Genomic DNA, 60,948 nt, shown 5'->3' with positions numbered 1-60,948 from the left:
AGAATCCTGTTTTATATCATTTTCTTGTCTTTTTCTTCATTGTAAAACACTTTTGAGCATCAATGAAATATTTTGAGAGGTTTTCCAACATGATGAGCGGCTAAAATACCTGGTGATTGAGGCAGTGGAGGATCTATTCACTCATGTTTGATTGGTAATACTTTTATTTATAATTTCGTTAATTATTTATTTTATTTAATTCACTTGGATAAAAATATAAAAAAAAGGGATAAAATGGTTTTCTTAATTATTTGTGAATCAGTTTGATATTTTATGCTTAGAATATATTCTTTGATAAATCATGCTTAAGGATTACAACTTAATATTTGGACACCTTTTAAATTAAAAAGTGATTTAATAAGAAAAAGAGCTTAATAATAATTTCTGAAATATTATTTATAACCAATCAACTTGAAGTAATAGTGAATCCTGAGCCTTAATCTTTCTAAAATCTTGACATTACTATTAATTTCCTTCATTTATTTATTTGTTTAAATCTTTAAAAAAAAAAATAGTTACCTTCACAAGTTCGAAAAGAACTCAGTTTTCACCACTATCTACAACAACATTTGAAAATACATCAAACATTCCCGGCAATTTCAGTAGCTCCAACCCTAGAGGCCTTTCTTAGGCTGTCAAGTAAATATGCAAGGGTTGCAGTGGCCCACGAATAGTTTTTGATGTTGTCCAAATTCTTCAACAGTTGTAGGTAATGAACATTGACCCTATTTCCCGAGTTATCGGGAAAGAATACGGTCCCAAGAGAATACAACAAATACGTTGTGGTTGTACGCCTAATTGTTGTTTCATCCATCACCTGACCTTCCCTTTCCTTTGCTGCTGTTCCTTCAAACTTGGTCCTCAGATTCTTCAACAATAGATTTTTGATGATTTTTGGTTTATGTGGTTCAGCAGGGTCATAACTACCAGCCAACTGAAACTCCATCTCAGTTTCATCTTTCTCCCACCCAAGTGTTTCTTGAACAAGGATATAAAGGTCAGTCCAACACATGTTGTTGTCGAAACCTTCAAACACAGATTGTCCTTCAACTTCAAGGTCAATAATTTGCTTCACATCGTCCGGTGTTATTGTCGTCTCTCCAAATGGAAGATGAACGTATCGGTTTCAAGCCAATATCGTTCCCTGAAGGCAGAGACCACAACACTATCATACTCCGATTGAAGGTGAAGAATTCCAGGCCCTAGTCCTGTACTAGCCACTAGATTGCGAACCGAAGCACATTCTTGACTTAATGGCCAATGTTTACCCCTTTGACGCTTGAGCAATTTAATGCATCTTGCGTGGTCCTAAGAAAACAAATATACAAAAATATAAGCATATTATGGTGAACTGAAATAAACAAACAAAATGTATCAAAATAATGAATGTTTTAAGAAAAGTAACAAAATACATACCCTTGTCTGACAGACTTTTGCAGACCAGGAACCGGTATAACCAAATAAGATTGAAGACTTATCTGGGGCCTCGCCCCAAGGTCTTTTATTCTTCTTCGGTGGCAACAAAAAATCTTTGCCTTTAGGAATATGCATCCCTTTCGGTGCGGGCTCCTTTCTCGGCTTCTTTTCTTTCTTTTGCCTTGGAGGTGCATCTACAACTACCTCTTTTCCCTTGGTATTTTTTACCTCTTCATAATTTTCTACCTCTTCATCATTTTCTTCATCTTCCTTTTCTTCATCATTTTCTTCATCGGCCTCCTCTTCATTATTTTCTTCATCTTCCTCATCTTCATCATTTGCTTCCTCTTCCTCCCCTCCATCATCATCGTTTCCTTTTAATTCTTCTTCATCTTCATCATTATTAGTTTATTCCTCCATAATTTCATTTTCGTTGCCTTCACAGTTAGTTTCGACTTCGACCTCTTCTTGATCATTATGTTTCACTCCTTCTAGCTCAACTCCAGATTCATCCACAGGTTGTTCCCTCAACTTAATTTCAAACTTATTCTTCATCTTCTTCTCATTCTTGTGGATACCTCTATTGTTAACCCCTAAATGCTTGTCACCGCGAGGGGTGGGCGTATGATCAATTGGGGTTAAGTCATTTCCTCTCTTTTTCTTCCTACACAAGCATTACAATTGATTGATTTACTAAGGGTAAAACAAATAATATAGACAACAAAAAAGAAAACAAAATGGTGAGCCTGCATAGTTACGGTTTTTAACTAATGAACAGAGACCAACCGTACCACTCACACGGCTGGTAAATAGTGAATCGAGACCAACCGTATCAACGATACGGTTGGTAACTGATGTATCGAGATCAACCGTAACTAAACTACGGTTAACTTAGTTTTTAACCGTAAGTTTTCTTTGGCCAAATACTAACATACAGGATGTTCTACGGTTGGTAATGGATGTTGAGTTACAAGTCGTAACTCAAATACAGTTGATAACATTGATGGAATTACAAACCGTAGAAACCAAATGAAAGTTACAGAACAATGTACGGTTCGTAACTCAACACCTGAGACCAACCGTAAGCTACTTACGGTTGCAAAAAAAAAAAACGTAACTGAATAATTTCTCATAAATTCAAGAACTTACGGTTGGTATTTCGGTTATTACGAACCGTATCATCAACAAAAACCATAGTTACGGTTGAAATTGGAGTAATTATCAACCGTAACTCACATGCAACACACAAATTTCAGTTTCAATTTCGATCCAAAACCCTAATTTTTTATACAAAACTAACTTAAATCAAAGGGTTATTTTGTTTTTGGTACTCAGGTTTTGTCCAACTTTTGAGTTTGGTCTAACATTTGTCCAGCTTGGTGTTTGGTACTTGGAAATCACGTTGACCCGGGTTGACCATCTTATATGTTGACTTCTGTTAACAATTTATTTAAAAGATTTATATAAAATGGAATTATTAAATAAATTTACTATTACACCCTTATTCATTCATCAACCCTAATTCTTTCAAAAGAAAGAAATCCCAATTCTTCTTCTCCTAACTTTTCACCGCCGCACCACCATCACTTTCTTTCTCTCTAACCAGAGAAACACTGTCACGATCGCTTTCTCACTTTCTTCGTTTATTTTTCCTTGCCAAGCCCTTTTCTATTCTTTCTACAAGAAATCAACTTGGTTTGAATTGATGTTGTTAGATAAGCTGGGAAGAAATAATAAGTTTGGGTTGAGTCTGCTGGTGAAGAATTTGAAGCCAAAAAGAAGAAGATTGAGTTAAATGAAGTCAGGGATTGAGTTGAAGAAGAAATGAAACAGCTAGATGGGAGTCTGTTGAAATTGCAAAGAATGAGTTTTGTTTGGATTTGATTTTGAACCGAGAAAGAAGATGTTGTTGTTAAGAATGAAAATTAGGGTTTGACAATGGCTAAGTTCAATGAAGAATTAGGGCTTGTGGTTGTTCAATTCAGGGTTTCAATTGAAGAATTTACAGAGAACTAGTTAAAGAAGAAGATGGGTATTGGCTGCTGCTGTTATATGGAAGAGAATTAGGATGAAGTTCATTGTGCAATAGTGCAGTACAAGCCAATTAAGATGGGTATTCCATTTTAAGACAGAATTGAGTCAGTCTGATATGTTTGATCCTCGTTTACATGCTAAAATTTTGAATTTTGTGGATGTTTCTTATGGTGGTGAAAATGGGTTCAATTAGGCGATTGAACTATCTTCAGAAATTCTTGCCAATGTGAAGTTTTTCCAAGAGAAGCGGTTGATTGGGAAGTACTTTGAGGACATGTATTGCTTCGTTTTTAGATTCATCACCTCAATCATTATCAATAAAGTTTGCTCATGTTGATTGTGATAGTGGGAGATGTAGATTAAAGAATGATCAGAGTCCTTGAAGAATCAGGATAAGTGGGTTTGTTTTGGAATCCAAATTGACAGCACAGACAAGAAGTATGAAGCGAATCGATTGATTTTTTTGGGAGAAGTCATTAACGGAATGGTTGCTGCGATTGATTCTTGGGCAACGAATGCGATTGATATTTTTTGGTCTAGCCATTATCCTACTGCTCATAATCGTTAGGTAAGACTTCATTTCTCAGATTGATTTAAACGGGGATTTTGGGGTTTTAATTTGAGCATCAATTTACTGAAAAGTGTTGCTGCGGATTTGGGTTGTTTTTCAAAGTACAATGGGTTTTGGTGGAGGTGACGGACGGTGACAGAAATCAAGAGACGGACATTTCCGAACATAATATTTTTCGTCAATATTTAAGTGGAAGGATATTATAGTAAACTTGTATATTAATTAAATTTTATATAATATTTTTAATAATTACTAAACAGAAGTCAAAAGTTAACCGAGTCAATGCGGGTCAACATCTTTTCCAAGTACCAAACACCAAGCTGGACAAATGTTAGACCAAACTCAAAAATTGGACAAAACTTGAGTACCAAAAACAAAATAACCCTAAATCAAACAATAAACTAAATCCTAACTGGGTTTTTCGAAACATACCTCAAATAAGTCATTGTGCTTGATTTTGACGGTTGAGGAGTTTCAAATTGATGTTCTTGACCTAATGGAGGATTTGGTTCATTAGAACGGCTACAATCTTCGTCAACCTTCTTCTTCGGCATCTCTAATATAGTTTCCAATCAACGATTATCAATTTTTCAAATCGCCGATTAATCGAAGAGGACGATGAAAAATCAGTTTTAATGGTGGAGAGGAGGAGAAGAGAAGAAGTAAAGTTGAAAAAAAAAACTATTTTGATTTTCAGATTCAATTGGGTTAATAATGGGGAAGGATAATTCAGTCTTTTCAACCAAAAAAGTAAGGGTAAATTAATCCATTTGAGATGAAAAGGATAATCTAGTCAATTAACAACCCCATAAGACACCTCCTAACCAATAATAGGAATATTGCTATCACCCTTGCCGCCCCTCCAATGAAACCACCCGCCCCTTTAACATGACTGTGTTTTTAAAACTTATAACTCGACCGTTTTCAGTGGGGCACACACTTTGCTCGCGTCGATCGGTGTTTACTACACGTACTTTGGTATTGGTACGCGGTCATTGCCCCGGTTTACGGATGAGTCATCGTGGGTCCCGCTGACACCTACTATTACTCAATTTGGACTTCGTGTTCTTACTGAAAATGTCGAAAAAGACCTTCTTGTCAGCGATACTGTCTTACTCGTACGTGTACATATATTCCTGTCTTGCAAAAATCTCGTCTACTTCATCAGAAAATGCAAATGAAAAGAAAAGACTCGTGATATCTTGAGAGGTAGAAGAACTTGATAAGACTACTAGTAGTGTACATTAAATACTTTACTAAGTTAAGATGCGTCGTTATTATGTTTGTCTGGTCTGTTTGCCAGCTAAAAGCTATCACTCAAGATAGAATGGTTGAGAAAATTAGGTCTGGACATGTTGACTAATGGAAGTGGGGGGTGGTTCTTAGTTTGCAAGTAAAACAGCAAAAGAATCGGACAGATAAAGACAAAGTGGAAGCAAAAGGGGATTGGTTGGCAGCTATAGCGTTCCAGTTCTAGAATAGGGATCCACAGATGATCCAAGAATTTCGAGTCTTTTGTTGACTTTAGGGCTTTCTTTGCTGTGACTTGTGGTTCAATTCTTAATTGAAGAATTTAGCTTCTAAATTTTGATTGTTTCGTATGGTCACCAACCAATAGGTGCGAGTGCGAACATCCAGTTAATGTCAAGAGAGCTGAAGTAGCTCGGTGCCAACTGAGCTTAAGCTGCTCGTTTGTTTAATCACATGATTAATGATTTTATACTTTACAATGTCGATCCATTTTTGAATCTTCTTTTAATGCTACTATCCTCTTTTGTTTTCCATGTGAAATGAGTGAGGCTCCAGGAAACGAGATGCTTCTCTCAGTGGGATTTCAAATTGAAATTCACATTGTTTGTGCCATGATGGCTTGACTGGTAGCTGGTATGAACTTTTTTGCGTGCAAACTTACTATTACTTGCTAATAAGATTGTTTTAAATTTGATTTAAGGACGGGGACAATTAATTGATTGAAATGTCTAAATAGCCTCATTATTGTTAAATTTGTCCATGCGCAATGAATAAAGTAGGAACATTTTCATGAAAAAGGGAATAAGCAAGGAATAAACTTTTAGTTCAATTTGTAAGTTTTTTGCCGAGAAAACATTGATTAGACATAAAAGAGTACTATTTCAGCTCTTAATTAGTTTCAATTTTTAAGCAAAAAGTGACACAATTTATAACTGCTTTGCGTGTAAAGCTGCTCAGGTTTGAAAAAATGTTGTGGAAACTGATTTTAAGCGAATTATTAATTACAAATGAAAATGTTATTTGGATATTGCGTAAATGTTTTAAAATTCGCAATCAATCCAAACTGCATCATACTGGTGGTGAGTGCCGACCAGACACCCTAATGGGTGGTCCTGGAGGCAGAAATAGAATCATTTGACAAAGGCTTCAAAGATTAAGCAGTACTAACCAACTTACTAGACGTGTATTTTACCAATGCTTTCGCGGTTTTGCCTATAATATTTTCTTTCGAGAGAAAAGAGACGCTTTCGAGAGATCATAGCACAAAAGATTATTAACATAACGGTTTTGCCTCTAATACTTCACCAATCGGCACCAACCAACACAACTCACTGCTACTCTTTTGGCGTAATGTTCAGCTTCCTCTTCTGAAAAGGATGATTAACGGTTTCAAACTGTAAACAAAAATGGATGAAAAGGTAGATAGCATGTTCAACCATGTGACCTAACTACATAAAAATCTGTAGTTTGTAAGGAACTGAGTGACTGCTTTTATCATTCTTTTCATGTTATCTCAAAATAAGTAGAATCGAATTTGCACCGCCTTTTGGCACATGTTCAGAAAGCCAAATGTGCCATATTCTATAAAATATTAACAGTCAAGCACAGATCCAGGAAGAAAAAAAAACAGTTTCATGGCAAAAACTACGGCAAATACCACCCATGATGACACTTAATATGTTCTTGTCAGTCCCATAATGATGCGGAACTCTATTGTATGTAATTGCTTTTGATTCACTAAATTTTTCTTCCACTCGTGCAACTGCAATATCCTCTCTTCGATGCTATTTCTGGTTACTAATCTTACAATCTTCAAGTCTTGTTGTCCAATACGGTGTAGCCGGTCCATAGCTTGCTCTTCAACTGCAGGCTCCAGCCACGGCTCCAAAATGTATGCCCTGGATGCTGCTGTGCTGTCAAATCTATCCCACTTACTGAAGGTTTAAATTCTACTAGAAGCACAATAGGTGACTCTGAATCTTGGTTGTTAAATTTTTGCATCACATAATCCCTCCTCTTTGCACTTGTCGTCGCATCCAATCTCAATATCCCAAAACCAGCAGATTTAAGTGGCTCTATCAGTAGGACCAACATCTTTCTAAATTGTGAAAACACCAGACTTTGCTGAAGGATTCTCATTCCTAGTTGAGACCAGAAGCTTTAACAGAGCACACACTTTGGAGGAGTAGGTAACACTACCACTTCTTCCTGGCAAAGACACGGCCACATTATCATTTTCATATTCATCATTCCGAGGCTCTTCTGATGGGGAGGTCTTCTGATGGGGAGGAAAAAATGTCTGACTTAGAAAGATGGTGACGACACATAGGACAATGTCCATTCTTATGCTTGAGGCTGAGGGCTTTCAGTATACACTTTTTGCAAAAGATGTGTCCACAGCATGTAATGACGATATCCGACAGTGGGGAGATGCAAATCGGGCAATCAAGGTAATCTTCTCGTAGTTTTGAGAACAATTTTTGCAACAGTTCTGGGTTTTTGGATACATCTGCAAGATTATACAGGAGCATTTCTGAGGGGCAAGAGGCAACATCGTTACACAGTTCACGAAGCCTTTGAACTTTAGCGAGTATACTTGAATACTCTGCCACAGCACGGCCAAGACGGATGTAAGTTTGAACTGCTTCCTGGCAATCCGATTCCTTTTGGTCATACCTCACTCATTCTTCATCAGAAAGCTCCAGAAAAAAAGTCTCAACAGCTTTCGGAGGCAGTTTGACCAGACAGTCAGTTTTTAATCTTCTCAAAGAAATGGTTGCCATTAAGTCCTGCAAATGTGAGAGGGGAACCTTTCCGTTTTTTAGAGGGCGCTGCACCAGGCTTTGCCAACCGAACTTGACTGAAAATGGATAGAAACTTAGAAAAGCCATGGCATAATACATATCGCATGAGGTGCTGACGATAGGCATACCTGTAACCACCCACTTACACTGAGCTTTTAGATGAAGAATCCTTTGGTCCTTTAAAGTCCATCTTCTAAGCACATGTGCATCAACTAAAGTAACTCTGTACCACTCCATACATATCAGAGCTGAGTTTGAGTACCATCTTAAATACCATTCCACTATCGTAAGTGGTCAAAACAATATCATATTTTCTAAGCTCTTCAAGCTTAATGCCATTACCATCCGGTAATACATGATTATACACAAACAATTTCAATGAACCAGGTTTTGTGTGTTCATCTAACTGTCTTGTCCACGTTGAAAGAACAGCTGGAGGACAAACAACCAATGTTGTTCTTTTAAGACTCTCTTAAACAATTTTCGCCTAATTTAGGTTTTTTACGTGTGACCAGAACTTCATTACTATGTTTTCGTTTCCTAAGTTTATCATCATCATAGCCTTCTTCTAAGTTTTCCAAAGACAGATCAGAAGAGTTTAATTTTGTATAAGAAGTATAATCAGTAGAAATAAGTGATAATAATGTTAAAGTCCTACCTAAACGCATGTCATCTGCAAAAACCCCACCTTCCAAATTTGGTCTTTTTTCTTCCCGTTTCTTGTTATTCAATACATTCCTGTATAAATTTCCTCCTCGTTCATAATTGTCTTCTTCTTCTACCCAAAACGGCTGCAATTCGTTAGAATTCTCCCTATGATATAACCAACCTAACCCATATTTTTGATGCAGTAATAGTTCTGTCTTGATAGTTTCTTTGGAAGGTTCCAACGCATCCCAATTTACATTAGTATTCTTCTTGTTTTGAGAAGTTAAACACTCATGAAAAGTTTCAAGTTTTATCCGTTTTGGTCGAGTTTTTGGTGACCTGTTGAGTTTACGAGATGAAGTAGGATGATATATAAGGTCTGGCATGAAGAAGAGTGAAAGGTTTTAGAAGGAGAGAGTAATTCTGATCTCGGAGAGTTCTCCGTGTATCACGAAACCCTGAAAGAGTTTTATTTGGGAGGAGCGAGGATATTATTTATTTACCAGGTCTAGGAGACCTTCCCTTCTGGAAGATAACCGAAGTCACCTTCCCTACAGGAGGAACTTTGTTCTGTTGGTTGCCCTTATCTCAGGGACATGGCATGAAATATGGGATTCCCCCAACAGAAACTGGTCCTTATTGCCAGAACAGGGAAAGACAGGGTGAACATAAATTGCTTCTATATACCAAAATGTAAGGTAGGAGGAAGGTTGTCATTTGATACCATAGTCATGAAGATTCATGTCCTTTGCCCATGAAGCTGCCTCCATCAATGTCAATGCTTCTGCTTCTTCAGAGCTGGCTGCAAAGAAGGTCCCAGCTCTAGCTGTGGTAACCATACCTCCCTGCAAATGTATTTATGTATGATGGAGTACCCTGCAACATGCACTTCCAAATCCAAGACTCATTATAATGTTTTTTTTGCATGAAATGCATGGTATCTCGAAAATATTTATTTTTCAGCCAAACTAATATAGGTAGAAGCCCAAACTTGACTTCATTATTTCTGGCACAAAGCATCCAAGAGTGTTCAGTATTGATGTACAAACTACGAAATAATCAGGCAAATGATGCAAACTCAAGCCTGAACTCATCAGAGTATAGTAGTTGGTCCAGGAAATTTAAATACAAATCTTAAGATCAGAATAAAAAACTAAATTCTTAGATGAATTCTTAATCAAAAATATCATCCACATTACACTCCCCAAGGAAAACTTTGACGCTGCGAGGAGAGCCACAACTGCCGTCAGCAATGAGTGCTCTATCATTAGCAGCCATATGCGCAATAATCTTGTAAATCATTTCAATCTGTTTACAGATAAAGAAACAAAAAGAGTTAGCAAAGAGCAATTATACTGTACAGACTAAAAAGATGCAAAAATTGCCGTAATAAAGTGAGTCCCCAAAAGTTTTACCTGTTCCGGAGCGTGGCAGCGGTCCGCTATTTCATCAAGTGTCAAAGGCTCAACAGGCTCTTTGCAGCTGAAAGACAACCCACAAAAGCAAGTAAGAGATAATAACGTCTTCTATAATAAAGGAATGACCCTTTTTCTATGTATTTTGAAGAAAATGTTGTACGGAATCTCCTGTATTCATCATTTGAAACCAAGTACACAATACAATAATTGGCAACACATACCTAGCCTCATTTAGTACAGCCAAAACCCTCTTTTGAAGAGCTAATACTTCCCCTGCAGCCTTTTTTCCAGCTTCAACTCCTGATATCATAAAAGAAAATTGGAAGAAGAAATGAATGAAGTGTAAAATGAAGAAGTCCCTGGAATGAGAACCATAGTGAAATGAAGCAAACTAGCAGTTAGGATGGACTGGAACTTTCTCACATCTGCTATTAAGAACTATGGAAAGAATTTTTTTTACCAGGCTGGTGGTAGGCATTGATGTTCACAATCGATGCATAGATCCCAACCGCTCGCTCATAAAGTGCTATTAGGGCCCCAACAGATCTGGGAGTCACTTCTTCTACTGTGACTGTAATTGACTCCCGGTCATTGGAATAAAGCGCCGACCTAGTTCCCTGTACAACCATCCAAATATTTTGATCACTGTCGAAAAGAAAAATAAGGAAAAAAAACTGTGGCAGCTTAATGCTGGGATGATTTGACAGAAAATTCATCATCAACAGAGTCGCCAATTAGAGTATCTGTTATGTTAACTGAACAGAGATACAGATGCATGGACGAGTTAAGCCAAAACTAGGATGTTTACACATCCTGGTTCATTAAAATTAATATTTATTTTAGAGGCTGAAAAGTGAATAATGGTAAGAGTTAAGCTGAAAAAAAAAGATGGGATGTTTCATGTAGAAAGACAAATTTGACTTTTAGGGAGATGGCAAAAGATAAAAATAAGAAGAAGATGCCTAGGATCAATGCATAAGCTGTTTACTTTTGTTGTGGGTAATGAGATGCACCACGAAGCTGGTAGCAAAAACATTTCAGAAATAAGGTCATAGTTCTTAAGCCTTGCACTATCGTTTGAGATTTCTCCTACACACATGTAACTGCTCACTGCTGTGCTGACTGAATGCAGTAACTACTATCGCAAACTAAATCATTATAAATAAAAATACTAACCTGTAACATTCCGAAAAGGTAGTCACCAGATGTCACACCAGGTTCAAGCTCCCAATCATGACCAGGAGGTCTGTCACGTAAAACTTCGATGAAGGTAACAAAAAAGTTATGTACCCCGTCTCTTAGTTGTTGAATATAGCTGGTCAAGGTTGAGACAATGCAGGTGTTAATCATCATTTTCGACTAAAAATACTTGATACATGAATAAAAATAGAAAGTGAAGACCCACGCATGTTGATCTGTGCTCCCTTTATTTCCATAGACTGTAAGCCCTTGATTCACCTGTCACAAAAAAACTCTTGCTTATTCAGGCTTTAAATGAAATCAGTACATGGAAACTGCTTCATGTTCTCTAACCATGCAAAATCAAATCCCCATCGAGGTTCAATGTTTTGAGATGATTTTTGGTGATGAACAACTGAGAGAACTTATGTTAAGTCAAAAAATAGCATATTGCAGTCTGATAAACAAAAATACTTGAGCCAAGCAGCTCATATTCATACCCGATTACCATCAAGGTCGAACTCCTTTCCAAGTGATTCCATGACCAACTGCTGCAAATACCTACTAAAAAGTAACAGGCTATCCTTGTATGGAAGAACGACCATATCCTGTGACATAATATAAAAGATCAAAATCATTTCAAAATGAACCCCTAGACTAGCTACTGGAAAAAGAAGAAACAGCTAGCAAGTGCAAACCTTGGCTCCAACTCCACCAGAAGCCCAATACCAACATAAAGCCAGCAGAGCTGCGGGGTTATCCTTCAGCTGAACAACACAACACCATCAAAATAAACAAATAAAATAGAGTACGTAAGAACAAGTAAATTATAGTATTAAGCAAAAATCATCTAGACCCCTTTAAATATATATGTAAATAAGCACATGCTTGACTTTAAGTAAAAAAAGAAGTTAACATATTCTGGGGTCGAACACTAAGAAACCCAAAGTAGAAATACGTTCACTTTTTATAAGCAATCAGTCTACGCAATGAATTACACAGCAAACTTCTTTTTACAGATCCTTACCACAGTAGTCCTGTTTGCCTCGTCCATCAGCGATGCACCATCAAGCATCTCTCTGATGTCAATTCCCTGCAACCATAGTTGGTTAGAAGTCAAGAAACAAAAATACTCAAGGGAACTGATAAACAAATCAAAGAATAAATAAAAATACCTGCAATGCTGCTGGAAGTAGGCCAACCGCAGACATTTCAGAGGTCCTACCCCCCACCCAATCAAACATGGGAAATCTTGCTACCCACCCCTCAATTCTTGCTGTATTATCCAATAAAGAATTTTCTTGGGTAATAGCAACTCCCTGCAGTAAGTCCATTGATAGCTTTTGGATTAATACAAGGATGTTATATGTGGATTTACAACCAAATTCATCTAGTTCACTATATATGCTATGCTTTCTCACACTGAAGCAAGAGTATACTCTTTAAAGAGTAAAACAAAAAGACGAAAGAAGAACCTGAGATGAAAACCTGTTTTGAGAAGTCCAATCCAACTTCACGGAATGCCTTTTGTACTTCCAACAGGCCATTACGAGTTTCAGGGGTACCACCACTCTGCTCAAAGTAATTAGACATGAGGATGCATGAGTAACATATCTAAAAGGATGTTTGAAATCCAAAATGTGAACATAAACAGTCAGAATACGGAAAGCTTTTTATAACCTTTGAGATCACTATAACTAGTGTGGAAGCCAATTCTGACCCCAGCTGCGCAATTTGATGATCAATACCCGCAGGATCAGTATTGTCAATGAATCTTATCTGCGACAGAAATGAAATATATTAGTGATGGTAGATCAACAACACAAACACATTCCATATAACTAGTTATAAGCTTGAAGCTTTGACTATGGCATTCACAATCAAAACCATATAGAATGTTCGCACACAAACTTCCATCTTGAGATTAATTTACAAATTATAAAACACACCGTCAAAGGAGGAATATCAGGAGCCAATGCCTCTGAAACAAATTGTGGTCCAAGAGCTGAGCCTCCAATACCAACCGAAAGAATTTGAGTAAAACGAGGTGCTGATGGTGGCGTAATCTGTGTTTACATCCAAACTCAAATTCAACATCATATAAATACGCATTGTTATTAATTTTCAAGTTATAATACACTACAATTTCTATTTCCACCGGCTACTTAATAAAATATGTACCTATACTAGAACTGAATATTAAACACGAGAAATGTAATAATGGAAATGAAATGTGAAACAATTGAAAGATGCCTGACCTTTCCGGTAATGATACCGTCGGCAAAGGTACAAATAGCATCGAGACTGTTCTCAATCTGCGACCTAAGAATGGGTTTAGGAGAAAGCGCGGGGTTACGAAGCCAATAATGACCAACCATTCTTCCTTCATCAGGATTAGCAATAGCTCCTTTCTCTAGTTCTTCCATTTTTTTAAACGCATCTTGAAATTTAGCTTCCATTTCTTCAACAAATTCATCAGTAAATCCAACACGACTTACATCAATAAACAACCCTAATTCTTTATGTTGATACATCCAGTCAACATATCTTCTCCATAATAATAACGAATCTTTTTCTAATCCTTTTTTCTCTACTGGAATCACTTCGTGAGGAACTTCTCTTGCAATTGACCGTGTAACGAAACGATTGTTACTACAACTTGTGAGATTAGAACGAAGTGGAAGATATGAAATGCTCAGATCTTTTTTTAACGACTGAATTGATGATGAAATTGAAGTAATTCTCTTTTGAATAAGTTTCTCAGATTTGAATGTCGATGATGATGAACAAAAACTTGAAACTGATGATGCCATTTTCAGAAGAAGCTAGAATGAATCTTGAAAAGCGGAGATTACAAAGTGAAATTAGGTTTTGAGTTCAGTCTGATTCCATTTTTTATTTTTTTTCTATTCTGTGCTTGAGTTTGGACTTATTTTGGAGACAGTGAGTGGGTGGAGAGATTGACTAAAAAACATAACACGAAAAGAGAGTGGGAATCGGGTTTCAGGGGTGTACGAGTAGTTATTATATATCTGGTAGGCATTGTATCTGTTGTGTTTGGTGTGTGGAACGGCACACTGGACCCAAAATTACCCTTGATAGGGCAGTGCAAGCGGATGAAGTGGGTTGGTGGATATTCCTATATTCTATGGCTAAAGTTTCTTTTTGTCCAATACTTTTACTGTTGTATGCGCAGCCGGGAGCAGTTCCCTAGGAACAGAGGCGAACCTTGTATGTTGATCAAATCTTCTTACATCCCCGGTTAAAAGATCAATCGGCATGGGAAAGCATGTGATGTTCCTCAAGTTTGACGGGATTGGGCGATTATTTTTATCAATACCGGTTTGTCCAAGACTTTTTTAGTTAGAAATTCAGATTTAGAATGCAAATTAGTTTAAGTTACTACATTAGTTATAACTGCGGAGAGAGTTGCGTATCGATTTAGGTGACCCTTCTGATTTGAATCAGAAACGGTTTAGCCCAAAGGATATGACTCTTCATGAAGAGGCTCTTGCAAGCTCCAAGGGATGAAGAGACTCTTTCACCAACCATGTTTATAAACCTTTGAACAAACTCTGGGAATCTGCCAGTCAGCAACATAACATATATCGCGTGATGGTGGTTGGTCATAATTGCACCTTGTTTACTAAGACTTAGTCTAATGGTACTCCAAGATCCAGGATTTGGAGGAAAAAGCGTGGTCTAATGTGTCACTGTTACGGAGATTCCCAATTGATCCAAGCTGGGTGCAATTCAGGCACGCCATTACAAAAGGCGCACTGTAGCATATTCGAAAATTTTGTTCCCTCGTACGTCATTAGAAAAGGCGCGGCACGGTATTTCAAAAGGCGTCCACTTTTAACGCCATTACAAATGGCGCGTCATATTTATACTTATTTGACCTTTTTTCTCTAACACTCTGTTTACACCCGCAGGTTATACGACAAACTATGTGCGTATACTTTCTACCAGGTTCCTACACCGGTTTAAACTGTAATGTTAAACGACGAGTTATTTACGTATACTTTCTCATATCCCAATTTAGTAGTTGAAAGCACTCAGACCAATCAATTTAAGCCGTTATCATTAAGTCATCTACACACTGTTTTTCACCACAACTTCGAATAAAAATCTCGTTATCCTTATCAACACACTGTAACAGCAAATTCTGTAAAAGGGGATTTCATTTATAAATAATAACAATTATTTCCTATAAATACACTCCATCAACCACTCAAAGAAATACACCATAAAATTAGTGGTGATCCTTCTTGTCTACCCGATTAAAAATGGATTCTAATCGCAAGGGAAAACAAATTGTGTGTGTAGAAGCAAACCAAATTTGTCCGCGCTGTTTCCTTGATGACCATTCAGCCATGCAATGCCCTTGGATGTATTTCAAGTGCCCGCAAAAGGGTTGTGCTGGCATCAGATTGTTACTGAAATCGGGACCTGGACAGAGTAGGTACCTTCGTTGCCAATTCGACAATTGTCGTGAAGAAGCTCAGTGGTTGGAGGATGCAATCAAGTCCAGAGATGATAAAAAGATTAACGAACTTTGCAAAAACTTCAAACAAAAAGGGATGATTAAGGTTGAACATGAAAAGGGGGCGTCATGCCCAGTCACTGGATGTAGGTTTTTTATGAAACTGCATCGTTCTAAAGATAAGAACACCTATGGTGCACATTTCTGGGAATGTCCTAGCTGTCATTTGGTGGAATGGGCCGAGTAAGTACATTTGAGTTTGCTCTTTGATTTATGGTGTTATATTTTGTGTTTATGATGTAATGATTAATCATGTGTTTTATTCGGTTCAATGACGCCCGGTCTGTTGTAATGTTTATGATTTATGTACTGTGTGTTATTTACGTTTTTTATGTATGTTAACGTTTATTTGAGTTTTTTATGTTTGTGTTATTTAAAACCTCCTTTTCATCCAGCGACCAACGTGTTGGTAAACACATTTCCTCCGGTGAATATTTGCACCTAAGTCGTCAAACTCCCCAACCACGAGATCCCAAACCACTTTATTCCGTTCCACGTGTATGATAACAAATCAAAAGGGAAAACTGCATAATTCAATGCTCATCTATACACTGTTGTCTGACATCCAAGTGGTGGACAACTCCATCGGGTGTGATTTGAAAACACACTGTGACGGGTGATGATTGAAGATGTCAGAGACACTACTATTCCACATCTAATCTGTTGTACTATGTATCAGTCTTTATCTGCCAGATAACAGAAATAAATCACGCAACAGAAAATGGCATGCAAAATAATGGCCGACAAGTGATGACACCTCTTGCTTGCAAGTTCCCCTTATTTCAAATCTATTCCTTTGTAGGATTTCAAAATTACGTTTAAACCCATTGTAGAATTTTATGAACCCAACGACAACAGTATTTGGCCCCTACTTTTGTGAAAGGGTATTTTTGATGTTTACAGATGACCCCACTAATAATTAAAAATATCCGGGAACGTGTCGGAAGCGTAGGGGACGCCTAAGTTGGTGGGTAGGGGACGCCTAGATAAAACTCTGGGGATGCTTTAAATTGTGTCATTGTATAACAAAAATTGTATAACAAAAATTGATGGTAATAAAACAACACACGCAAGTGGATTGTTGTATACCTCACTTTTATTTGCTTATATAAACCAACATTGGTCGACATAATGTCATTCACAATACCTTCACACAACCTTTCCGGAACTAAAATAGTATTTTTTTTCCCAAACGTATCAATCATCCTGAAATGGCCGGCGAAGATCCCTGGGAAGGTTTTGATGAAGACGAGCTTGCAGCGGTGTTAGATAGTTACTCAGATGCCGCACAACAAAGTTCCATGGACTACTCAACAAACACACCAGTTGTGCCAAACATATCTGATCGTACGCACGAACTCAATTCATCCATATGTTTATACAAATTACCCAAAATTGGAGTACCCCAATCATAAGAACCTACCTCTTCCAAATCATCCAACACTGAACACCACCGTTTATCTACTGTACCGGTACAGTTGGGAATCAAAAAAGACCCAATACACCAAAGCAAGAACATCCTAGTCAAATCATCGGAAATATCGGTGTTATCAACAGGAGGTTTCCTACTTACAATGTAATTAGCCAAGTGATAAAGACGGATGGTAAGTGCCTTTGACTCATAGTCGCCACTTTTCTTCTCAAAATGTTTTCTAACTGCCAAATGATCTAACACACCCCGGAAATATTTATCATCCATAGCTATAATTTCTTCAGACGTGGGTGTTTCGATTGGTAATTGTGGGATTGGTTTACCTCCTCCAATTGGAATACCGGTCAACCGATAGAAATCTATAGGGGTCAAACCTATCTCAAACTTACGGAAATGAAAGGTTCTAGTCTTCTTCCACCACCTCTCAAGTAAAGCTTCAATTAATCCATTATCCGCATACTTAAATTTAAATTGAAACACGGAAGAAAAGCCACACATATGAAGCAAGAACAGTGCACGAGGGTTATTAGCAACCACAATCTGGTAAAAATCATTTATCGTGGTCCAACTACCCCTAAATTTAAAACGTCTATGCTTCAAGTTCTCACATTTATGCTGTAAACGGACATTATTCTGAGATATTTCAGATAACTTCTCAAAACTAGACAAATCGATATGCTCCATAATTGCCTAAAACAAACAATAACCACAATCAAAATTTTAATAACAAACAAACATCCACCGGTATTATCTATGCACAATCAAATTCACATTACGTATGAACAACCCCCATATGAAAACATCAAACAAAATCATATTGTCAACATCATATTCACCCATGTAATCTTCCACACATTATATATGCCCAATTCAACTACAATCAATCAAATAACGCCATTGGAGGATTCAACTTCAATCAATCAAATAATTTGTGTTTCACCTAAATTAACCCAAATATCCAAAACCCTAATTTCAAAGGAATAATTTTCAAATCAATTAAAACTTTGTGCTACTATTCCATGACAATATAAGCAATTCAATGATCCGATTATGAGTAACTATCATGAACAACGAATAAAGAAAATCAATCAAAATTAAAATTTGTTACCTAGTTTTGATTTGTTGATGAAAATCAACAAAAATACCACCCAAAGCTTCCCCTTACCGGCTGGAACAAACCCGATTGAGATTATACCTAAACACCCACCAATTTGTTACGTCACACCATTGAATCTTCTTAACCCGTTTCTTATTTTTTGTTGAAAGAACTAAACATACAGAAGAGAAGAAGAGAAGAGGATAAGAGAAGAAGAGTCACTGCGTGTTTCAGGATTTAACCCTGACACGCCATTACAAATGGCGTGTGGACCGGTCAACGAAGTCAATACGCTATTCCTAATGGAGCGTGCTCTTATTTCAATGATACGCCATTTCTAATGGCGTGCCGCGCCAATTCTAAAGGCGTTCCAATGCCGGATCCTGGGTTACCACTGCGGCTAGGTAAAGCGTTTTGCTGACGTGGTTCCAGGATTCAGCTTGAATCCTGGAGGACCATTAGACCCAGTCTAATAGCTATCGACTCCGGTCCAACAAAGAGTGGTTAGATATCCTTAACGTAAGTTATATTTTATGGATCACAAAAAACATAACGTGGTATGTGTAACCCTATTGTTAAAAAGGTGGTAGCTTACTACACACTTTCCATTTTTATAGACATAGCGAAGTTGGTAAGTTTAAATTAGATAATGATATGGGTTGTCTAAAGGTTGATTCTGATTTGGGCTGCGATCCATGTATAATGATATGGGGTTGTCTAAACGTTGTCGAATTTGCGAGTTCAGGGCCACAACTATTCAAATAGTGTGTGTCGCGGTGGGCAGTGGTGTAAGTCTAAAGTATTTAAGGATTTGTTGGAAAAATATAGTTAAGACAATGAAGTGAGAGACATCTAAAAGTTACAAAGTTTGGAACGCACCTAAAGAAGTTGCTAGTAATATTTGGTTGAAGAAAAATTAATAATAAAGGTTCTAAAATAATTTAAGATATGTATTACTTAAATTTGAAGTACTAATTCTCGAGTAAAAGTTTGAAATAAAAATTAGTAAATAATTAAAAGAGTTTAATTGTATTATTTTGCATTTGATGCATCGTTTTGTTTGATTTTCCGTTGCATTATATTATTTTTGGAAATTTCCTATTAGGCTTTTGTGCTCACCCCTTTTTTCCATCTCCATGCAGAGTTCGAAGAGACACTAGCTGAAGATATGAATGTATAATTTAGAATGCGCGATTGGGGGATATCAAAACTAATTGGGGGATATGAATTACTTCCCCCAACCAAAGGTGTCTGCTAAGGGGTGTTTTTGGGGCGAAAATACTAAAACACCCTTTGATTAATTAAAAAATATTATGAAAAGACTGTTATACCCTTCCCACAAAATAAAAACTTAAAATCAATACCTAACACAAAATCAGTTATCCCCCATTTGAGTACCGGCATACTCGTGTGTTAGGGTTAGGTTTTGAAGAAAAAAAATCTTTCATCTTCCTCTCCTCTTCTTCATCGTTCTTCATATACTCTACGATTAATCGTTGAATCAAAAATTTCTTCGTCGATTAAAACCAACCCATAAGAATGCCTCCACGAAAGAAATTAGATGCCCAATCGAAATAAAAATCGATTGCTCAACAAAAACAAGAAAAGAGGATTGCTTTGATTGCTCAAGAGCAAGAGGAAGAAGAACAAGAGAACTCGGACGATCAACCTCTCGTAAACATGGCTTCTGTGAGAAGGTAAGTGATTCAGAACTGTTTAATTAGCGTTTCAATCGATATGTAGTTATGGGTTTAGGTCAAAATCGCAAACCCTAACTGAAACAGTTGAGTTTCAGTAGCTTCCGGCATTCAATTTAGTATGAATACCACACCGGAACAGTGTAACGACATTCGACTTAGGATGAAGACCACACCGGAACTTAGTTACGACATTCGATTAAGGTTGAAGACCACACCGGAACTTAGTTACGGCATTCGATTTAGGATGAAGGCCATACCGGAACTCTGTTACGGCGTTAAAATTAGGTTGAATACCATGCCGATATTGAGCTTCTAATAAACAGAGAACCTTTGGATTTTCTGATGGGTACCGGCATAGGTTTTAGGTTAGATTTTATGCCGGTACCTTGTTACGGCACGTGTTTCAATTTTACGTATGTGCCAGGAAAGGTGTTTTGATATCCAGGAACTTCCTAGAAATTACCGGCATCCACGAAAATTATTTGGCAATGTCGGTAATGGTTCCCGGCATGTAATGGTTTGAATTTACTATGCCGTGTTTTGGTCACGGCATAGTCGATACTTTGTTAAGGTATGTCGATAGTGATGATTCTATGTCGTTATGTGGTGTATCTAAGCCGGTATTTGAAATGAAAGTTACTTGTCTTATATTTATTTTGTGCTTCTTTTGAAATAGGGCTAAAGCAAAGGAAGCTAACAAACGAAAAACTAAAGATGATGGCATTAAGAAAAGAAGGAAGGACGTTCTTGGTACTCCTCAATCTCTGCCTCCTAGAGGGAAAGAACAAGGTCGCAACAAGCGTTTGGGGGCATCTACAAGAGGTGAAGTTTGGGAGAGTGGCCGTGACCGTAGTAAACTCGCAATCCGTGAACCTACCGGAGCAGTTGAGGAGGAAGATGAGCAAGACGAAGAGGAAACTGAGGAGGAAGATAATGAGATTGATCCAAGTCAATTAGAAACCCAAAGCCAAGTAGTAGTGGAACAAGGTGGGCCAAGTCAACAACCGACACAAGGCAAGGGCACAGGCAAAGTAAAAGTTAAAGGTTCACAACTTCCTCATATTGATGACATGATACCTGACCTTGATCGTGGTAGAATTTGGGGTGCAGCTTCTTTTGATCCGGGGAAAATTAATGAACAACACAGTTAAATGTATCCGCCACAAGATGCCCACAAACCGACATTTTCATCCAATATTCAGTAGGAAGGAACTTCATCTCATGCTCTAGCCCTAACACCCGAGCATGCAAACTATCAAACCCTTCGTCATCATCTACCAATTGTTCATAACAGCTCTTCTTTTTCATAAGTTGTTCGGCCATCCTCTTTCTAGTGTATCGGCATGGTGTCATCCCTTTACTAACCACCGTCTTAAAGATTCCTAATTGTTCGGTCACAGCATGATAGCCACAATTTCCATCTCTATCGACATCATCCGTATATACAATATACTCGCGAATAACCTCGGGAAGTTGCAGTACTAGGACTCTATTTTGGTATGGTAATGTCTATAAGTCTTACATGTTTGAGAATCCTTAAACATCTTCATATTACCAACTTTTAGCTTAAGTATATCCAATCCATCCTCTACAATCTCTACATTTCCAACGTCTTCAGTATGTGATGGGAGTCCGTACTTCCTTGGCCTACCCCTTCGCTTTTTAAAAGAGACTACATCACCATCGTGTTGTTGATGACTAGGCATTGGTTGCTTACCTTTTCCATCACTTATCTTTGGCGTGGCTTCGGAATTTTCAGCTTGATGTACTTGACTTGATGTAGGTTCCTTATTCGGCCTTTCATTTTTGATATGCAAAGCCGCCCCTTCAACTATGGGTGTGACTTCGGAATGCTCACACCTTGTTCAATTATTGTTGGTATCTTTCTAGGCCTACCCTTTTTCTTTGTAACCTCCGCTACATCGACTCTAGGTGCGGCATCCGCTTCCTCGGCTTGTTGTTCTTGTTCAATCGATGCGGGTACCTTCATCGGCCTACCCCTTTTATTTGGAACCGGCACTTCATCGGCTTGTGGTGTGATACGGAATCCGTCATTTGTTCTTGACTTGATAGCAGTAACTTCTTCGGCCTACCCCTTTTCTTTGGAACCGGCACTTCATCGACTTGTGGTGTGGATCCCCGTTTGTTGTTGACTTGATGGCGGTTCCTTCCTCGGCTTACCCTTTTCTTTGGAACCGGCGCTTCCGCGAACCTTGCTTCCGAAAGCTCACATCCGGTTGGGTCTCGTTTCTTACTTGCCTCGTCTTCACATTCGCATTGACTCATTGCTTTCAATTCTTTCCTTTGTTTTCTCCTTGTCGTTTTAGTTTGTCGTCTACCAGGCTGATCTCCCTTTGTTGGCTCTTCACTTTGTGCTATCAATGGGCGTGTAATTAGCCTTAGTTGGCTCAACAATACTTGTCGGCTAGCCGAGTTGCCACGTGAGTAAGCTTCATAAAATTCCTTTGCTTCGTTTGTATCCCATGGTGATTGTCTGGGAGCTTCCGTAGGGGGGGGGTCGAAAGATAGTTGCTTCCAAAACGGATTAATAACCTCAATAGGTATCACTTCTTTATACTTCACAAGCATATGACGACACGGAAGCCCCAACGAAGACATGTCGGGACAAATACACACATCACCCGGTTTGTTGTAGTTTATCTCCTTTTTCATTTCTTTAATCATATGTTTTATTGCCCAATGCGAGACATTGAATTCTATTCCTTGGAGAAAATTACCATATCGGAAATGTGATGTCATCCTTTCCATTGAGCTTTTCTCAAAATCCTTCTTGATCCTATCGATAATAGCCTTAAAGTATTGCTTCATTGCCTCGGTGACCGTAACCACGTTTCCTTGGTCGGACTGGATGAGATCTTTAAATCTCCCATGAGCGTACTCTGCTATACTAGTTGTTTCATTACCATAGTGTCTATAACGATTTGTCCATGCACGCACAAATTTTTCCTTGAACTTATCCAAAAATTTATCCCGACAATATAAGACGGCACTTGGATACACTTCGTTATATTTGGAAACAAACATGTTCAATCTCTTTTCATGTATATCCTCGGTAAGAGATCAATAAACTTTCTCCCAATCCTTTAGAAATTCCAACCACTTTTTATGATTTTCATCGTGTTCTTTGTCCACTCGCTCTTTAATCTTTCCTCTTTCTTCTTCTTCTTCTTCAGGTGATAGTTTCTTCTTGCGAACATCTTCCTCTAGTTGAGCAATCATTCTCTTCTTAATATCCGCCTTAGAGGGTTCAAACAAAGCATGACAATGTTTTGTCACATTTTGACCTATATGATATGTACATAGGAAATTTTGTGCATCCGGAAATACGTCGGATATAACATTCATTAGTGCTTCATCTTGATCGGTTATGATGACCCTCGGAAATTGATTTTTCGGGAACAATAGTTTCAATTGTCGTAATGCCCAATGATAATTGTAATCCCTCTCATTTTCCATTAAACACCAAGCCAATGTGAATGACACCTTGTCCGATGTTGAACAACGACATGTTGTATTTGTTTGTCTTGTAGGTGCAATCCTGATGAGTGCTAAAAAGTGCATATTTCTATATATTTTTCTTGGCATTTAACTCATCTTTTGTGCATTAATTCTACATTTTATCCCATATTCTGTATTTTCATTGTTTTCAAGAATAAATATTTTTCTTAATTAATTTTGCATTTTTAGGTAATAAATAAAGTTTGGATGAATAGCAGAGCGGAAAAGAGCAGAAAAGTAGTGAAAAGCCGGGAGGAATTACACAAGGAAGCCGCGAAGAATGTTGTGCACAAGACCAAAAGGCTAGAAGTGGGCTTGAAGAAGAAGAATTGTCCTTAAAGAAGATATGGGCTTGGCATACCCAAGGCCCAAAACCCTTACTCAAACACATTTCCACTATCCAAGCCCGTCTCGGATTTCAGCCGTCAGATCGAAGCATTTCAGCATCCTACGGTCGCTCCATCATCGCACATCAAACTCCGAAGCCCCCGCTTTACATCGCAACGCCCATCTCCATCTTGGGTCGTCCGTTTTGCTACATCCCTTCATCCGACGGTCGCTCCACGCTTACCTCCGTATCGCCGTTGGATCCACCTACCATCTTCCCATCCATCGCTCCTTGTCGCAGATCATCAAACTCCGCTGAACCTGTTTCACACCCTAGCAACCGAACACCTACACCCCAAACCAAACGACCCTTCCTCCATCGGTTCTTCCCTTCTTCTCCCCAAATTCTGCAAGCTCTGCATCCATCACCACCATCTCTTCCATCTCCACCTCGAACACCACCTCTACCACCTTCCCCGACAAACTCAGGATTCAATCACCACCCTTGTCTCTTCCTTTCTCGTCTGTAGCATCGAGTCCTGATGCTACAAACTCGACAGTGAGAGAAGCTAGGGTTCACAGAAGTCTAGGGCTAGGCCAACACGCAACAAGAGCTAGAGGAGGAGCAGTAGAACATCAACAGGGCATGGGTCGAAGCAATTTCACATGGGTATGTCGAATTTGATTTTTCCCCAAAAGTTAGGGTTTGAATTAGGGTTTTGTTTTTTTTTGTAAGCTATAAAAGGAAGTGATGTAGATGTTAAAGGTGTTCTTGGTTAGCCGAGAAACCCCCTAATTGGGTTAATTAATTTGATTTCACTGTTAATTTTTAGGGTTCTTCTTTTGCAATTTTCATTCACTGTTTAGTAGTTTAAATGTTGTGTTGTTCCTGTTAATCATGTGTTGTTCCATCTGTTTTCTCATGTTCTGAGTTCACTGCTGAGGCTCAGATGATGCTTTAGTGGACTGTTAGATAGTGGAATGCTAGGTTAGAGCCTTAGTGCAGTGTGTTGATTGAGCAATGGGAAGAGATTGATGCTCATAGTGCCTGTGATTGATTGTTCTGTCAAAAGACAGTCAATGCTAGGGGCAAACTAGTGAGCAAATTAGTTTTCCTCCCATTCTAGATGTATGCATAGGATTTTCAACTCAACCTAGGATCACATTGTTTGGCTAGGACACAAGGGTGGATTCAAAGCCTTAGCTTAACCCACATTTTGTTTTCACAGTCACTTGCAACTTAACTGTTTTGTTACTTCTTCTCCTCCCTGCCCTTGGCTCACAGCCTTGGTTTCTTTGGTTTTGTTTCCTGTTTTTCACTGTTTTGAATCTCTTGTTTTGTCACTGTTAGCTTCTCAAATGTTAGGATTAGTTTACTGTTGTGTCAATGCTAGTTTAGAGCCTTAGAGCATTGAGTTGATTGAGCAGTGGGGAGAAACTAGTGCTCACTAGTGACTGTGAGCAAGCTGGTTCTCTTCCCACTCTAGATGAATGCCTAAATCCATTGCCTTGGCTTTCTTTTTTTTTTTTTCCTTTTTTTACTTCATTGTCAGCTTATCTCCACACTCCTGCCCTTGGCTTGTAGCCTTGGTTTGCAACTATCTCTGTTTTGTTATTACTTGGCTTGCACTGTCACCATTGCTGCTTTCTTTCCTTTCCCTTGCTGTGCACCTGCTCCTGCTGTGCCAGCCACCACTGCTGCTGCAACCTGGTTTCCACTGCTGCTGCTGCAACTGAGCTTGGCTCACAGCACAAGCCCAGTTCAGTCCACAGTTAACTCCAAAGGCCTAGTTACTCTCAGGTCAAAAGCTAGCCCAGGAACAAGCCCAAAAGCCCAAATCCAGCCACTGTTTGGTTTACAAGCCACTGAGTTCAAGGCTCAGTTCAGTTCACTTGAACCCAAATTCATTACATTTCCAAAGGCCCAGATCCTGACTGAATCCAAAACCCAAGTTCACAGTTCATTCCAACATCATTCAAAGGCCCAAGGCCTAAAGAACTTCACCATTACAAACAAACCCACTAAGCCAAAGCACAATTAGAAGCCCAATAGCAAATTTAGAGCCCAAATAGCTAGAAACTCCAAACACACCCGTCTCTGTGGATCGACCCGTACTTGCACGAGCTACAACTGACGACCGTGCACTTGCGGTATTACTGTAGGCCCGTTTTCATTTCACTTCAATTTTATACGCTTTCCCGGGCCACCAAGTTTTGGCGCCGCTGCCGGGGATTGGTGTTGTTTTTCTTGTAGTTTTATTGGCTATTTTTGCATTTCACTACTGTAGCATTTGCATCTGCATCTGCTTCACTTCATTTGCTGTTGGACGTGCTGTTCTGAACTAGTTTTTCCTCTGCTGGGACGCCACCAAGGAAAAGAACCAAAGCCCAACTGGGTTTTTGCAACAATATCAGAGCAGCTGGGCTGTGCTTAAAAGGTAACCCATTTAAGAGAACCCGAATTGGGGCTTTCCAATTTTTAATTGTGGGCTTGTAATATTAAAGCCAATTTTTGGGCTTTTTATTTTCTGTTGGGTTTGTAATTAATTTTGTGGGCTTGTTTGTTTAATTTGTGGGCTTGTATTTAATTTTTGTGAGCTTGTTTAATTTGGACTTGTATTTTGTATTCTGGGTTTTTAAACCCAGCTGAGCTTGTAACCGATCACGCTAGGTTAACTCGTTAGTGGGCCGAGTACCCAAATTCTAGGCCGAGATTTTGGACTCAGTTTCACCAAACGTTTTCAAACCAGCTGAGCCAAAGCAAACACAAACCAAACAGTGGGCTTGCTCCCATTCAAAAACCAAATTTTATTTTTTTAAAAAAAAAAAAAAAAAAAAAAAAAAAAAACCAAAATTTTTACTTTTCTCCCATTCAAAACCAAATTTTACTTGCTCCCATTTTAACAACCAAATTTTTTCTTCTTATCCCATTAAAACCAAACTTGCTCCCAATTTTAAAAAAACCAAAAAATTTGCTTCTTATTCAAAAACCAAAATTTTCCCAAAATCCAACCCATTAAAACCAAATATTTTTCCAAAAATCCAACCCATTAAAACCAAATAGTGGGCTTGTGTCTTTCAATATGGGCCAACCTAGTGCTCTCCATGAATACATGTATCCCACAATAAAAATTCCATTATCATGTATTGTCTTACCTCAAACCAATAACCCTTTTAAAATAAATGCAAGCATGATACAAATACTTCCTTATTTCGAGGGTTCGATGAGAACCCCTATACTCATGTAAGAGAGTTTGAACAAATTTGTCGGACTATGCAACCTGATCATATGTCCGAAGACTCTTGAAATTGCGTTTGTTTACATTTTCTCTAAAGGAAAGGGCCAAAACATGGTTTTACGGTTTGAGACCACAATCAATCACACTTGGGACCAACTCACAATCTATTTTTCAAAAAATTTTTCCACATCATAGGACCATCGCTATTCGTCAAAGTATCAATTGTTTTGTCCATTGGATGAGGAAACTGTTTTTGACTATTTTGAACGTTTTAATGATTTGTTGAGCGAATGTCCACACCATGGATTTGAGAAGTGGAGACTTGTCGCTATCCTCTATGAGGGACTAGACTTTAAATCTCGAGCCATGGTTGAGTGTATGTGTAATGGTGAATTTCTTGATAAAACTGTGGATGATGCATGGAAATTTTTAGCTGAGATTGCGGAGAAAACCCGTCAATGGGAATCCATTAGGGAAACTGAGACACTATCACATGATATAGGTGGTAATGAATTGAACTTTGAAATAGCATGTCTAGTCCTTCTCATGTGTATGATATTGAATATGAACCTAATCTAGAGGAACATGAGTTGACTAATGACACCACAACTGCTAATAGGGACAAGTATGCATATTACTATGATGATGATGATGATAATGTTATGTTAGAAGAACATGTCTATGCTGAAAATGTTGTGGAACCTTTGGTTTCAAATACATTAGGCTTTTCTGCCCCGACCTTCATGAATGATATTTCTTAGTATTCCATATGCATGTGATGTTGATACTGATTTAGATATTGTGCAATTATCCTGTGAAGAGCATGACTTAGGTAAATCTTCTGTTGACACTAATGATCCTATGCATGAAAACATAGTTGATGTGTCTGATTCCATACTTAAGCCACAATATATTGCTTTGTTGATGATAATTTGAATATATCGGATAACCATGATTCTGAATTAGGACTTGTGCAAATTTTTTGTGATGATGAGCATGCTACACATCTTGAGTGTGACTTAGATAATGCTGATGTGACTGATAATATTGATACTCTTGATCTCATGCATGTGAGACGCTTAGATGTCACTTTCTTGCCTAAGTCACAATCTGATACCCTTCCATCCAACCTAGATTTGGTTTGTACCATATTGTCAAACCAATTTTCTGAGAGTCCCTAATCTAGGTTTGGAACTGTGTGCTTCCCAAGTCCTCTTGGACTATTTTGCATCTAAGTATAATATTTGAGGAACCACAGTTGGAATTAGCATGTTTGCCCGTCCCTAGCAAGTTCATTTCGAGTTAGACCTTGTACATGATGAACCCCCAAAACTGCGAGATTTTGTTTCCAAAATTTTATCCGTTGAAAAATCCAGGTTTGGGGGTAGCTCATTTTGTTTCACAGTTTCACTTGCGTTTCTCCTGTTATATTTGTGTGAAGCTGTTGAAACCTCTACACTTTGTCTTTTGGGTTGATCCTCAACTCTTTAGATTGTTAGTGTATGGTGAATTTTTGTATATAATCCAGTAGATAAAAATTTTAAAAATCCTTTTGTTCCTTTTGTATATATTTGCTAATCCAATATGATCTCGGCTGACATATGTTGGATTCTTGCCTTGAATAACGGAGTTCTAATATTGCTTTCGCCGAAATCGGGTATTCTCTTTCCTTTTTCTCTACTCAACATGATCCTCTTCATATGTTGTATTATAATTTTGTTCATATTTTGAAACATTGAGGACAATGTTTAGTTTAGGTTTGGGGGTGAAAAGTAGATACTTTGCTATAATGAAAAAAGAACTCTTCTTTTTGAAAAAATTAAAAATTCCAAAAAAATTAAAAAATTGAAAAAAAAAAACATAAAAATGGAGCTCATTTACCTTGAAATGTTGACTCTTGTGCAAATATGTAATTATTAGGAGTCTTAGTCTAGATATTTAGGCACCCTGATTCTAGCACAATTCACATAGTGATAAGAAATTTGCACGCGCACGATCTACCAATACATGTATAGCCTCGATCTTCAAGGTGTTTGATAGGAAGTCACGATTGCCAATCACTTTAGAATACTGAACGAAACTTGACTAGCTTGTTCTTTGGTTGGTTGGGATAGAAGGTGGAGGTTACATTAAGAAAGACAACCATCGAATTTAACTGGGTGCATCAAAAAGGGCTACCTCTTGCAAAGTGTCATGTAATCTTTTGTTTCCTTTTGTATGTGTATCAAAAGTGTTTCTTTTCAAAAAAAAAAAAAAAAAAGTATTTATCAATTCCATCATCTCTTGTTCCAAAAATAAAAGAGAGTAGTCAATGTAAATAAGAGTCATGTAAAGAGTCATTTTGTTGTTTCATTGTAATAAGCAAGGAAGGGTGTATGCCATTGATGTACAACGCGAGTAATTGTGAAATACCTCCAACTCATTCACAATTCTCGTAAAGTCCGGACAGCTAGCTAGATTTCGACCTTGGTTCTTAGCCTGAGAAACTATCTCTTGGTGATTAGTAGTCATAACTTCAGATCTTTCTTTACACATGTGTAGATACACTTTACACTCTTATCACATGTCTTTTTTGTTATCAGTGCTAGGATTGTGCCTTGATAGCTAGATTGACATCTCCATTTTGCTGTGAGCTTAACTGACTTGCACATGTCACATTTGATGGAATGAGCTTATATTTTGACCTAGAACTTTGTAGGTACGTTCTAAGCAAACCTTCACGAGACTTCACTCGTCCACTAGGGACACTTAGTGGTTTAAAAGGCTTAGTGCATACGCTAAATGCATTCGAGAGACCAGCGACAGTGGTATAGGTAGGATTTCCTTAGTTTTGTTTTACTTGAGGACAAGTAAAATTCAGGTTTGGGGGTATTTGATGAGTGCTAAAAAGTGCATATTTCTATATATTTTCTTGGCATTTAACTCATCTTTTGTGCATTAATTCTACATTTTATCCCATATTCTGTATTTTCATTGTTTTCAAGAATAAATATTTTTCTTAATTAATTTTGCATTTTAGGTAATAAATAAAGTTTGGATGAATAGCAGAGCGGAAAAGAGCAGAAAAGTAGTGAAAAGCCGGGAGGAATTACACAAGGAAGCCGCGAAGAATGTTGTGCACAAGACCAAAAGGCTAGAAGTGGGCTTGAAGAAGAAGAATTGTCCTTAAAGAAGATATGGGCTTGGCATACCCAAGGCCCAAAACCCTTACTCAAACACATTTCCACTATCCAAGCCCGTCTCGGATTTCAGCCGTCAGATCGAAGCATTTCAGCATCCTACGGTCGCTCCATCATCGCACATCAAACTCCGAAGCCCCCGCTTTACATCGCAACGCCCATCTCCATCTTGGGTCGTCCGTTTTGCTACATCCCTTCATCCGACGGTCGCTCCACGCTTACCTCCGTATCGCCGTTGGATCCACCTACCATCTTCCCATCCATCGCTCCTTGTCGCAGATCATCAAACTCCGCTGAACCTGTTTCACACCCTAGCAACCGAACACCTACACCCCAAACAAACAGACCCTAATCCCATTTCCATCGAGTTCTTCCCCTTCTTCCCAAAAATTTGCAGAGCTCTGCAAATCCATCACCACCATCTCTTCCATCTCCACCTCGAACACCACCTCTACCACCTTCCCCCGACAAACTCAGGAGTCAATCACCACCCTTGTATCTCCCTTTCTCGTCTGTAGCATCGAGTCCTGATGCTGCAAACTCGACAGTGAGAGAAGCTAGGGTTCACAGAAGTCTAGGGCTAGGCCAACAGCGCAACAAGAGCTAGAGGAGGAGCAGTAGAACATCAACAGGGCATGGGTCGAGCAGAATTCACACATGGGTATGTCGAATTTGATTTTTCCCCAAAAGTTAGGGTTTACAAATTTAGGGTTTTGTGAAATTAGGGATTTGGTTGTAAACTATAAATAGGAAGTGATGTACGATGTTAAAGGTTGTTCTTGGTTAGCCGAGAAACCCCCTAATTGGGTTAATTTAATTTGATTTCACTGTTAATTTTTAGGGTTCTTCTTTTGCAATTTTCATTCACTGTTTAGTAGTTTAAATGTTGTGTTGTTCCTGTTAATCATGTGTTGTTCCATCTGTTTTCTCATGTTCTGAGTTCACTGCTGAGGCTCAGATGAAGCTTTAGTGGACTGTTAGATAGTGGAATGCTAGGTTAGAGCCTTAGTGCAGTGTGTTGATTGAGCAATGGGAAGAGATTGATGCTCATAGTGCCTGTGATTGATTGTTCTGTCAAAAGACAGTCAATGCTAGGGGCAAACTAGTGAGCAAATTAGTTTTCCTCCCATTCTAGATGTATGCATAGGATTTTCAACTCAACCTAGGATCACATTGTTTGGCTAGGACACAAGGGTGGATTCAAAGCCTTAGCTTAACCCACATTTTGTTTTCACAGTCACTTGCAACTTAACTGTTTTGTTACTTCTTCTCCTCCCTGCCCTTGGCTCACAGCCTTGGTTTCTTTGGTTTGTTTCCTGTTTTTCACTGTTTTGAATCTCTTGTTTTGTCAACTGTTAGCTTCTCAAATGTTAGGATTAGTTTACTGTTGTGTGTCAATGCTAGTTTAGAGCCTTAGAGCATTGAGTTGATTGAGCAGGGGGAAACTAGTGCTCACTAGTGACTGTGAGCAAGCTGGTTCTCTTCCCACTCTAGATGAATGCCTAAATCCATTGCCTTGGCTTTGCTTTTTTTTTTTTCCTTTTTTTACTTCATTGTCAGCTTATCTCCACACTCCTGCCCTTGGCTTGTAGCCTTGGTTTGCAACTATCTCTGTTTTGTTATTACTTGGCTTGCACTGTCACCATTGCTGCTTTCTTTCCTTTCCCTTGCTGTGCACCTGCTCCTGCTGTGCCAGCCACCACTGCTGCTGCAACCTGGTTTCCACTGCTGCTGCTGCAACTGAGCTTGGCTCACAGCACAAGCCCAGTTCAGTCCACAGTTAACTCCAAAGGCCTAGTTACTCTCAGGTCAAAAGCTAAGCCCAGGAACAAAGCCCAAAAGCCCAAATCCAGCCACTGTTTGGTTTACAAGCCAACTGAGTTCAAGGCTCAGTTCAGTTCACTTGAACCCAAATTCATTACATTTCCAAAGGCCCAGATCCTTGACTGAATCCAAAACCCAAGTTCACAGTTCATTCCAACATCATTCAAAGGCCCAAGGCCTAAAGAACTTCACCATTACAAACAAACCCACTAAGCCCAAAGCACAATTAGAAGCCCAATAGCAAATTTAGAGCCCAAATAGCTAGAAACTCCAAACACACCCAGTCTCTGTGGATCGACCCGTACTTGCACGAGCTACAACTGACGACCGTGCACTTGCGGTATTACTGTAGGCCCGTTTTCATTTCACTTCAATTTTATACGCTTTCCCGGGCACACCAAGTTTTTGGCGCCGCTGCCGGGGATTGGTGTTGTGTTTTTCTTGTAGTTTTATTGGCTATTTTTGCATTTCACTGTATAGCATTTGCATCTGCATCTGCTTCACTTCATTTGCTGTTGGACGTGCTGTTCTGAACTAGTTTTTCCTCTGCTGGGACGCCACCAAGGAAAAGAACCAAAGCCCAACTGGGTTTTTGCAACAATATCAGAGCAGCTGGGCTGTGCTTAAAAGGTAACCCATTTAAGAGAACCCGAATTGTGGGCTTCCAATTTTTAATTGTGGGCTTGTAATATTAAAGCCAATTTTTGGGCTTTTTATTTTCTGTTGGGTTTGTAATTAATTTTTGTGGGCTTGTTTGTTTAATTTGTGGGCTTGTATTTAATTTTTGTGAGCTTGTTTAATTTGGACTTGTATTTTGTATTCTGGGTTTTTAAACCCAGCTGAGCTTGTAACCGATCACGCTAGGTTAACTCGTTAGTGGGCCGAGTACCCAAATTCTAGGCCGAGATTTTGGACTCAGTTTCACCAAACGTTTTCAAACCAGCTGAGCCAAAGCAAACACAAAACCAAACAGTGGGCTTGCTCCCATTCAAAAACCAAATTTTATTTTATTTAAAAAAAAAAAAAAAAAAAAAAAAAAAAAACCAAAATTTTTACTTTTCTCCCATTCAAAAACCAAATTTTACTTGCTCCCATTTTAACAACCAAATTTTTTCTTCTTTATCCCATTAAAACCAAACTTGCTCCCAAATTTTAAAAAAACCAAAAAAATTTGCTTCTTATTTCAAAAACCAAAATTTTCCCAAAAATCCAAACCCATTAAAACCAAATATTTTTCCCAAAAATCCAAACCCATTAAAACCAAATAGTGGGCTTTGTGTCTTTTCAATATGGGCCAACCTAGTGCTCTCCATGAATACATGTATCCCACAATAAAAATTCCATTATCATGTATTGTATTACCTCAAACCAATACCCCTTTTAAAATAAATGCAAGCATGATACAAATACTTCCTATATTTCGAGGGTTCGATTATGAGAACCCCTATACTCATGTAAGAGAGTTTGAACAAATTTGTCGGACTATGCAACCTGATCATATGTCCGAAGACTCTTTGAAATTGCGTTTGTTTACATTTTCTCTAAAGGAAAGGGCCAAAACATGGTTTTACGGTTTGAGACCACAATCAATCACCACTTGGGAACAACTCACTAATCAATTTTTCCAAAGATTTTTTCCACATCATAGGACCATCGCTATTCGTCAAATATCAATTGTTTTGTCCATTGGATGAGGAAACTGTTTTTGACTATTTTGAACGTTTTAATGATTTGTTGAGCGAATGTCCACACCATGGATTTGAGAAGTGGAGACTTGTCGCTATCCTCTATGAGGGACTAGACTTTAAATCTCGAGCCATGGTTGAGTGTATGTGTAATGGTGAATTTCTTGATAAAACTGTGGATGATGCATGGAAATTTTTAGCTGAGATTGCGAGAAAACCCGTCAATGGGAATCCATTAGGGAAACTGAGACACTATCACATGATATAGGTGGTAATGAATTGAACTTTGAAATAGCATGTCTAGTCCTTCTCATGTGTATGATATTGAATATGAACCTAATCTAGAGGAACATGAGTTGACTAATGACACCACAACTGCTAATAGGGACAAGTATGCATATTACTATGATGATGATGATGATGATGTTATGTTAGAAGAACATGTCTATGCTGAAAATGTTGTGGAACCTTTGGTTTCAAATACATTAGGCTTTTCTGCCCCGACCTTCATGAATGATATTTCTTCTATATTCCATATGCATGTGATGTTGATACTGATTTAGATATTGTGCAATTATCCTGTGAAGAGCATGACTTAGGTAAATCTTCTGTTGACACTAATGATCCTATGCATGAAAACATAGTTGATGTGTCTGATTCCATACTTAAGCCACAATATATTGCTTATGTTGATGATAATTTGAATATATCGGATAACCATGATTCTGAATTAGGACTTGTGCAAATTTTTTGTGATGATGAGCATGCTACACATCTTGAGTGTGACTTAGATAATGCTGATGTGATGATAATATTGATACTCTTGATCTCATGCATGTGAGACGCTTAGATGTCACTTTCTTGCCTAAGTCACAATCTGATACCCTTCCATCCAACCTAGATTTGGTTTGTACCGATATTGTCAAACCAACTTTTCTGAGAGTCCCTAATCTAGGTTTGGAACTGTGTGCTTCCCAAGTCCTCTTGGACTATTTTGCATCTAAGTATAATACTTTGAGGAACCACAGTTGGAATTAGCATGTTTGCCCGTCCCTAGCAAGTTCATTTCGAGCTAGACCTTGTACATGATGAACCCCCAAAACTGCGAGATTTTGTTTCCAAAATTTTATCCGTTGAAAAATCCAGGTTTGGGGGTAGCTCATTTTGTTTCACAGTTTCACTTGCGTTTCTTTCCTGTTATATTTGTGTGAAGCTGTTGAAACCTCTACACTTTGTCTTTTGGGTTGATCCTCAACTCTTTAGATTGTTAGTGTATGGTGAATTTTTTGTATATAATCCAGTAGATAAAAATTTTAAAAATCCTTTTGTTCCTTTTGTATATATTTTCCTAATCCAATATGATCTCGGCTGACATATGTTGGATTCTTGCCTTGAATAACGGAGTTCTAATATTGCTTTCGCCGAAATCGGGTATTCTCTTTCCTTTTTCTCTACTCAACATGATCCTCTTCACATGTTGTATTATAATTTTGTTCATATTTTGAAACATTGAGACAATGTTTAGTTTAGGTTTGGGGTGAAAAGTAGATACTTTGGCTATAATCGAAAAATAGAACTCTTCCTTTTTGAAAAAATTAAAAATTCCAAAAAAATTAAAAAATTAGAAAAATTAGAAAAACATAAAAATGGAGCTCATTTACCTTGAAATGTTGACTCTTGTGCAAATATGTAATTATTAGGAGTCTTAGTCTAGATATTTAGGCACCCTGATTCTAGCACAATTCACATAGTGATAAGAAATTTGCACGCGCACGATCTACCAATACATGTATAGCCTCGATCTTCAAGGTGTTTGATAGGAAGTCACGATTGCCAATCACTTTAGAATACTGAACGAAACTTGACTAGCTTGTTCTTTGGTTGGTTGGGATAGAAGGTGGAGGTTACATTAAGAAAGACAACCATCGAATTTAACTGGGTGCATCAAAAAGGGCTACCTCTTGCAAAGTGTCATGTAATCTTTTGTTTCCTTTTGTATGTGTATCAAAAGTGTTTCTTTTTCCAAAAAAAAAAAAAAAAAGTATTTATCAATTCCATCATCTCTTGTTCCAAAAATAAAAGAGAGTAGTCAATGTAAATAAGAGTCATGTAAATAGTCATTTTGTTGTTTCATTGTAATAAGCAAGGAAGGGTGTATGCCATTGATGTACAACGCGAGTAATTGTGAAATACCTCCAACTCATTCACAATTCTCGTAAAGTCCGGACAACTAGCTAGATTTCGACCTTGGTTCTTAGCCTGAGAAACTATCTCTTGGTGATTAGTAGTCATAACTTCAGATCTTTCTTTACACATGTGTAGATACACTTTACACTCTTATCACATGTCCTTTTTTTGTTATCAGTGCTAGGATTGTGCCTTGATAGCTAGATTGACATCTCCATTTTGCTGTGAGCTTAACTGACTTGCACATGTCACATTTGATGGAATTTGAGCTTATATTTTGACCTAGAACTTTGTAGGTACGTTCTAAGCAAACCTTCACGAGACTTCAACTCGTCCACTAGGGACACTTAGTGGTTTAAAAGGCTTAGTGCATACGCTAAATGCATTCGAGAGACCAGCGACAGTGGTATAGGTAGGATTTCCTTAGTTTTGTTTTACTTGAGGACAAGTAAAATTCAGGTTTGGGGGTATTTGATGAGTGCTAAAAAGTGCATATTTCTATATATTTTTCTTGGCATTTAACTCATCTTTTGTGCATTAATTCTACATTTTATCCCATATTCTGTATTTTCATTGTTTTCAAGAATAAATATTTTTCTTAATTAATTTTGCATTTTAGGTAATAAATAAAGTTTGGATGAATAGCAGAGCGGAAAAGAGCAGAAAAGTAGTGAAAAGCCGGGAGGAATTACACAAGGAAGCCGCGAAGAATGTTGTGCACAAGACCAAAAGGCTAGAAGTGGGCTTGAAGAAGAAGAATTGTCCTTAAAGAAGATATGGGCTTGGCATACCCAAGGCCCAAAACCCTTACTCAAACACATTTCCACTATCCAAGCCCGTCTCGGATTTCAGCCGTCAGATCGAAGCATTTCAGCATCCTACGGTCGCTCCATCATCGCACATCAAACTCCGAAGCCCCCGCTTTACATCGCAACGCCCATCTCCATCTTGGGTCGTCCGTTTTGCTACATCCCTTCATCCGACGGTCGCTCCACGCTTACCTCCGTATCGCCGTTGGATCCACCTACCATCTTCCCATCCATCGCTCCTTGTCGCAGATCATCAAACTCCGCTGAACCTGTTTCACACCCTAGCAACCGAACACCTACACCCCAAACAAACAGACCCTAATCCTATTTCCATCGAGTTCTTCCCCTTCTTCCCAAAAATTTGCAGAGCTCTGCAAATCCATCACCACCATCTCTTCCATCTCCACCTCGAACACCACCTCTACCACCTTCCCCCGACAAACTCAGGAGTCAATCACCACCCTTGTCTCTCCCTTTCTCGTCTGTAGCATCGATTCCTGATGCTGCAAACTCGACAGTGAGAGAAGCTAGGGTTCACAGAAGTCTAGGGATAGGCTAACAGCGCAACAAGAGCTAGAGGAGGAGCAGTAGAACATCAACAGGGCATGGGTCGAGCAGAATTCACACATGGGTGTGTCGAATTTGATTTTTCCCCAAAAGTTAGGGTTTACAAATTTAGGGTTTTGTGAAATTAGGGATTTGGTTGTAAACTATAAATAGGAAGTGATGTAGGATGTTAAAGGTTGTTCTTGGTTAGCCGAGAAACCCCCTAATTGGGTTAATTTAATTTGATTTCACTGTTAATTTTTAGGGTTCTTCTTTTGCAATTTTCATTCATTGTTTAGTAGTTTAAATGTTGTGTTGTTCCTGTTAATCATGTGTTGTTCCATCTGTTTTCTCATGTTCTGAGTTCACTGCTGAGGCTCAGATGAAGCTTTAGTGGACTGTTAGATAGTGGAATGCTAGGTTAGAGCCTTAGTGCAGTGTGTTGATTGAGCAATGGGAAGAGATTGATGCTCATAGTGCCTGTGATTGATTGTTCTGTCAAAAGACAGTCAATGCTAGGGGCAAACTAGTGAGCAAATTAGTTTTCCTCCCATTCTAGATGTATGCATAGGATTTTCAACTCAACCTAGGATCACATTGTTTGGCTAGGACACAAGGGTGGATTCAAAGCCTTAGCTTAACCCACATTTTGTTTTCACAGTCACTTGCAACTTAACTGTTTTGTTACTTCTTCTCCTCCCTGCCTTTGGCTCACAGCCTTGGTTTCTTTGGTTTTGTTTCCTGTTTTGTCACTGTTTTGAATCTCTTGTTTTGTCAACTGTTAGCTTCTCAAATGTTAGGATTAGTTTACTGTTGTGTGTCAATGCTAGTTTAGAGCCTTAGAGCATTGAGTTGATTGAGCAGTGGGGAGAAACTAGTGCTCACTAGTGACTGTGAGCAAGCTGGTTCTCTTCCCACTCTAGATGAATGCCTAAATCCATTGCCTTGGCTTTGCTTTTTTTTTTTTCCTTTTTTTTACTTCATTGTCAGCTTATCTCCACACTCCTGCCCTTGGCTTGTAGCCTTGGTTTGCAACTATCTCTGTTTTGTTATTACTTGGCTTGCACTGTCACCATTGCTGCTTTCTTTCCTTTCCCTTGCTGTGCACCTGCTCCTGCTGTGCCAGCCACCACTGCTGCTGCAACCTGGTTTCCACTGCTGCTGCTGCAACTGAGCTTGGCTCACAGCACAAGCCCAGTTCAGTCCACAGTTAACTCCAAAGGCCTAGTTACTCTCAGGTCAAAAGCTAAGCCCAGGAACAAAGCCCAAAAGCCCAAATCCAGCCACTGTTTGGTTTACAAGCCAACTAAGTTCAAGGCTCAGTTCAGTTCACTTGAACCCAAATTCATTACATTTCCAAAGGCCCAGATCCTTGACTGAATCCAAAACCCAAGTTCACAGTTCATTCCAACATCATTCAAAGGCCCAAGGCCTAAAGCACTTCACCATTACAAACAAACCCACTAAGCCCAAAGCACAATTAGAAGCCCAATAGCAAATTTAGAGCCCAAATAGCTAGAAACTCCAAACACACCCAGTCTCTGTGGATCGACCCGTACTTGCACGAGCTACAACTGACGACCGTGCACTTGCGGTATTACTGTAGGCCCGTTTTCATTTTACTTCAATTTTATACGCTTTCTCGGGCACACCAAATCCATCATAAGAACACCACAACATGTATGAGCCAATTGTGAAAGCAAAGTATGCGCAATGAATATTTGAAGGGGTTTGTTGTCCGGTCCTCTTTTAATGATACGCGTGTAGTTGTGATCCCAAACTATCTTCTCAAATTCTTGCATAACGGTCCTCCCTTTCCATTCCACCCTTCTAATGGTTGCTTGTCCGCTATAAATTGTACTTAGAGAAGAAACGTTCGTATCATCCTTTTCCTTGAAGCCTCTAGGAATCACTCTTGGTTTGATACATGCTTTGGTCATTATCTTTACATCCTTGAATTCATGAGGTTTTAGTTTTGCAACTAGGGAGTGACCAACAAAAATTTTCGGATCCCGGTGGTTATGACGGCCAAACCACACCGTACAATCTCATTTCTTTTCTTTGTCTCTTAAATAGAATACAAGCTTAAAGGGGCAATTATCCTTCCTCGTACGAGTCTTGTATACCAATTGGTCTTCTTTGGATATACATAACCCTTTCTCTTATGGCTATCCTTCTTCTTGTATTGCCCACTTCTCTCACAAACCATCTCAAAACGATTATCTGAACGTTGGATATTCCTCACCAACACACACATGTTCTTAAGAGCCGTCTCTTTGGCCCAAGCAATTGCTTCCTCTGGAAATTTTATTCCCTACATAAGGACAACAATGGGAGATTATAAGGTTCATTACAAGCAATCCTCACATAAAGTTCTAAAACTAGGTGAAAAGTATTGTTTGGTAACATACCAGAGGCATTTTATAGTATTCGGATGTATCCGGACCAAGCGGTTGGGAATTTGTTGGATCAATGTATGTCACAATCTAAGGAATGAATGAAAAAAAAATTGAATTAGTTCCAAATAAAATTAAATTACTATGTCGGGTATTAGTTCCGGCATGCTCGAAAACAACTCCGGCATATTAATCGCAAAACAACCAAAGCCGGAAACCGGTGCCGGCATTCTCGAATAATGTTCCGGAATTCCGGAACATCACTTAGAAAAGAGGACCTAATTTTAAACAGTACCGGCATTGTATTTTCTTGAATATATATGCCGGAAACGGAATTGCCGGTATGCTCATTACACAGGTTTCGACGCCGGAACCGAGAGCCGGCACGGTCGATAATTTATAAACCACGCTGGTATATTACTACCAAAATCACTAACTTCTGGATGTTTTTCTTGTGGTACCGGCATGCTCTTTTTATAAGGTTCAAAGCCGGAATGTAGTACCGGCGTGCTCGATAATTTATATACCACGCCTGTATTGAAGTTCAAAATTCTTTAACTCATAGATGTTTTTATTGGGGCACCGGCATGGTAAATTTAGGAGTGAACCATGCCGACTGAATATTCCGTAGAATATTCGGTGGTAGGTAAAAAGTTAACTGTGTGCCGGCATGGAATTTTTGGTTGAAGACCACGCCGGTAAATGTTTCAAAGTGGGGGATATTATCAGCCGACATGGAAATAGTATGAATACGATGCCGGTAGTTGTGGTGCCGGCATGGTATTCATACTATTTCTATGCCGGCACAGAGCTTTTTCAGAGAAAAAAATGGTGGATTAAAAAAAAATCAAGATTTCGACCTCTTAGCAGCATTACCTGTGTATTGGGGATGCTTGTATGTTGAAATGGTTTACTTTCTTGGGTTGGTTCTTCAGAAAACACTTCATGCTCACAAAAATCATGATCCAAGGATGTTGGTTCTTCATATAATTCCAATTGTGAGTTGTTATCATTAACCGAAGATTGAAGATATGCTTGTTGTTGTAGTTGAGTTAAAGATTCAGCAGCTGCGATTCTCTCTTCACAATCATCTTCTATTTTCACAAAAAAAGTTCCCTCTCAAAAAAAAAATTCCCTCCTTCTACTCACACCACACTCACACAAATTCAAATAAAAATACACACTAATCATTTATCAAAAATCTTAAGATTTTACTAATTATTATTAAACACTTAACCTGATTAGTGAGGGGTAGATTAGGAATTAAAAAATTAATTAGATAAGGGGTTACCCTGATTTGATATTTGGATCCAGTTTTTGTCCTTTTCCTCTATCCCCCAATTAGTTTTGATATCCCCAATCGCGCGTTCATAATTTATCATGGGGATTTGCGCGCTGGTATTTTAATATCGTCGATATGTTTTACTTGAACTGTTGATTACTTTAAATTATGGTTGTAACCATTTAAATCTTGTTTTGTAAATGTTTTATTTATTTAAAATATTTGTTGGATTTGTTTTCGTAGTTCTAAATTATTGTTCTTTTAAGAATAAAAATCTGGACCTGCGATAGTGGCGCTCCGGGATCCTGGACTAGGTTATAGTCTCATAATTCGCGGGGTGTGACACATTATAATTTTGTAATTTTGAAGGATAAAAATTTATTGTTTTTGTAGTTATAAGAAGTACTCCCCTTCAATTATGGTTCATTTGTGGAATAATTGAATGGGTGTTTAATGAAAAAAATGAAAGACTGCTCTTCGTAGTTTTGTTGAACCCGTCATACTAGTGGACCATAAAAAGTTGAAAAGTAATAGATTACGTTGTTCAACTTTGGAAGGTTTTTTATAGATCAACATGAGTTCAACCAATGTTTTTACTCGAAAGAGCATTGCGTTATAGTTTCTCGAAAGAGTATTGTGTTACAGTTCTTTCCTAACCCAACCAATGTTCCAAAAATTAGTTGGCTTGAAGTGTTACAAGATCTGCATGTATCACCATATTATGATTGGAGCTCTGCAATTTTAGCAGAAATATACGCAGCCCTTTATCGGAAGTATAGCAAAGACGAGTTTCAATGGTTCCAGAGGATCATAGAGGTAAATATCAAAATTTATATATATCGATTGAGTATTAAATAAAAACATGGTCATATATGAATTTAATAATTTATTTTCAATGTTGTTGGTATACTTACTTCCTGGTTTGCCAATCAAAATATATGGACAACCAAAAAAGAGTTCTACTTATAAACAAATACTTTAAGGACAATTGAGCTTAGAAGCAGTGTGATGATGAAGCTACATTTATTCGTTTTTGCTATTAGGTAGATGACAAGAAGCCCCGTGAATGTTGTTCTTCATCCTTACCAATATTTTGAAGAGTTTGCAGAACTTGAATTGAAACAAGTTTTTGATTATTCACTATGTGGGGTTGTTCAATCAGTACGTCATCGCGGAAAAGTTTTCACCAGTTACAGAGTAATTTGCAGAAGTCATAAACACCCCACATTGTGGTACAATCACTGAAACATATTTTGAAGGGTAAGATTTTAGCAAAATGTAAGGTCTATGTAATGCTCAAATGGTATAAAAAAATTAAACAACCAGATTGATATTGAGAATAACATATCCATGAGTTTGATCTGCCAGCATTAGCGCGTCTTAGTCGTGACACATCAATCATTCCTAACAAACCTTCTCCAGATGAACCATGCTCAATCCAATATCCCACATATGAGTCGTCCTCATCAAGTTTGCCAGAAGTACAACGAGAGTTGCCAAGTATAACCTAACAATGGGAGCCTACTTCGATCTCGATCTTCTCATGTTGTGGAACGTACTTATCCATATTACATTATAGATGCCACTGTAAATGAATTGAAGGTTGAATGTACTTACTGGTGGGTGAATCAATAAATGGTAACGCGCACATACAAGAAGTTAACAATAGAGGGAGGGAAGCATGGTGTTTGGATTTGAATCATCAACTTTGAATACTCATTTAATGTAACTTTCGGTTGAGGTCATTGTGGATAATGGTACAAGACTGTAATGTAAACTCAAGAAACCGCGGTAGAGATACATCACCGTGTATTTCAACCTGAGACGAGACTATTGGAATAGAGGTTCATATCTGGAACCCAAATAAGACTATCATCTTAGGTTGCTATATCCTTCAGCTTCATATTTAACCATATTTCTCCTATACTTCTCAACCTTCTTTTGCTACTTTCCAACCCTATGGAAGAAGATATGAATATTTTCTGAAATTTGTTAGCTGGCGGACATATTTCGGGTCTCAGCCCTCGAACCGTAATGATGAAAAATAATATTTCCAACAATCAAAAATTATGTCTCTATAATCCTGATGGTCAAGCCAAGGATAGGGCGGAGTGAGTCCATGGGCTGATTATTTTCATGTTACGAGCTTCAAAGTACGTTTTGACACACTATCTTAAAATTTTAGCAAAATTTTCTTGCCCATCCGTATATGGATCCCTAGCTTTGTCCCTGGACAATGACAAAAAAAAATTAAAATGAATTGACCAGTATTCCAACTTGGGTTGGAATTAAGCAAATTAACATTTTGGTATGCTTCAAAAGTAAAAATTACAATAAACATTGTGGTCGGAACCCCAACCAAAAGATTAGAGATGGTGATATATGGATATAAGAGAAGCCAATTATCAAAGGCAAGTGCTCTATTAGGTCTTTGCTCGGTTAAGGTCATGTCATCTCTTTTGTTTGTCTCGATGAAAAGAATAACCAGTGTATAACCAAGATCAGTCAAGTCAAAATCATCAATTTTACTTTTTAAATATTAGCTTTTTGATCTTGATATATATATATATATATATGAGTTTTCGCCGTGTAATTTGTTGATATTTCCCTTGTTAAAATTTAAATTTGGCCTATTTAACCGATGGTGCCCGATAAATGACAAACACCTAGATTCTATACCCAACATTTAGAATTGAAAATACGACGGTACCAAAATATACCACCAACTTTTTCTTAGGAAACCTGTATGGACAAAACTCAATTACAATTTCGAGAGTTACATCTCAATGAATCTCAATTAGGAATTATAAGAAGAGTTTATATTTTTTCCTATCACAATCAATATGTAAACGGAGAAAGTTTGTGAACCTGATTATACCGTGTGAGTACTTAGACGATTCCAAAGATCAATATCCAAGATAAATCAAGTCATATCCAACAATTACCATGGACGTACCTACTTTGATTAATTTACATACAACTTTTGATATTTCAATTATAAAGATAAACAATATAATGCATAGGAAATTACACATATACCATAAATTTTGTTAACGAGGAAACCGAAAATGCAGAAAAACCTCGGGACCTTGTCCATATTTGAACACCGAACTGCATTAAACCGCTACAGACTCTAGCCTACTGTCAAAAGTTGAGACTGGAATGTAGTTGAGACCAAATCTGCCGTCACAACGATTCAGTTACAGTCGCTCTCCTTACGCCTCTTGAATCTCGCAAGACTCTGCGCAATTGATTCCCTTAGTTGACGTCCTTTACAACCTAAGAGTTGCTTCAACTCAATTGAAGACTCTAAACCAATCTGCCTCCCACAAATAAGCTTACATGTGATTTCCGTTTTGATCGAAGATCAAGGTGAGATAGGAAATTGTTTGCAATAGAGAAAGTCTAGCAAACCTCAAAATCTGGTACTTACGACTCCCGAAGAGCATCCTAGATTATTATTCACCTCGCAAGTAATTCCTACTCCGATTTCAATTAAGAATCATCATAAAGGAATATACGTGATCGGAGTGATACCCAGCAATCGGTAGCAATATCAAGATACACGAACTATCAAGATAAAGATAGTCGGGCCTGGCTTCACGAATCTCTAGGTGGAGTCTTTTTAGTAGCTAAACCTAAAAAGGTTTAAAGGAGAAGACGACTCTAGTTTACAACTGGGACACACAAGAAAAATGTCGGGGATTCCAAGATCCCAGTTGCTTGAGGTTCTTCTTATATGGACTTTCAAAATCAATGGTTGTTTTAGATTTAAGCCAAGGTAGCTCTGGAATCACGCAATCAATATCCACCATTAGATGAATCTTTGATTTGAGATTAACACAAAAAAATATACACTCTGGTTAGGATGAACCATAACCGAACTGTGTATAATGACTTGTTCATGAAAGGTTAGTCAAAACTATCCAGACGAACTATAAGCTTAACCATTTTCATGTAACAATTTCAGACTTTAATCTTGAGTCATAACCATAGGTTTTAATATGATAAAATATTTCTAGATGTGTTTTTAAAGAGTTGTTCAAATGCCGATTATCTAGTATAAATATTTTTGATGTATCTGAAAATATTTGACAGGGTAAGTGTTAGAGCACTGCTCGGTCAAACTCGCAAGCGTTGGTATCTCAAGCTTGTTTGTCAATGTTAGTGATCAAAACTATAAGTCTTGATTTCTAGTCTACTTATAGTGATGTCTCAGACTAGGATGGATTGTTTAGTTGAGCATTAGACATCACGGCGTTCATCATTTGAAAACGAAGAACTAATAAGGATAGCTTGTGTAACTTCATCAACAAAAGGTATGTGGAGACTAAAACTCATCTATCACTTGGAAAGTCTATTTCTAATATATCTCCTATATTGAGACAAAAGTCGCATTACTATATAGTATTCAATTATACACATTTGAGATTTCGAGCTGAGTTTAACTCACTTAAATATTTCTCGAAATATGTGTTGGTAAGCTTTCGTTTCAACCAAGTTCATCTTATATTCTTGACGAAAGTCAAAAGATGATCATGTGAAAATCGCCGAGTAACATTCTACACGGTTTGTGTGATGCAATCGTTTGGTGTAGACTTGGAATGTTTCGTTATGATTATTTCAATAACTTGAAAATTGCTTTGATGTTAATAGTTCGTGAAAAAAGCTATTATCATCCTCTAAGAATGTTTCAATGATTGAAATAGAGTTTAGAACACTTAACCATCATTGGATTATGAACATAGTATGCGTGCTTGCACATATATGATCCGTGACCGGAACTATAGTATGCATACCCATATGCGTACATGTTAGTTGTGAAATTCCGGGAGACTAAGTACACATACCCGTGCGCATACTGGCGAAGGGTTTGGGTCCGGGAATTTCTGTTGTGTTTGGAAGTATGCGTACCCGTTTGCATACTGGAGAACCCAAACTCAGTCCGGCTACTTTAAGTATGCGTACCCGTTTGCATACTTGAGTGATTAAAGTTATAAAATCGGTTTGTTCATGAACTAATACATTTAAATAATAAGGAATGCATTATATGCAAACCGTGGCTATAATGTTCATAATTGATTCGAGTGAATCAAACCGATTTTGCTTCAATTGTCTTCTTGTAACTTCTATAAGAATATAGCAATTGAACAACTCTATAACTAGTTTCATTTGAGTCATTTGAACTAGTTGTGGATAAGATGAATAAGGTTGATATGAGAGTGTTCATATAGCTAACTTTGGTTAACTACTGTTGAGCCAACCTAGTATACACGTTTAGGTACGCTTACTCAAACCTAAATGAAGGTAAATTTCATTTGTATATACAAGCTAAGTTCGATCTAACAGTTGAAAGATATTAGCTTGAATCTAATCAGGTTTTCATCTAACGGTGAATATTGAATGTTTTGTTACCAAGGTAACATTGATTGCAAACCCTGATTTGAAAACTATATAAGAGAGAAATCTAGCAACTGGGAAACCTAATCCCCACCCTCATGTGTGGTACTAGTTGCGACTAGAGTCGATTCTCCTTTAACCTTAGGTTTTTCACGAAACCCTGTAGATTAACGACTTAAAGACTTCATTGGGATTGTGAAGTCAGACCCAACTATTTTCTCTGTAGTTGCGTGTTCTGATCTTACTTTTACTATCGTGATTGAGTATTATCTTTGCTAAGATTTGCTTGAGATTTATCTCCGATAGGTAAGATTAAAAGTAGTCACAAACATCTTCGTCTCATCGTTTGTGATTCCACAATATCTTGTTTCGCTTCCATACGATTAAGATTATTGTGAGTTGGTTGATAATACTAGGTTGTTCTTCGGGAATATATGTCTGGTTTATCGATTGGTTCCTGTGCAACTTGATTTATCAAAACACGGAACACAACTCATAGGTATTTTTGTGGGAGACAGATTTATCTATTCCAATTGACTTCTCTGTGTGAGACATATTTTTTTATCAAGTCTTCGACTTTGGGTCGTAGCAACTCTTGGTTGTGGGGAGATCATCTAAGGGAATCAAGTGCGTAGAATCCTGCCGGGGTTCAGAGACGTAAGGTGCGCAGCTGTACCTTGATCAGTGTGAGATTGATTAGGGCTCAACTATATTCCAGTCCGAAGTTCATTGCTAGTAGGTTAGTGTCTTTAGAGGCTTAATAAAATATGGTGTTCAAAGCTGGACTATGTCCCGGAGTTTTTCTGCATTTGCGGTTTCCTCGTTAACAAAATTTATGGTGTCTGTGTTATTTATTTTCCGTATTATATTTTGTTATATAATAGAAATATCACAGGTTGTGCGTTAAGTTCAATCATTTCTTGAATCCGACCTTTGGGTTGTTGCCTGAATTGATTGACACTTGGATATTGGTTTGTGATACCGTCCAATTTATTTCTCTTATTCAATCGGGCTCGCAAATTTTTATTTGTTTGATTGCAGATTGAATTGAGTAATTGAGATATAACTCTTTGATATACTTTTCTATAGATTGAGTCTGACTGTCTAGCTGATTCTCTTTAAAGTATATTGGAGTTTGTCTATTCAGATTGCTGAACGAAATATTGGGTGTGGTTGTTAGACCCCTGTTTTTTGAATTGGTATCAGAGCAGGCAAACACATTTAAGACCTCATAAGTCTGTGTTTGTAGCAATCTGAATATGGACAGAAGTGTTATCTCTATAAACATACCACCAGTCTTCGATGGATCAAATTACTTCTGGTGGAAAATTTTTATGCGTCCCTTTCTTCAAGCGCGTGATTTTTAATCATGGGTTTATGTTGTTAATGGCTATGATCCTCCGGAAGTTACATAAGGCGATGTAACAGTTCCAAAGGATATTGGTAAATATGATGCTGCCGAGATTCTTGCTGCAAAGCAAAATTATGACGGATTAAATGCCATTATCCATTACCCAGAGCTCCCGCATCATGTGACTCCCTGCACAACGTCTAAAGATACTTGGGATATCTCAGAAACCATATTTGAAGGGAATACCTGTGAGAAAGAAGCTAGGATTCAAAACATAAATTGTGAATGGGAAAACCTTTTTATGGCAGATGGAGATTCATTTGATGAGTTTAATCACAAAGTGTCTGAAATTGTTAATGCATCTTTTGCGTTGGGTAAGACTATTCCTGAAAAGGACATTATGATGAAAAATCTCAGATGGTTGTCATTCAGATACGATTCTAAGAAGCATGTCATCGTTGAAGAAAATAACCTTGATACTTTTTCCAGAAATTATCTTGTTGGAAAGTTAAAATACTTGATCATGATCAGAATACAGTCATAACGTTTGCGTTCAATGCTGTGACCATTACAAGTGAAGCTTTTAACTTGTCATGGGCTGATGAATGTTGTTCTAATCAATCTGATCCTAACAGATCACTGATTACACAAAAGATCAAGAATATTGTGAAGAAAAGCAAGGGATCCGAGAGATTTCCTTCTCTCTTTAATGCTTTTGATGATTCAGTTCAAGAAGAAACATCTTAGTGTGTCAATGATATATATAGTCCCAAATCATGTTCAGAATTTTCAGCCTTCTCGGCGGAAGTTTCCATTAACTCAAAATATGATTCAGGATGCGAGTCTGACACTGAGATTTTAGAATTCTTGGAGAAAGTGAAGAAATTCACAAATAAAATCTTCAACTGAAGATCTTACTGGAGAAACTTGAATCATCACTTCATGTAAAAACTCTTGAGATCGATTGTCTTAATGATGAATTTACCAGAACCCTATCTCTGAAAGAAAAAGAGATTAATTCTCTCAAGTGTGACCTGCAAAGGTTGTCAGGAAGCTCCGACAAGATTTCAACAATGTTATTTGGTCAAAAGGATTTTGGGAACACAAAAGGTTTAGCGTTCAAAAATAAGACTGTGAGCACAATCAACACGTTTTTCTGGCCGGTTCTGGAACATCTAATATCAAAAGTTGTGATAAACATGAGTCATTTTTACAAAGCAAACACTCTTCTCTATTGTGATCGTTTTGTGGAAGTGAAAGTCATGTTCAAAGTAAGTGTTGGAAATTCAAGAAGAATAACAAAAGAGTTTCCAAACTTCAAAATGACATGCAAAGGATGAATCTGACTCTGGAAAAACAGCAAACACATGAGCACAAGAAGAAGATGTCTAAAAGAATCAAAGTCAGACGAGGTAAGTCTGTTTATTCAACAAACCTTGATATGTCACCTTGTGACATAAAAAGTGAACATTTGGTTCACTCCATTACTATCTAGTCATAGTAATGTAATGCATCCTTATTTTTGACTTGAGAATAAGGATCACATCAAGGTTTCTCAAGTCATGTAAAGTATGGTGGTTAATTCTCTTTAGTCTATTTATAACTAAAAGTTATTTTGAGCAAGTGAATATTTTGTTAATAAATCATGAACCGTGGAGACTTTTTCAAAGGTTCTTTAGGGTTAGTTATCTTATAAGTCTATTTATGTTCATTTGTGATCAAAATTGTACTTCACTTTTTCTCTTTGAAAGATACAGTCTCATGACACCTATAACTAGAGGTATCACAAAAAGGGATGCAGTAGAAGTTGTCAATGTGTATCTATGTGAAGGAATTCAGTCCTCAAGGATGAAAAGGGTGAAGGCTACGATTAATGATTTAGGTATTCCTCTAACTACCTATTGTATGTTTGTCATTGTGATAATAACTTCAGGTCAATGGTAAAAGATTTCATCAGAAAAAGAAATGATTTAGTTAAAATCTCAAATCGTTTCATCTTTAGAAGAAATATCTCACTATGAACAAATGTTGTCTCTTACAAAGAACACTTTATGTGGACTGAAAAGAGAACTTAGTGAGTTAACTGATATTTCTGAAGACTTGGAGGAACTAAATGATCCCATTATCAAAGGGTTTTTGAATAGTGAGATGGAATTCTCAGTAGATTCCCTGAGAAAGCTCTACAATGTCTAGGAAACTTCTTTTGAGAATTTATTCTTGTGTTTTTAAGAAGGATAACTAGGGTTTGGAATAGCCATTATTGTGATTACACATAGCTATTGCCAACATTTTCATATTGCAATGTTTTTAGATTTAATTATTTAAATTCTAAGTTATTTGGAAAATGATTTTTGCAGTATTAATCTTTATGGTTTTATATATTGTAAATTCTTATGGGATATGTTGTTGACGTCTGTGAACCTTGACTGTCCCATATTTGCTCAAAAGTTAACTTTATTATATGTCGGTATGAAAAAATTGATAAAAGATAGAATGAACTTTTGACTACAAAAGTTAAGCCTATTATGTCTTTATGAAAATATTTATGGAAGATAGGATGAACTTTTGTTTACAAAGATTAAGTCTATTATATGTCATTGTGCAAATAGTGATGAAAAATATTAATGAATCTTTGATTATTCCGCAGTATTGGTCTTTCCCCGATCCACATCTTTGTGTATGTACTGTGTTGCTCCGTAAGTTCTCTTATGTTGAGCATGAAATTGATCAATTTCCTTGTGGTTAATTCAATTGAGATTTTTGGATATAAATTCATGTTTCATGTGATTTGTTAATGTCCAAAGAAATCCTTCTTTTCTTGTAAAAGTAAGGTCGCTCTTGTTGTTCTTTCGGGAATGACATTTTATGGGGGAGAGTTATTATTTGAACTTGTGCTTAATTGCCAAATCTTTGTGGGGAGTGCGGATGTGGAATATTGTAGGAGTTTCCTTGTATCTTTATAAACTCCTTGATGAATACACTAAGTTTCGACTATGTGAAATCATCGAAACAAGTTTATATGTTGTTCTCTTTTGGTCATGAAGTGTCTCTATGAAAATTTCATGAGGATCTCACTAGTTTTCGTACCTTTGTCAATTTATATTGACAAAAAGGGGGAGAATTAATGTGTAGTTCACGCTACAAATACATATGGTTTACGGATCATTATGTAAGGGGGAGTGATTTTCATTGTGAGATGAAGTATTGACTAAGGGGGGAGTGATACACATCACCATAATATTGTTGTCAAAGTTGTGATACAATTGGAATTTGATGTTGCAGAATAATACTATGACACTGTATAACAATGATTGAGAGCAACTGTTTTATCATTGTTATAGCTACGGATCTTCAACAACTATGATGCTGAGTTGAACACATTTAGAATCATTGGAGTCCTTGGAAGTGACGAAGATTTCGAGTAATATTGAAGAACCAAGGAGATCAAGCATTTGGATGAGAAGCGACAAAGTTTATTTATTTCGTAATCCATATGTATTGATAGTTTTGTCACTAAAATTGACAAAGGGGGGGATTGTTAGAGCACTTCTCGGTCAAACTCACAAGCGTTGCTATCTCAAGCTTGTTTGTCAATATTAGTGATCAAAACTATAAGTCTTGATTTCTAGTCAACTTATAGTGATATCTCGGACTAGGACAGATAGCGTAGTTAAGCATTAGACTTCACGGCGTTCATCATTTGAAGACGGAGAACTACTTAGGAGAGCTTTTGGAACTTCATCAACAAAAGGTATGTGGTGACTAAAACTCATCTATCACTTGGAAAGTCTATTTCTACTCTATCTCCTATATTGAGACAAAAGTCGTATTACTATATAGTATTCGATTATACAAATTTGAGATTTCGAGCTGAGTTTAACTCGCTTACATATTTATCGAAATGTGTGTTGGTAAGATTTTGTTTCAACCAAGTTCATCTTATATTCTTGAAGAAACTCAAAAGATGATCATGTGAAAATTTCTGAGTAACATCTTACATGGTTTGTGTGATACAATCATTTGGTGTAGACTTGGAATGTTTCATTATGATTATTTCAATAACTTGAAATTGCTTTGATGCTAATAGTTCGTGAAAATAGCTATTGTCATCCTATAAGAATGTTTCAATGATTGAAATAGAGTTTTTAACACTTAACCATCATTGGATTATGAACATAGTATGCGTGCTTGCATATATGTGATCCATGACCGGAGCTATAGTATGCATACCTGTATGCGTACATGTTAGTTGTGAAATTCTGGGAGCCTAAGTACACATACCCGTACGCGTACTGGCGAAGGGTTTGGGTTCGAGAATTTCTGTTGTGTTTGGAAGTATGCGTACCCGTTTGCATACTGGCAAACCCAAACTCAGTCCTGCTAATTTAAGTATGCGTACCCGTTTGCATACTTGAGTGGCTAAATTTCTAAAATTGGTTTGTTCATGAACTAATACATTTAAATAATAAGGAATGCATTCTATGCAAATCGTGGCTATAATGTTAATGAATTGATTCGAGTGAATCAAACCGATTTTGCTTCAATTGTCTTCTTGTATACTTCTATGAGAATATACCAATTGAACAACTCTATAACTAGTTTCATTTGAGTCATTTGAACTAGTTGTGGTTAATATGAATAAGGTTGATATAATAGTATTCATATAGCTAACTTTGGTTAACTACTGTTGAGCCAACCTAGTGTACACGTTTAGGTACGGTTACTCAAACCTAAATGAAGGTATATTTCATTTGTGTATAACAAGCTAAGTTCGATCTAACGGTTGAAAGATAATAACTTGAATCTAATCAAGTTTTCATCTAACGGTGAATATTGAATGCTTTGTTACCAAGGTAACATTGATTGCAAACCCCTGATGGAGAACTCTAACAACTCGGAAACCTAATCCCCACACCTCCTGTGTGATACTAGTTGCGACTAGAGTTGATTCTCCTTTAACCTTAGGTTTTTCACGAAACCCTGTAGGTTAACGACTTGAAGACTTCATTGGGATTGTGAAGCCAGACCCAACTATTTTCTTTGTAGTTGCGGTTCTGATCTTACTTTTACTATCGTGATTGAGTATTATCTTTGCTAAGACTTGCTTGAGATTTATCTCCGATAAGTAAGATTAAAATAGTCACAAACATCTTCATGTCATCGTTTGTGATTCCATAATATCTTGTTTCGCTTTCATACGATTAAGATTATTGTGAGTTGGTTGATAATACTAGTCTGTTCTTCGGGAATATAAGTCTGGTTTTTCAATTGGTTCCTGTGCACCTTGATTTATCAAAAGACGAAACAAAACTCATAGGTATTTCTGTGGGAGACAAATTTATCTATTCCAATTGACTTTTATGTGTGAGACAAATTTGTTTATCAAGGCTTCGACTTTGGGCCGTAGAAACTCTTGGTTGTGGGTGAGATCAGCTAAGGGTATCAAGTGGGCAGAATCCTGTCGGGGTTCAGAGATGTAAGGAGCACAACTGTACCTTGATCAATATAAGATTGATTAGGGCTCCACTACATTCCAGTCTGAAGTTCATTGGTAGTTGGCTAGTGTCTGTAGCGGCTTAATACAATGTGGTTTTCAAAGATGGACTAGGTCCCGAGGTTTTTCTGCATTTGCGGTTTCCTCGTTAACAAAATTTCTGGTGTCTGTGCTATTTCTTTTCCGCATTATATTTTCTTATATAATAGAAATATCATAGGTTGTGCGTTAAGTTCAATCAGTTCTTGAATCCGACCTTTGGGTTGTTGATTGAATTGATTGACACTTGAATGTTGGTTTGTGATACCGTCCAAGTTATTTCTCATGCTCGCAAATTCTTATTTGTTTGATTGCAGATTGAATTGAGTAATTGAGATATAACTCTTTGATATACTTTTCTATAGATTGAGTTTGACTATCTAGTTGATTCTCTTGAAAGTATATTGGAGTTTGTCTACTCAGGTTGCTGAATGAAATATTGAGTGTGGTTGTTAGACCCCCGCTTTTTCAGTAAGTACGTGTACTTACTTTGCAGTTCGTGAGTTATGTTGTCATGGTACGTGTACCGGGTTTGTATAGCCTTAAGACAAAAAAGAGTTCAGGAGTTCACAAAACTTTTTCGGTGTACATACTAGGTATGTGTATTAACCTAAGTTCACGAGTCACATAACTTTTTGGGTTTGTATAGCGGGTATGTGTACCATCCTGAGTTCACGAGTCACATAACTTTTTTGGGTCTGTATACCGGGTTTGTGTACCCAAAGTCGTTGCCGAACTATAACTACCCCCGTACGTGTACTGGCTACCAGTTTGCGATGGTATGTAAGCTAGTATTGACTGTCCTGTATCCAGATTTTCAGTAGTTCTATATCTCTCTAATAATCAATTTGAAACATTCCCGAACAACATCAATGACACATATCATTGTTTCTGGATATTTTCAAATGATTATCTTGAATCATAATTTAGATCATAAATAATAAATTGTTTTTAACCAAATTCATCAAGTATGAACAAATGTTATTAAGCTTAGTCAACATATTTAGAGAATAATTAATCAAGATAAACTTGACTCGAAATTTTGTTGTGCATGTAAAGTCTTTTTTAGTCATGCGACATAGTCGCATAGATAGAAAGGTGAAAACTTGAGTAATATGTGGTTCAGTCTTCACTTACCTTTTGTTGATGAAGTTCTCCAAAAACTCCGTTTGATCTTCGCCTTCAAACGGTAAAACGCAGTGATGTCTGGTACTCAACTATACACTTTTATCCTAATCCAAAACTTGACTGTATCTTAGAAATCAAGATATAGTTTTGATCAACTAAATTTGACAAAAATCTTGAGATAACAACACTTGTGAGTTCACCCGTGCAATGCTCTAACAAAAATATTAAGGCATGATACCTAAACTTGTTATTGACTACCAAGTGAAGCGATTGACCTAACACTCTGTTACCTAAATAATTAAAACTATTAATTTATTGACGTTGTCTACTCGCCGTTAGGAATGAGCTGTTTACTAATTTGATAATCAACGGTTCTCCATTAACATCTTCATTATATATAGACATGTTCTACACCATTTTTTTGTTTTGTTTAAACTTGCAATTGTCGTTGACAATTTAAAGATGATAAGCCCAAGCATTGCATAATCTCCATAAACCAAATCAAATGAAATAAAAAACCTAAAAGTCATTTTAATCCACATAAGAACATTTCAACAATCTTATGAAACCCATTCTTACACAGGTTTAATCATTACCCCACAACATTACTAAGTATAATATGTTATAACAAAATTTAAATTGAATTTTAGATTTCATAACTCGTCTCACGGAATCAAGCAATAACAAACATGTTAAAACTCATCCGTACTTAATTTTTCTTTTTGATTACTTTCATTTTTATCAATTATTTTAATTGAATCTTCAACCATAGATTGTTTAGATTTTTTATTATCAGATTGTTCAGAAGCCCAACTTGAAAGCCCTAAATCAGTATTATTTCCAAATCCTAGACTGAATAATCCAAACTTTGAAATCAACCTCTATCGAAGAAAAAGAAACCGAAAACTGGGTGTTACGGTCAAGATTAATCATATTTTTGTATATGATGTTTCTGTTAGTTTTCATATATTTTCGTATTTTAGTTATTTGTTAGTAGTTTTAGAAGTCATTTGCATTTTAGTTAGTGGGTTAGGACGCAAACTAAAACTTGGACGCAAGGCTCGTCGGTAAGCTTGGACGTAGAGCTCATCAATAAACCCATTATCTTTTCTTTGAAACTATTTATTCTTTATCTTTATCAGCACCATTTTATTTATAATCACTTTTCTAACCATTATCCATCTTCACAATTATCAACTAATATGATCGTAACAAATGGTATCAGAGCAGGTATTTGTTTTCCGCAACACATTAAGATATTCCATACTTAGTAGCAATAATCAAACAAATGTTTGATCAAGTTAATACTCAAGAATTATTGAAAGGGTTTGAAGAAGTTATATATGCTCTCAGATATTTTCAGCAACTTCTTCAAGATCCCATAAAACTCTGAGCAATACTACACAAAAATCTCAAAACGTAAGAAGTTTCTACTTGTGTGAATATTTTGATATATATGTAAAGGAAATTTGGTAGTTAAAAAAAAAAATTAGGGGCTTTCCAATCTTCATATTTCTAATGCTTACAATATTTTTGAAGAATCAAGTAACAAAGAAATTTAAAATTTTGTTCCTCCGGATACTCAAGCATCTCCAACTTATGAAGTTCAATTTTTGGTTACGTTTATTAATTTTGTTTGTATTTGTGAAAATTAAGTTTTTTTGAAGAAAGTTGTGGAGGATCAATACACATGATGATTTCATAGACGTCTTGGAACTTAGTTTCCAACTAATCTTCTCTTTCAATTTTGCAACCTTGAGGACCAGGATCGAGACGATAGACCAAGATGTAAGATTTTAGGACAAGCCTTAGATTAAGGGGAAAATAGTTGTTACGGTCAAGATTAATCAAATTTCACTTAATTTGTATTTGATGTTTTTGTTTAGTTTGCATTTAATTTCCTAAGCCAGGTTTACTCTTTCAAACCAGTTACACGTGTTATTAGGAGTCATTTAAATTATATACTGTAGTTAGTGGGTTAGTTCCTAATTCATATGGTTTAATGTTTTCGTGGATATGTGGGGTTATATGATATCTTATGTAATAATTATTTAAGTTATTTTGGATCAATGAAAATGTATCAGATGGATTATGGAAAAGGGAATGGCACCGTGTGTTGTTATGAGGCCGCTCTATGATGTTTAGACCGCAAGACTAAAACTTGGACCCAGGGCTCGTAGATAAGCTTGGATATATGGTTCGTCAATAAACCCATTGTTTTTTCTTTAAGACCTATTTATTATTCATCTTCATCATCACCATTTTCATTTATCGTCACTCCTTCTAACCATTATCTATCTTCACCATTATTAACTCGCATGATCGTAACACTGGGCTCTGTGAAGATAACAAGAAATCAGAATTATTAAGTTTCATTAATAGATTGATTGGAAGTTCAGTGGTTGTTATGGATTGGGATTCAGTGCTAGTGTTTCCAAAAATAAAACAATCTTCAAAACTCGAGTTAAAGAACCATAGATTCTTCCTAACATCGATAATTGATTCTTAAATCCTTACTTATGTTCTTGGAGTCGTAGAGAAACGAGAGGATAATATGAAAATAAGTAGAGGTTTGGTTTTATAGATTTTTTAAAATGATTAATCAGGATCACTTTCCGACTCTAACGCGTGTATATAACTGACCAGACGCTAGGATATAAGCATCGTAATTAATGGCAAAATTGATTGAATAATAATGTAATTAGTTGTGTAAGCTTGTAACACAAATCATAACATCATGATTTATATGGGCTGATACCAGCTCTATTAGGGGATGATACCAATCCATCGATCCAATTGTCAGGATCGCCGAGATTTTTTTGTCTTATATGGACGGCTGGTATCAGCCATATAAATCAGCATAACATAGTTAACTCCGTAACTGACCATCGTGTTTGATTTGATAGTCAGTAACGGAACCGGGTACCATATTTTAATATTTTAAATGTTAGATACCAAATTTAGGTGCCGGTCATTTGCGGGTACCAACGATTAAATAACCTTTTAATTTTCAAATCTTGTTTTCCAAATCACATTAGTGCTATTTTTATCTTGTTGGGCTGTACAAGAGATCTATTCATTTGTTGGCCCATGTTATTTCTGGACAACAATCTGTAGATGAAGGTTATTATTGGGGCGTCACCATCCAATAGAGGGGCTTCACTTGGATACTTAGTACCAAAAATCTGGTTATGGGGTATTTTTGATTCAATAGCAACTGTCCAAACTACCCTTCAACTACTCTTCTTCTTCTCTCCTATTTCTCTTCATCCTCTTTGCTGTAAATCCATTTGAATCATTTCATCGAACAAACCCATGGTGTATGTAAGGTAATAATCGAACAAACCCATCTTTGTTTACTCGTTTTTGTGCTTAAAATAGGTTAGATTGAATGAAATTGAAGTAAAATTAGGGTTTCAGTAACGTTTCTGCTAGTGTTACGTCTAGGTTTGGTGCTTTTTTTCTAGACGTAATTTTAGTTTATGAAGAAATCACGACCAGGCTTGGATTAATTCCAACCGTAGAATTTTATTTGCATGTAGTTTTACGTTCAGGTTCCTTTTAATTCCAACCGTAGAAATTGGTTTTACGTCCAGGTTTGGATTGATTCCAACCGTAGAAATTGGTTTTACGTCTAGGTTTGGATTGATTCCAACCGTAGAAACAGGTTTTACGTCCAGGTTCCTTTTAATTTCAACCGTAAAAATTGAATTTACGTCCAGGTTTGGATTGATTCCAACGTAGAAACAGGTTTTACGTCCAGGTTTGGGTTGGAATCCAACCGTAAAAATCAATTAATATCTAATTAAATTAAATTGAAATTAACGAAAGGGTTGTTCGGTCATTACAAAATTATTTGAGACAAGGGATTTTTGATATTACTTCTGGGTGACCCGTTTTTGTCCTATTAGGTGACGCCCCTCTAATAGAATGTGACACCCCCATAATAGCCTTCCTGTAGATTCTGGACAAAATCTTTCTCTAGGGTTGGAAAAGAATTGCTATTACTATTCTAACCCACCAAGACTTTAGAAAATTCAACATCACTGCATCAGTGGAGAGAAATAGTTCAAAAACCCTAAGCCTGCGGTCTTTCGTTTTCCTCTCTTCTCTCTCACCTTCCAAGCTGAAGCGGCGGCTTTGAAGGTCTCAATCTCTCACAACCCTTAAACCCCAATTACTCGACTCTTTATGATAAATATCTTTTTGTTTCGTTGAAATAGATTTTATTTGATGAATTCTGCTTCTCTCAACTCTTTTTTATTTGATTTCGGTTATCTTACAATTTATTGGAATTTGTGTGATTCAAAGTAGGTTGGGTAACCACCTTGAAGTTGGAACCGCCATGGGGATGGAATTAGAGGGAGATATGGAAGAATATATCGATACAGGAGAAATTGAATACGATGATTCGGATGTGGTCGCACATATTCGTGGTATCCTATTAAAAGTTGCTGAGGTAAGCATCATTGGATGATTGATTGGTTGTTGTACGATTTTATTTCAATCTATCGTTGGGGAACTTTAAATTACAAAATCACTGAAAAACAATTTGTGTTGGCGATATTGGAATACTGTACGAAACAGTTGAGGACTTTTGTTCTTCAGTGCACAACAATTATCCTTTTAAAACATGCCGGTGAACATATATGCAATGAATTTTCGAAAATGCATGTTGTAGTTTACTGAATTTCGAGATTTTTGTTACCCAAGATTATAATGACTGTAAGTTGGGATGCAAATGGGTAATGTGGAATTTGAATTTCTTACTATTTCTTGTGTTTGTTAAGATAGAGTTGAATATACATGTTTTTTGGTGCTAAGTTCATTTGGGTTTTTCCTTGGGGTAGGGTGGGAAAAGCGAGTATCATGATTTGGTTGGGAAATTGAACCAGCCCGGAAGGGATCCTGATGAAGTGGCGTCGCTTGTGGTAAGATATCTTGCATAAGCCGTCATAACATTCAGCTTTTATACCTCTCTTTTTTCTTCTAGTTAAACTTTCATGTCATATTCTGCAGATGTGTTTAAAGGGTTTATCTGGAGCAGTTGCGTTTATTGATATTGTTCGGCATGAGACTCTTCTGCAAGCTGTAAGTTCGTGAGTAGATATTATCCAGTAACTTGGAAAAGAAACGGGGTTTTGCTGTTTGCACCATATAATATTCTCTTTGGCGACCATGTTTCAGATTCTCGGGATGAGTATGTGGAAGTATAGTCCTGATGTTTTGGATGTGTTGGTGGACCTGATTATACGTTTGGTATCTACTTTTGAACTTTTGCACCTGCTTTTTCCTCCCTTCACCAACATTCATTAGTTGTTTGGTTGCATGATGATTGTTTCTGATTAATATCACAGGCTACTTCTGGTGGAGAATTTCTTGACTCGTCTTTGGAAATGCTTGTTACCAATTTTACACCGCCTTTTAAAATAGATCTGGATACACCTCGTGGCGTTGTAAAAAAGGAACAAGTGCTTGATCGGGTGCATTCAGCATTGATAAACATCACCGAGCTGGTGCCTCTTGTACCTATGAGATTAGTGTCCATACTTCTTTACCGGATGCCTCACACTAACGCTGATGAACAGGTGAGTATTTTGGATTGCCTGATCCGGAAGTTCTTTCTAGTTCATTTTTGCAGTTGGTATTGATTAAGGATGTTACTTGTAAGAAGTCACTATCAACTATTTTTCCAAGTCTGTACCTTACCATTCAAAGTGAATTCCTTAAATTTCTCGGAAAAATTTAAATGGAGTCGGGTATTATTTTTGTATATTGAATTGATGTTTTAAATGGAGTTGGGATATTGTATTTTGAATTTATGTACACGAGGCAATCTTTTACATTTAATATGTGCATTCATGACCACACAGTCAGAGTGAAGGCCAATCTGCAAATTAGAATGCTTTAATCTCTAGCTAGATGTTTCTGTCAATCAGGGTTCATCAGTTTTTGACTTAACAGTCCTGCTTCTTTTGGATTATATAATACAGTTCTCGTACTGCCTATATATGTATGTCTACTACAACACTACATTGATACACAATTGTTATGATTGATCAGAGGATATACTGATATTGTATGAAATCGTAATTGTAGATGATGGCATTATATGCGGAGAGCATGTTAAGGCTTGAGTGTGGTCCAATTGGAGAATTTGTTGGAAGTACGATGCTATTTGCATTGGTGGATAGGCTTGTAGAATTAGATGTAAGTACCTTGAAGACCTTAAATTATCTCTCTCCCTCTCCAGGTATTATAGCGCGTAGTTAACTAGTTTATTCTTGTACCTTCTCAGGTGGAAATAGAATGGGACGATATTGAGCAAAGTGAATCAAATAAGGGCATATTTCATATGGAACTAGAAGATATAGACGGCGAAGACAATGGTTATGGGGTAAGCTGTTTTACTTCTGTGAATGTCTCCAACATGGTTCTTATTTTGTAT

The 60,948-nt window shown here is 37.3% G+C and overlaps 2 protein-coding genes and 1 pseudogene across 2 annotated transcripts in view; 1 reads left to right on the top strand and 2 right to left on the bottom strand.

Moving 5' to 3' along the window:
* Positions 1-1,824: 1,824 nt before the first annotated feature.
* Positions 1,825-9,563, bottom strand: LOC113359725 (annotated as a pseudogene).
* Positions 9,564-9,664: 101 nt separating this feature from the next.
* Positions 9,665-14,329, bottom strand: LOC113356781 (glucose-6-phosphate isomerase 1, chloroplastic-like). The gene is made up of 14 exons (XM_026599998.1): positions 13,580-14,329; positions 13,271-13,387; positions 13,002-13,100; positions 12,810-12,893; positions 12,497-12,640; positions 12,349-12,414; positions 12,020-12,088; positions 11,822-11,929; positions 11,548-11,600; positions 11,319-11,457; positions 10,603-10,759; positions 10,364-10,442; positions 10,140-10,206; positions 9,665-10,032 (listed from the first exon to the last, which is right to left on the bottom strand). Exons 1-14 carry the CDS (start codon positions 14,132-14,134, stop codon positions 9,898-9,900), a joined length of 1,872 nt encoding a protein of 623 aa, XP_026455783.1. The 5' UTR covers positions 14,135-14,329; the 3' UTR covers positions 9,665-9,897.
* Positions 14,330-58,503: 44,174 nt separating this feature from the next.
* LOC113356780 (RNA polymerase I-specific transcription initiation factor RRN3-like) overlaps positions 58,504-60,948 on the top strand; it is a 4,843-nt gene continuing 2,398 nt past the window's right edge. The window contains exons 1-8 of the mRNA XM_026599997.1: positions 58,504-58,646; positions 58,815-58,959; positions 59,351-59,431; positions 59,520-59,591; positions 59,688-59,759; positions 59,858-60,088; positions 60,600-60,710; positions 60,799-60,897. Coding sequence (XP_026455782.1) covers positions 58,846-58,959; positions 59,351-59,431; positions 59,520-59,591; positions 59,688-59,759; positions 59,858-60,088; positions 60,600-60,710; positions 60,799-60,897 — 780 coding nt within the window. The 5' untranslated portion in view covers positions 58,504-58,646; positions 58,815-58,845. The remainder of the gene's footprint in view (positions 58,647-58,814; positions 58,960-59,350; positions 59,432-59,519; positions 59,592-59,687; positions 59,760-59,857; positions 60,089-60,599; positions 60,711-60,798; positions 60,898-60,948) is intronic.

This window comes from Papaver somniferum, chromosome 3 (assembly GCF_003573695.1).
Source record: "Papaver somniferum cultivar HN1 chromosome 3, ASM357369v1, whole genome shotgun sequence".
Lineage (NCBI taxonomy): Eukaryota > Viridiplantae > Streptophyta > Magnoliopsida > Ranunculales > Papaveraceae > Papaver > Papaver somniferum.
Note: the sequence above shows the minus strand (reverse complement) of the source record. Positions and strands in the feature narration are given on the sequence as shown.

Excerpts from the sequence above, each read along its gene's own strand:
- LOC113356781 (XM_026599998.1), bottom strand. The coding sequence starts at position 14,134 with ATGGCATCATCAGTTTCAAGTTTTTGTTCATCATCATCGACATTCAAA. Across the intron at positions 12,641-12,809 it reads GATTGGACTTCTCAAAACAG|GGAGTTGCTATTACCCAAGA; the intron begins GTTTTCATCTCA and ends GACTTACTGCAG. Across the intron at positions 10,033-10,139 it reads GCTGCCACGCTCCGGAACAG|ATTGAAATGATTTACAAGAT; the intron begins GTAAAACTTTTG and ends ATCTGTAAACAG.